Source organism: Zingiber officinale, chromosome 10B (assembly GCF_018446385.1).
Source record: "Zingiber officinale cultivar Zhangliang chromosome 10B, Zo_v1.1, whole genome shotgun sequence".
NCBI classification, from domain to species: domain Eukaryota; kingdom Viridiplantae; phylum Streptophyta; class Magnoliopsida; order Zingiberales; family Zingiberaceae; genus Zingiber; species Zingiber officinale.
The window spans coordinates 80,472,048-80,532,995 of record NC_056005.1 but is presented as its reverse complement, the minus strand read 5'-3'; the positions used below and the strand labels follow the sequence as shown (position 1 = coordinate 80,532,995).

Sequence of the window (60,948 nt, the reverse complement as noted above, 5' to 3'; positions counted from 1 at the left end):
AAGCATGTATAAACAGGTAAAATATACCCGAGATGCAAAACCAATCAATCAATCAAGCATGTAAGATTTGGGTAGTGATTAACCGAAACAGATAAGAAACACAATTAATGCAACATGTTAATTTAATTACTAAGCATATCAAATGACATAAGTCAAAAGTACCCGCCTCCAAATCGAAATGGTCCAGTCCGACAAATCGAAATACTCGTCTCGAATCAAAGTCCTGTGTCAAACGAATAAATCTTTTTATTTAGCTACACTCCAAACGAATAGCTAAATAAAATCCTTAACAACAATTCAGAGCAAAACCCTAAATATTTCCTTCGTTTAGATTAACCCTAACGATCAAGGTGAACAACATTTAACCATGTAAATCCTAATTCACCACAAAACGTATCACAAGCCTACAATTTACCAAATTCCAAAACTCACCCAAATCCGTATACTTTGTCGTTAATTTGTCGAGGATGCACCCGTTGCCAAAACTGTGGCTGGTACTAGATTTAACCACTGACCTATACATCAAACACCCAAAATTCATAGTCAATACATTCACCTCTGTGAATCAAACCCTAACATTAAATTCACAGTCTTTAAACCAACAACTTACCATAAACCAAAGGCTCGGTAGAACCCGAGGCAGCAACTCATGCAAGGGGTGAGGCTCGGCTATGGCAGAAGGAAAGGGTCGGCTCTGCTCGGACTGAGGGACGGTAGTAACCAGGGTGCTAGGGCACCGGCGATGACTCAAGTGCCGGCTAGAGGAAGAGCGATCGCCTCTGGTGGTCCTGTGACCGGTGGTTCAGCGTCGGTGTGCAGGTCCAAAGAGGGGAAAGGGCGGCGCCAATAGATGTCGGGCGACGCTCAACGGTGTGCGAAGGAGGAGAGGCTAAGAGAAAAAGGCAGTCGGGCGGCGCCGGGTAGCTAGGGCACCGAGGGGTGCGGCTCGGGAAGAAGAAAAGGAGAAGAGAAAGTGGCCGATTGCGTCGCCGGTGGCTAGGGCTTCGGCAAGGGATCGACTGCCGGCGTTCGGGAAGAAGCAACCGCCAGCCGACGGTTAGGGCACCAAAGGTGAAGGTGCGCGGCGGCGTCGGGGAGAAGAAGGAAGAAGAGGTGCGGGAACGGCTCGGGTTCGGCGACAATTGCAAAGGAAATAAAGAAAAATAAAAGGAAAAAGATATATAAATATAAACTTTTCCTCGCTTAATTCAGGTAGCTTAAACAAGCTTTTTCGGGCCCAGTTTTTATCCCCGTGAACTTATCCGTACGAGCTCCGAAAAATTCCCGAAAAATATCCAAAAATTCTGAAAAATTCCCTTATTCATGTCCGCCTATTTCCGGTATTTTACAAATAGAGTCGTCAAGGTGGTCCGCCTAGCAAACTCGCAAAGGACAAGCCGATGCCAAGGCGGTGGTCACCCTACAATGTGGAATAGCCAAAGATCAGCTTGTCAAGGTAGGTCTATTTGTGAGTGCAAAGGATTTGTGGAACAAACTCATTGAGCTCCAAGAAGGAACTCGAGACTCTCGGATCGCCAAGAGAGACTTGTTCCTAAACCAACTACAAAATCTCACCATGAAGGAGAACGAAACGGTAAGTGAACTACACGGAAGGTTCAAAGAGATCATCAATGGTCTTCATTCCATAGATGAACGCGTAGAGAATCGCGATCTTGTAAGGTACGCTCTCAAAGCTTTTCCGAGGAATGCCTTGTGGTCATCTATGGTAGATGCCTACAAGGTCTCCAAGGATCTTTCAATTGTTAAGTTAGATGAATTCTTTTGTGAAATGGAACTTCATGAACTTGCTAACAAGGGTCAAAAGGAGAAAGGTATTGCTTTAGTTGCAGGAGAAAAGAGCAAGGATGGAAAAAAGGAAGAAAGAAAAGAAGAAGGAGAAAGAAATTCCTACATCCTCATCCTCCTCCGAGTCCGATGATGAAGGTGAATCATCATCAAGCGAGATGGCCAACTTCGTGAGAAGAATCATGAGAAGGAGCCGGAGATACAAAGGGAAAGGTAAGTCTATTGATCAAAATATTGATAAGACTAACGTTACGTGTTATGAGTGTAGCAAGAAAGGACACTATCGGAGCGAGTGTCCAAAACTCAAGAAGAAGGAAGAAAGGGCCAAGAAGAAGAAAGCTCTCAAAGCTTCTTGGGATGAATCCTCCTCAAGCTCATCAGAGGAAGAGAAGGAGAAAAGCACTCGTCAATTAGCGCTCATGGCAAGGGAGAAATCGAACTCCGGAAGTGATACTTCAACCACGGCTTCATCATCTTCGGATGATGAAGAGGTAACTTCTCCACATTTAGAAAAATGCTATAAAACTATTGCACATTTATCAACTTTGCTTAAGAAATCAAAAACTGAAATCAAATTATTAAAAGAAGAAGCAGAACACTTGAAGACTCTTAGGGAAGATGAGGTTGATGACCTTCATCAAGAGCTTCTTGAGGATGAAAACAAAGCCTTAAAGAGTGAAGTTGAGAAACTCAAGAAAATGCTTGAGAAATTCCCAACTAGCTCTAAGACCTTAGATATGATTCTAAATGCCCAAAGGACGGTCTACAACAAGGCTGGATTAGGATATCAACCTAAGGAGTCTAGTTTCATTTCCTTAGTGTCTAGAACCCAATTTCATAAATCACATGCTTCTAGGGTTCATGAGACTAGGAAGGGTGTGACCAAAGCATGAGTTCCTAGGTCTTTCATTGTAGATGCATTAGGTCCCAAGATTTGGGTACCTAAAACATCTATCTTTCGTGTCTTGTAGGCATTTGTCAAGGGGGAGCATCTATCAACTTGGTTTGTTGATAGTGGATGCTCCAAATGACCGGGACAAGTCACTCTTTACTACCCTTCAAAACAAAAATAGAGGTAATGTGTCCTTTGGTAATAATGGTAGTCTTAAGGTTATAGGAGTTGGAGATATTCAAATATCCGAATGTCTCTAAATCAAAAATGTCCTTCTAGTCAAGGGGATGACCTTTAATCTCCTAAGTGTTAGCCAATTGTGTGATACGGGTTACACAATTGAGTTTCATTCAAGTCAATGTCTGGTCAAACACATTGACACACTTGACACGGTACTAGTAGGCACAAGGGTAGATAACATTTACCAAGTATCCTTTAAAAGTGCTACTAATGCCTCTGCTAAGTGTTTCATGTCAAAAGAAGAAGAATCATGGCTGTGGCATAGAAGGTTGGCCCATGTAAACATGAAGAATATTCGAAAGCTGGCCAACAAAGGATTAGTGCGAGACTTACCAAGCATCAAGTATCAAAAGACAAAATTATGTGATGCATGTCAGAAGGGTAAGCAAACAAAAGCGGCTCATAAAGGTAAAAGCGCTGTAAGTACATCTACTGCTTTAGATTTATTGCATATGGATTTGTTTGATTGCAGTAATGTTATTTCATTGAATGGGAGTAGATACTGTTTAGTGATCATTGATGATTTTACTAGATATACATGGACCTTCTTTTTGAAAAATAAGGATCAAACCATAGATGTTTTTGTTTCTTTTTGTAGAAGAACTGAAAATGAAAAATCGACAATGATTAAAACAATTAGAAGTGATCATGGTGGAGAATTTCAAAACCATAGATTTTTAGAATTTTGTCAAGAAAAAGGATATAGGCATGAGTTCTCTACTCCAAGGACCCCACAACAAAATGGAGTTGTGGAGAGAAAGAACCGAGTCTTGCAAGAGGTTGCACGAAGCATGCTCAATGAGTACTCATTACCGAGCTACTTATGGGCTGAAGCGGTAAATACCGCTTGCTATGTGCAAAACCGAGTCTTGATACATAGGTTTTTAGGAAAGACTCCCCATGAACTTTGGTTTGGGAAACCCCCTACAATTAAACATCTTAGAGTGTTTGGTTGTAAGGTGTTTATCTTGAACACCAAGGATCATCTTGGAAAGTTCACGGCTAAGGCTGACGAAGGGATACTAGTCAGGTACTCTCTCACCAGCAAAGCCTATCGAGTCTACAACAGTAGGACTAAATTGATTGAAGAGTCCTCGGATGTAGCATTTGAAGAAATCCCTAAATCGAATGATCAATCAAAGGATGTAGGAGAAATTCAATTTGAACTTAGAAATCTAAGCTTAAATGATCAAAACATAGAAAGAGTCGAGGCTGACTCCGATGACGATGAGCAAAGGCAAGAGAGGGCTCAGTCTGATCCTTTACCTGATACTGAGCCCTTGCTTGTGTCTAGTGAGATCACTCATGAGGCACCGTCAACACCAAGGCAATCTAGGATAGCCTCTAGTTATCCCCAAGACCAGATTGTGGGAGACATTCAACAAGGGGTTAGGACTAGATCATTCTTCAGAAATGAGTCTAATGAGGTCGCTTTGATCTCAGAAATTGAACCAAAATTAGTTGATGAGGCATTGGACGATCCTGATTGGATCATAGCTATGCAAGATGAGTTAGGTCAATTTGAAAGGAGCCAAGTGTGGGACTTAGTTCCTAGACCTAATAAGACCCCCATTATTGGAACCAAATGGGTCTTCAAAAATAAGTTAAACCAAAAGGGAGAAGTAGTAAGAAACAAGGCAAGACTTGTAGCCAAGGTCTATAGTCAAGTCGAAGGCCTCGATTATGATGAGACTTATGCTCCCGTGGCTCGATTAGAGTCCATTCGTTTAATGCTAGCTTTTGCTGCACATAGAGGCTTCAAGCTTTATCAAATGGACGTTAAATCGGCCTTCTTAAATGGTTTCATTAAAGAAGAGGTCTATGTTGAACAACTACCGGGGTTTGTGAATACCGAAGTTCCAAACCACGTGTACAAGCTCAAGAAAGCTCTTTATGGGCTTAAACAAGCACCTCGAGCATGGTACGAAAGGTTGTCAACTTACTTATTAGAAAAGGGTTTTGTGAGAGGTCAAATAGACCCAACACTATTTCTGCGTAGAGATAGTGAAAACATATTTGTAGCCCAGGTGTATGTCGATGACATAATTTGTGGCTCAAACAACAAGGGCTATTTGAATGAATTTATCACTCACATGGAAAGTGAGTTTGAGATGAGTCTGGTGGGAGAATTGACATTCTTCCTTGGACTTGAAATCAAACAAACTCGAGATGACATTTATGTCCATCAAACAAAATACACTCAAGAGATGCTCAAGAAATTCAAAATGAGTAACTCTAAGGAAGTATCCACTCCAATGGCAACAAACACTCGCCTTGACAATGATGAGAATGGAAAACCAGTTGATCTAATGCAATATAGAAGCATGATCGGTAGTCTTCTATATCTCACAGCTAGTCGACCAGACATACTTTTTGCTATGGGCATGTGCGCTAGATATCAAGTCTGTGCCAAGGAATCTCATTTAATTGCAGTTAAGAGAATTCTGAGATACTTTAAGGGCACAATTAGAGTAGGTCTATGGTACCCTCGTACGGAGTCTTTTGACTTGATAGGTTATACCGACTCCGATTACGCTGGGTGCAAATTGGATCGGAAAAGCACTAGTGGGGGTTGCCAATTTTTAGGTTCATCATTGGTTAGTTGGTCAAGTCGGAAGCAACATTGTGTTGCTCTCTCCACGACCGAGGCTGAATACATTGCCATGGGAGAGAGTGTCTCACAATTGTTGTGGATGATCCACACTCTAGAAGATTATGGACTTTCGTATAAGGGAGTGCAAGTGTTGTGTGACAGCATCAGCACAATAAACCTAACAAAAAATCCAGTCCATCATTCAAGGACCAAACATATTGAAGTGCGCCATCACTTCATTAGAGATCACGTAGCTAGGGGAGACATTGCACTCACATATGTTGAGTCAAAGTCAAACCTAGCCGATATCTTCACCAAACCTCTTCCGGAAAATGAATTTAGTCATTTGAGGAGAGAATTGGGAATGTGTTTGGCTCAATAGGAAATTAGGACCCCATTATGATCAATAAGGACAATTAAAACACCAAGAGAAATTGGGAAATCAATTTGGGCAACTTGGGGACATTTCACACAAACTATAGGATTAACAAATGATTTTTGTTTGCTAGAAATGGGGTGAGATGCTAGGATCAGCCGAATTATTCAAAATGTATCATGCATCCCTTGAATAATTAGGTTGAAGAGACATAAATTGAGTATGGGGAAGACCATTACATAATTCATGTGTATTTGGTTCCTAGATCTTACTCATATATTCCAACCAAGGAAACTTGGTTGGACCTTTATCTAGAAATAATGTAACTTTGGTCGATGGACTGTTTGATACATTTGAACGAGACTTTTCATGATTTTGATTGAAACTAGGACAAGTCCTTGAAAGAATGATAGCAAGTTGGTTATATTTTGATAAACTTGAAACTGAACATAACAAGGTCGAAAATCTCAGTTTTCAGGCCTTAAGTTGCTTGTTTCCTAAATGTCTGAAATTTTCGGGCTATAAACAATTTTAGACCATAATTTTTAGGAAATAGTTATGTTTGTAGATCCTCCAGGTTCTAGGTACTGAACTTGGAAGGTTTCCTGGAGACACTTCTACGAATTATCGAACGTCTCTACGAATTTCAGTTACTGAAATTACTGGAAAAATTTAAGTATCAGACACTGATGGTCTACGGACCGAGCTCTCCACCCTTCTATGTGTAATCTGATCGGTCTACAGACTGATCAGGTAGTTCCCTGATCGGTCCGGGGACCGATCAGGTCAATCTAGTACACAGAGGTCTACTGATCACCTTCTGATCGGTCTACAGACCGATCAGAAGGTTCCCGGATCGGTCCAGGGACCGATTAGCGACTACTGATTGTCTCCTGATCGGTCTACGGACCGATCAGGGTGTTCCTAGATCGGTCCATGGACCAATCAGGAGGCTCCTGATACCTCTTGATCGGACAGCCGTCCGATCATTTCATCATCTATACACCCATCATCTCCCTTAAAACTTCCTGATCCTTTCTTTTCCCTCTTCACGCGGAAGCCCTAGCCGACTCTTCCCTACACCTCACCTCTTCTCTTCTCTTTGCACGCCGGAACCCTAGCCAAAGCTCTAGCCAAAACTTCAATAGCACCAAGATAACTCCATACTTCTCTAGAACTTGGCATTTCGGTCTCATTTCTCACCATATCTGTGGTTTTTGTTTCGGGTGGCTCCGGTGCTCACTTACTTGCCCCATTATATCACTTTGTTAACCTTTAGAAAGAAACCAGTGGGTGAGGGGACCTCTAAGTCACCTGAGAAGTCGAAGTCTAAGGCTCCTTCCCGACCTCAACCATCTGTCTCCGGGAGATTCCCGAACCACAATTTTGAGGAAGCCTTTAGACAAAGAACCTTTAAATTACTCCTTGTAGGTCTGTGGATCGAAAATTCATGGACGAATTTTGTCCAACTGTGTCAGAAATCATTGCCTACTACAAACTTGATACACTTATCTATTTAGAACGAGATATCAATTATGACTTAGTATCTGAGTTTTATAACAATCTTCATCAAACTAATGATGTAAGTTATAAAACAAGAGTTGCTAAGCGGACTCTTGATTTCAGTTTCTCAGCCTTCTTTGACTATCTAGGTTGCCGGAGGTGTTCCGGAAATGTCTTTTCTATATATCCAGACTTACCCGACCCCTTACCTGAGCCCTTTGATGTATCACCTGACTCTATTTATGAGTATTTCTTCAGACATCCTAGACCGGGTGGGCTAGATGAATTAGATGTTGATTTTCCTACTTTTGCAGCCTTGAGATTATCTCCTCAAGATTACATTCTTTTTAAAATTGTCACGAACTGCCTTCTGCCTATCACATCTAAACCATTGTCTGAGATCTGACCGTATCATTACCTGATGCTTTATGGATTGCGTCGGCGTCTCGACTTTGACATTATGTCCAGCATCTACTCTTCGATCATCTCCTATAGCGAGCCAAATAGCTTCACTGTTTATATGCCTTATGGGCATATAATTACAGATTGGCTCGAGACCCTTCAGATTGATGTCTCCAAGGGTAGAATAGTCAAGATGGTCAGGCAAGATTGCAGACTTGGGAAACGGACATTTTCCAAGTCTGGCATCATAGGACAAAATGGGGATGTTCGGTGGAAGGATGGGAGAGCTCTAGGTGAGTTACCACGGGGACCTCCACGACAGGTTGCAGCTACTCCTGTTGCTGCTCCTCCTGCTGCTGATGATGGAGAGGCCGATCCTGATCTGCGCTGGCAGATCGTCGAGCTGGTTGCTGAGCTTCACGGGCTGCGCGTCCGGATTGACCAGCGCTACGATGATTTACGCAGTCAGCAGCTGGCGACACATCAGGCGATTATGGATTGGATGGCCAGATACCCACCTCCGCAGGATTTCCCTGGCTATCCATCCTCGAGCAGCGGCATGCCACCTCAGGGACCCTTTCCTCCCATTGATGATGCTGATGCTCCTCATGATGAGGAGGCTGACTGATACACATTGTCTTTTGATGTCATTATGACTGTCTATGTTTTGGATGTTGTTTGTTGGATATTTACGTCTGACCTGGGTACTTGTTCATTTCATCTATGTATGCTGTTCATCCTCTTGTTTTCCTTATGTTTCACTTCTTATTGGTTTTTAATATGCTGTTCATATGCCATGACTTGTATGTCTCTTATTTCTTTATCACTATCTTATAATACACGTAGAGGTATTCTAGGTGAATTAAGAAAAAGACAGTATGTGTTAAGGGGGAGTCCTTAACATTCTCTTACCTAATTCGCACCTTTTCGGTGTTTGACAAAGGGGGAGAAGATAACTAAGTTTAGAGATAAATGGAAGTTTGGCTTTAGGGGGAGGACCTTGATTCCTCTATCCTTACATGGTGTTGTATATGTCTTAGGGGGAGGATCTTGATTCCCCTAAAGTTAGGGAAATATGGAAATATGAACATTTCTGATCTAAACTTAAATCGTGTTGTCAAACAACAAAAAGGGGGAGATTGTTGATACAGTCTGACCTGGCTGTTATTTTGATGTTGACACTGATTTAAGTTTGTATCAGATATTAATTAAACTCAGACTAATTAATGATCAAGGTTGATCATGAGGAGAGGAAAAGTCCAAGTACGGATACTTGCCACGCGAAGTCGGAGAGGGCTCGGCAGCTCGTTCTCCGGACTAGGTCAGAGAGGGCTCGGTAGCTCGTTCTCTGGACCGGACGAAGTCGGAGAGGGCTCAGCAGCTCGTTCTTCGGACTAGGTCAGAGAGGGTTTGGTAGCTCGTTCTCTGGACTGGACGAAGTCGAAGAGGGCTCGACAGCTCGTTCTCCGGACTAGGTCAGAGAGGGCTCGGTAGCTCGTTCTCTGGACCGGACGAAGTCGGAGAGGGCTCGGCAGCTCGTTCTCCGGACTAGGTCAGAGAGGGCTCGGTAGCTCGTTCTCTGGACCAGACGAAGGCGGAGAGGGCTCGGACTAGGTCAGAGAGGGCTCGGTAGCTCGTTCTCTGGACCAGACGAAGTCGGAGAGGGCTCGGCAGCTCGTTCTCCGAACTAGGTCAGAGAGGGCTTGGTAGCTCGTTCTCTGGACCAGGAAGACGTTAGATTTTAGGGCTAGGAGGCTCTAAAACTAACACAAGGACATTGGATCGGTCTGTTGACCGATCCAGTGATACTCTTGTTGTCTGGATCGGTCGGCAGACCGATCCAGTGATACATTAGTCACCTGATCGGTCTCGTGACCGATCAGTGACCACACAGAAAGTCTCTGTAGACTGATCAGTAACCACACAGAAGCATTCTGTGGGTTATCTGATCGGTCTACAGACCGATCAGAAAGAAGCGATCAGAAAGACGCTGGGACTCAAAGCGAGAGGGGGGATCGGTCTGTGGACCGATCCACCCATAGGCTGATCGGTCCACAGACCGATCAGACTCTTCCTAGACCGATCAGGATGAGTCCTGATCTGTCCAGAGAGCTATGGATTGGTCTTTTGACCGATCCACAACATGTCGTTTGTTTCTGCTACTTCTCTAATATTTCTGATTCACTTCTGATTCACTTGATCAAATCATCTGTTGTGAGATTTTTAAGTTACAGGTTGCAGGTATTGTGCCATTGGTTAATTTCAAATGAAGCTCCATCAGAAGAATAAGAACAAGTGGCCTTTATGCTGTATTTCACTGCAAGTGATGCAATTCGAGCTTCAACGTTCACTGGCCGCGATCAGTTGGACTCTTGCTCATTGGTTCGAGCTCAGAGACACCAGTGAAGACCATGGATGATATTGGTGTGAGTTCAGAGAACCAGATGAGAAGGAAGAGTGATTGGCGACGCCTGAGTTGATTGCAGTGATTCGACACAGGTGACAGTGATTCGGGACAGTGAGAAAGCAGAATAAGAAGAAGGAAGAAGAGAGGTTTGCTAAGGTTCTGAAAAACTCTCTGTCGATCAAGCAAGAGGCTGTGTTGTTGAGCTCTTGGCTGAAGCTTCCTTCTGTCTTTGCATTTTTCACTTCGTGGCTGTAAGTTCATTTGCTCAATCCTTTAGCCACTGAACTCTGTAAGTCATTGTGCTTTATTTTACAAATCTATTCTGTGATTTTTGTGGAGAGGTTACTCCACCGAGAAGGAGAAATACTTAGCCGGAATTTGTCCGGGGTGTGATCTACCGAAAGATCAAGGGATCGTCCACCTTACGGACACGCCGAGGAGTAGGGGCAAGTTATCCCCGAACCTCGTATATACTTGTGTAAGCTGTGGGTTGGTTTTCTTTCCTTGCATCAGTTTTTATTTTGTTTATTTCCGCTGTGCTAACAAAGTTTTGTGAGGAAATTGATTGACTTTCTAGTGGAGGCTATTCACACCCCCCTCCATCTGAAGGTCCTAACAATTGTCACATATTGTGAAGAGTCACAATTAGTAGTCACAAGGTGATGTTGAATCTCAACATTCTTGTAACTTGGGTAGTAATGATGTATTGCTAGATACCGCTCATTACTTATGCTTCTAAATGGGTTTAGGAGCATTGCCAACGTTACAAGAACTTATAGGGTCACACACAAAGGGCAATTAGATGGAGATTAGGTTCATTTGATGAACCAAGAGAATTAGGTTCATGTGATGAACCAAATTAGATTAAGAGTAATCCAAAGTAAACTAATTGAGTTGGACTCAATTTGGTTCATGTGTTAAATGAGTCTAATTTGGACTTAGACTCATTGAGCCAATTTAATTCAATGAATAGAGATTCATTAAATTAAAATTGACTTGAACCAATGGTTAGATTTGATTAACCATGGGAGAGAAGTGGTCAAGTTTGACTTGACTTAAGAGGAAGATGAAAGGTCAAGTTTGACTTGACCATTGCCACCTCATTTGTGAGTTGGCATTAAGTGGACTAATGATGATGTGCCACATCATCAAGGCTAGCACATGTGTGTGCCACCTCATGAGGGAGATCAAGAGTTGTGACTCTTGAAATCCCATGGAGGTTTATAAGCCTCAAAAAGGTGGTCGGCCACTTAATACACAAGTGTGAGTTTCATTTGGTTTTGGTAACCTCCTTCTTCTTCCTCTCTACCTTTCTTCTCTCCCTCTCCTCCACCATTGCTGATCCTCTAAGGTTGCTAGCACATTTTTAGAGGTTCTCTCCATAGATTTGTTCGTGTGGATACACATAGAGGGTTGTACACTTGACAACCTTGAGATCCGACGAACCTTAGACGAGTGGGATTTGTGAAGGGATTCGCATCAAGGATAATCTCTTTTTCTTTGTAGATCTAGTGTAGATCTAGGTTAGAGAAACTCGTACATGTAGAAAATTTTGTTTTATAACTTCGCACAGATCCGGTGGCATGGGATTCGGGGTTTCCGCAACGCAAAAAGCGATTTTTACGGTCCGAAAAACCCAACAAAGATAACCCTGGGGAATACTCCGACTATTAATCCAGGGTATTTTTCATCGATGGCCAGCTTGATTTGGTTGGCCAAGTCTCCTGGCATTTTGAACCAGAATTTCCCTGACAGCTCTAGTCCTGCATAAAGACGTCTTGTTTTGGCTACTAGCCGCATATAATCATTAATGTATTGAACAATGTTTTTGTGTTATCATAAGAGAGTTTCTCTAAATCTTTATATGCAGTATCTTGTATAACAATTGATCCTTGTGATGGGTCTTCTACAGAAAAAACCCTTCGTATTTGTGATAGAATGTTTTGCGTACCTTCTCTTCCACCTTCGGTCTGGATGAGAGCATCATATTCGGCTGGATAACTCATCCTCCATTGTATCCATGTAATTTTCTCTATTTCCCCGAACAAATTTTCAATGTATTCAATTTTGACTTTAGTGTCAGTGAATACCTGGCTAGATATATGATTTTTGGTAATTGATTTCCATCGGGTGAATGCATCATCAAAAAGACTCAATTGTTCTAGAATAACGAATAGAGCTCCTCCCTGTTGCTGTGCTGATGGGAGTGTCCATAATTCATTATTAAGCCCTCCTTTGAATTTAGCTTTTGGAGGTTGTTGCTAATATATGGGTTGAAACCTTGGTGGGCCATCCTGGGCTCTTTTTTTGTGGGATAGCCCGGTGGTCCCATAGCTGTATCCTCTGGAGGTCGGTAGGGTGAGATAACCATATTTGTTGAATATACTTGTTGTAATGGATTTTCTTCATCGTGGGTCGTTGTTACTTCCACTAGTCTTCTTAGAATAGGGTATTCAATTTCTGTTGTTTCAAAACCAGCCTCAAGAAGTTGGGTTCCTCCTTTATCCCCACCATCTTCTGTTGCGAATGGGTTGATCCAATTGATAGTATGAGAGGGGTCCCAAATTGGTGGTTCAACAAACGGTATAGTTAAGTCTGCCAAGTATTGGATATGATCAAAGAATTCGTCCTCCATATCAGTACTTTCACCAGAAAGGTCCATGGACCGGGGTACAGAGGCCCATGAGCTTGTAGTCCCTGCATGATTTTCTGGTGAACGTTCCTATTGGAGTATAACATCCTCAATGCAGACCGAGACCAAATGTTTGTCTCGTGGTAACAGTTTGCTAAAAATGGGTGGAGTTGTAGTGATTGTATCATCATCCCAAGATGGTGCTGGGAGCTCCAGATCTGGTAAGAGGTCAGGGAGTGCATAATTAACATAGTAGTCGAACTTACCACTAGGCTCTCTTAAGGTGTCCCATATGGGCTGCTTTTTACGCTCCTTGCTAGTTATAGGTGGTAGTCCAAAACCTTGATTGCTTCGTGTGGTTGGAGAAAGGCTTGTTGCTTCATAAATTGTTGGCAGAAGGATTTGCTCAAAAATAATTTGTGCTAAACAATCACCTTGGTTAATTTGAAAAGGAAAGTCAGAATGATTAAAAATCATGATGAGGATTTCACCTCTGTAATCACTATCAATTACTCCGGCGCCAATATCAATGCCAAACTTCCATGCTGCACTTGATCTTGCTGCAATTCGTTCATAGGATCCCCAAGGAATTTCCAGGCTTAGTCCAGTAGATACTAGACCGCGCCCTCTGGGCTCTATCATTTGTGCTTCACTGGCTATAAATCAAAACTAGCAGCACCAGGAGTTCTTTGGATAGGGATGACTACATTAGGAGTTAACTTGTGCGCCAAAACAAAGGGGCAATTATTAGAAACAGCTGCTTCCTCCATGTTGTTGTTATATAATGGTTTAGGATCATCTTGATAAACGAATACACCAGGTGCTTGTTCAACAAGGACAGTTATAATATGTGATACATCTTCATTGCCCTGGATTTCTTCATCCTTCTCATTATATGTAGGTGGGTTTGTTGGTTGCGCCGTTGTGTAGTTATAAAAGCTTAATGAAATTCTTCCATCCATCAGATTCTAGCTATTTACTTCAGATGGTTGCATGGGAACTATTGCCTGGGTGGGTTGTATGACCCAATTTAAGCCTTGTAGGCTTCTTGTGGATAGGCTACGACCCGGTAAGACATTTATTCCATGAGAAGTAAGGTAGTCAACCACTCCTTGTATTTCATAGACAAAGTCAACATTAGGGTTGTTAGAAAGCCTATCTACCAGTCCTCTTGTGATAAGGAGGTTAGCTTCTCCATTGTGGCAAGCTTCATAGCCCCTAGTAAGTATTGAGACTTGAATATTTATGAAAAAGTCTCCCATAGTAAGCATAATTTCAGGGATAACATAAATCATTTGGCTTCCTTGGGTTAAGTCCACCTCCATATGGAAAAAATAGCTTGGTCTCCTTGCCATCGATTATCCCAAAATACTATTAGCGCCATAGTGTCTTCCCTCTGCCTATGTAGTATTTGTTAGGATCGACGGACGCGGCTAGAGAAGGGGGTGTGAATAGCCGACCCCAAATTCGCGTTTCTTTCTACAAATCTAGTTAGCGCAGTAGAAATACAATAATAGAAACGAGAACGAGAAGATCAAACCTTAGACGCAGCGATGTAATGAGGTTCGGAGATGAAACTCCTACTCCTCGGCGTGTCCGTAAGGTGGACGAAGCCTATCAATCCGTCGGTGGATGAAACCCCGGATAACCGGCTAATATGAACTCCTTCTGGGTGGAGAAACCTCACCACAAAGTCTTTGCAACAGCAAAACAAAGGAGTACAACAATAGAGGAAACAAACAAGAACAATAGAAATTGTAAACACACTTGCTTGCCTTCTCGTCGGAGTCCGTTGATGAAGCAGCAGCTTCACGGCTCCAGCAGCTAGAAAACCAGCACGAAGCTCACGCGAAGCTTCAGCAAACCGAGAGCTCAGCAAAGCTCAAATTGCAGTAGGGAGGAAGAGCAAGAACTGTATCTGTAGAGGCCCTCGACCTCGATATATAACCTGCGAAGAACAAGACACATAAACTAGCCGTTGTGTCGCAACGGCTAGGGCCTGGACCGATCAGGCACACTCCTGATCGGTCCAGGAGTGTCTAGCCGTTGTAAGCCAACGGCTAGGGCTGGACCGATCAGAACATCTCCTGATCGGTCCAGGAAGACTCTGATCGGTCCAGGGACCGATCAGCATGCATGTCCCTTCCTTTTTCTCCCGAACTTCTTGCCTTCTGATCGTTGTTTCCTGATCGGTCTGCAGACCGATCAGATAACACTCAGTAGGCTACTGTTTGGTTACTGATCGGTCACCAGACCGATCCAGATATCCAATGTATCACTGGATCGATCCACTGATCGATCCAGAGCTTGGTTTTTGCCCAAACCAAGTCCCAAGCCTTCCAAACCAACATCCGGTCAACCTTGACCTGTTGGTACATCATGCTTAGCATCCGGTCACTCCCTTGACCTGCTAAGACTCTCCACCAAGTGTCCGATCAATCCCTTTGACCCACTTGGACTTTTCTCTTCGTGCCAAGTATCCGGTCACTCTCTTGACCTTCTTGACCTTCTCAACACCAGATGTCCGATCATTCTTGATCCATCTGGATTTTTCCTTGCCCGGCTTCACTCACCAGGACTTCCCAACTGCCTGGCTTCATTCACCAGGACTTTCACTTTCACCTAGCTTCACTCACTAGGGTTTTCACCTGACTTCACTCACCAGGATTTCCAATCTGCCTGGCTTCACTCACCAGGACTTTTCCGTCTGCCTGGCTTCACTCACCAGGACTTTCCACATCCGGTCCAGATAACGAGCTACCGAACCCTCTCTTACCACAGTTCGGAGAACGAGCTACCGAGCCCTCTCCGACTTCCCATGTGCCAAGCTTCCATACTTGGACTTCTCCGTGGCAAGTCTCCATACTTGGACTTTTCCCGTGCCAAGCTCCCTGCTTGGACTTTTCACCATGCCAAACTCCCTGCTTGGACTTTTCCCATGCCAAGTTCCCTGCTTGGACTTTTCCCGTGCCAAGCTCCCTGCTTGGACTTTTCCGAGTCAGGTCAACTCACCTCGGGTCAACCAGGTCAACTTTGACCAAGGGTTGCACCAACAATCTCCCATCAAAATACAACTCTTCTGTTCTTGTCAAACATCAAAATACAACTCGAGTCAGGTCAACTCGAGTCGGGTCAACCAGGTCAACCTTGACCTAAGGTTGCACCAACAATCTCTCCCTTTTTGATGTTTGACAAAACTCATAATCAAGTTAGGTTAACCCGATAACCTAACTTAGGTTTTCCAATGTTCTTCCCTGAACATTCTCTAGACATTCTCCATTCTCCTCAAACTCCAATGAGACATTCTCCCCCTTTTTGACACACATCAAAAAGAGTGAATCAAGGTCAAGAGTTTCTTCTTAATGAAAGTCTCATACCTTTCATTGAAACCCTTAATTTCCCCCTTGACACTAGAGTCAATAATTAACTTAGTGATAATCCCATATCACTTAAGTCTTTTAGGAGTAAAAACTCCCCTAAAAGTCAACTCCCCTTGACTAATAGGAAAACTCCCCTAAAGGTCAACTCCCCTTGACCATTGCACCAACAATGTCTTGAGAGTTTCAACCCTTTAGAAATCCAAAACACCAACTTTATTCTGAAATTTCAGAAATTTCAGACAACACAGTCGCCCGATCGGTCACTAGACCGATCAGTCTTCCAGCGGATCATTGGATCCACAACTGCCTGGACCGATCAGACTCCCTTCTGATCGGTTCACAACATCTGATATCAGTTTTTGAATTTCCTTCCGAAATTCAGAAACCCCTACAAAATTCTAGAAAATTCCAGAAATTATAAAACTTTGAGGATACATTCCTCATAACATATACTATCAAGGAAAAATAGTTTTCTATGAAAATATCTTCCATTTTTCAATCTTGATACAAAGTTCAAAAGTCTTTGAAATAGCTCAAAGTTAACTCATCTTTGTATCACTTTGCTCAATGATGAGAACTATCACTAGAAAAGCTTCATCAAGGTTTTTCAAATCAATTTTAAAATGATTTTAAACCCTTTAATTTGGGACCATAATCTTAGGGCTAAATGTACATGACTTGTACACAAGCTTTCCCTATGATCCCCAATTAGAATTAGGCTCATCTAGGTACAAGAACTATGCACCTTGATCCTAACTCACAATCCTAATATCTCACACACATCTAAACTGTATCAAACACATCCAAGTCAATTTTGATGTGAGATATGAGTTTAGGTTAGCTTAATCTAAGTTCTCATGCATAACAATTTGATCTCCATATCAAATTGTGTTTTAGTCCTTAAATCAATTTCATTGATCATTAATGCACAAGATGATGACATGGCATATAATTGTATCATAAATGGAAACATGTGCCAATGTCATGATGTCATGGCATAAAGTATGAAACTTAAATAAAGCATGACATTTAACTAACCTAAGCATTATCATGACATTTTAAATGATCATAAAATAAATATGATGTCATGACATGACATATGGCAAACAATATATGGCAAATAGCACATAAAGGTATAGAAAATACCTAATTCTAGCCTTAGTTGTCATTTTTGATAATTTTGATCATTTTTCCATAGGTTCTATATTCCTAAGTGTAATAGACCTAGCATCTTATACCAAAGATTTTTAGATCACTATGTGCCAATTAGATTGACTCTAGAAAACTCCTCAAATTTGATTGGCACATTCTAATCACCTTAGGAATAATTCTTAATTTCATTTTCAAGGCTTGATTATACCTTGAAAAATCCTAAAGTGCCACCTTTTGCCATGATTAGGTTAACTACCTATTCAAGTAAGGTTGGCACACCCTAACTAATCTAGCGTGATGAAATCACGCTCCTAGGAACCCAATACCTATTGGAGCTCATTGGGTTCACTAAGTATTCACTAGGGATGACTTCCCTAGCAACCCTTCTAATGACCCTCATAGGCTTTGAAGCCTTGGTCATTTGGGACTCATCAAGATCAACTCTAGGGGTGACTCCCCTTGTGACCTTGGTGATGGTCTTCCTTGCCCTAGATTTTGTTCCATAATCTAATGGAACATTGTGATAAGTGGGCTTGACCACTTGGGACTTAGGTTTGTGACCCAAACCTTTCATGTCCTTGGGCTTTGGTTTTTGCCCCTTAGACCCTATATTTGACTTTTCCAAATTTTTAAGGGTCTTTTCTAACATGTCAAGTCTTGACCTCAAGACTTGATTTTCCTTCTTTAATACCTCAAGACTTGATTTGTCATTTTTCTTTGAGGCATTCCTAGGCATGTGTCTAGTTGATTTGGGATTCCTACCTAGGTTTTCCTTAGCCTTAGATGGGTTAATTCTAGGGTTGACTTTCCTAGTGTTATCCTTATCTAGGCTCACATGTTTGGCACCTAAGCATGTATATTGATTCCTATAATTAACATGCTTATCATTCTTGACAATAGCAATAAGGCTACTAGCATGCATCCTACTAGAATTGCAAGAATGTGCCTTAGAGATTACCTTAGGGTTTGCCCTAGCTCCCCCTATACATGTGCTCGATCTCTTGTCCTTGTGAGGTTGCCTCCCCCTCGGACATTGGCTCCAATAATGTCCCCTTCGCTTGCATTGGAAGCACACCACGTGCTCCTTGCTCTTGCGTATCGGGACTCCGGCTTCCTTGATCTTTGGCGCCGGTGGAGTCTTCCTAACCCTCTTTGGACATTTACTCTTGTAATGTCCAAGTTCCCTACACTCAAAGTATAATATATGCAATTTACTAGAACTTAAATTGCTTGAGTTACCTAGGGTTGAGGTGGGATGTAAGCTCTCTCTTTCATCCCTTCCGGAGGTAGAAGCTTCTTCTCCTTGCTCCGAACTTGAAGAGGAACTCTCCTCCTCTTCTTCTTTAGATGGTGAGTAGCCCTCAACTTCTAAATCCATCCCTCCATGATGTGAACTCCTTGGCTCACTTGACTCCTCTTCATGGCTTGAAGTGGAGTTCCCCTCATGGAACTTAGCCAAGTTGTTCCACAATTCCTTGGCATTGTTGTATCCACCTATCTTACATAGAATGTCATTAGGTAATGAGAATTCAAATACTTCCATTACCTCATCGTTGATTGTGGAATGGTGGATTTGTTCCCTTGTCCACTTCTTCTTCTCGAGTGGTTTTCCTTCCTTATCCATTGGAGGCTTGAAACCTAATTGAACACAACTCCAATTTTCAAGGTTAGTCATAAGAAAATACCTCATTCTTACCTTCCAATACGCGAAGTCGTCACGGTCATAGAAAGGTGGAATGGTGATGTCTTCTCCGAGTTGATCCATCTCTAGCTTGTGCTCCCTCGGGTGTTAATCCGTTGAAGAGCAACCTGGCTCTGATATCACTTGTTAGGATCGACGGACGCGGCTAGAGAGGGGGGGTGTGAATAGCCGACCCCAAATTCGCGTTTCTTTCTACAAATCTAGTTAGCGCAGCGGAAATACAATAATAGAAACGAGAACGAGAAGATCAAACCTTAGACGCAGCGATGTAACGAGGTTCAGAGATGAAACTCCTACTCCTCGGAGTGTCCGTAAGGTGGACGAAGCCTATCAATCCGTCGGTGGATGAAACCCCGGATAACCGGCTAATATGAACTCCTTCTGGGTGGAGAAACCTCACCACAAAGTCTTTGCAACAGCAAAACAGAGGAGTACAACAATAGAGGAAACAAACAAGAACAATAGAAATTGTAAACACACTTGCTTGCCTTCTCGTCGGAGTCCGTTGATGAAGCAGCAGCTTCACGGCTCCAGCAGCTAGAAAACCAGCACGAAGCTCACGCGAAGCTTCAGCAAATCGAGAGCTCAGCAAAGCTCAAGAGGGAGAAGAAGAATAAGAGTTCTGTAGAGGCCCTCGACCTCGATATATAACCTGCGAAGAAGAAGACACATAAACTAGCTGTTGTGTCGCAACGGCTAGGGCCTGGACTGATCAGGCACACTCCTGATCGGTCCAGGAGTGTTCTGATTGGTCTTGGGGGCCGATCAGGCTAAGCCTGGACCGATCAGGCTATGTCCTGATCGGTCCAGGAAGACCCTGATCGGTCCTGGGGACCGATCAGAGCTTCCTCTGATCGGTCCAGGGACCGATCAGCATGCATGTCCCTTTCTTTTTCTCCCGAACTTCTTGCCTTCTGATCGTTGTTTCCTGATCGGTCTACAGACCGATCAGATAACACTCAGTAGGCTACTGTTTGGTTACTGATCGGTCACCAGACCGATCCAGATATCCAATGTATCACTGGATCGATCCACTGATCGATCCAGAGCTTGGTTTTTGCCCAAACCAAGTCCCAAGCCTTCCAAACCAACATCCGGTCAACCTTGACCTGTTGGTACATCATGCTTAGCATCCGGTCACTCCCTTGACCTGCTAAGACTCTCCACCAAGTGTCTGGTCAATCCCTTTGACCCATTTGGACTTTTCTCTTCGTGCCAAGTATCCGGTCACTCTCTTGACCTTCTTGACCTTCTCAACACCAGATGTCCGATCATTCTTGATCCATCTGGATTTTTCCTTGCCCGGCTTCACTCACCAGGACTTCCCAACTGTCTGGCTTCACTTACCAGGACTTTCACCAACTGCCTGGCTTCATTCACCAGGACTTTCACTTTCACCTAGCTTCACTCACTAGGGTTTTCACCTGGCTTCACTCACCAGGATTTCCAATCTGCCTGGCTTCACTCACCAGGACTTTTCCGTCTGCCTGACTTCACTCACCAGGACTTTCCACATCCGGTCCAGAGAACGAGCTACCGAACCCTCTCTGACCACAGTTCGGAGAACGAGCTACCGAGCCCTCTCCGACTTCCCATGTGCCAAGCTTCCATACTTGGACTTCTCCGTGGCAAGTCTCCATACTTGGACTTTTCCCGTGCCAAGCTCCCTGCTTGGACTTTTCACCATGCCAAACTCCCTGCTTGGACTTTTCCCATGCCAAGCTCCCTGCTTGGACTTTTCCCGTGCCAAGCTCCCTGCTTGGACTTTTCCGAGTCAGGTCAACTCACCTCGGGTCAACCAGGTCAACTTTGACCAAGGGTTGCACCAACAATCTCCCATCAAAATACAACTCTTCTGTTCTTGTCAAACATCAAAATACAACTCGAGTCAGGTCAACTCGAGTCGGGTCAACCAGGTCAACCTTAACCTAAGGTTGCACCAACAGTATTTGTATGCGTACCTGAAGAATGCCATGGTATATATATTGCATGTTGCTTTGCTGCAGCTGATTAAAGCTTTCCTCTTGGATACAACTTCAATCCACTTGATGACCATCGGTTACTAGAAGAGCTTCTTCTGACCTATGCACATACACTCGATGATGGGTGTCATCTTGTCTGGAATGATAAAGTACCTCTGCTGGTACTATGGCAACTCTCTCCTGCATGGATTGCTGCAGCTGTGCATGTGAGTCAATTTATTGTTCAAGTGTATTACCTTGATTTGTTCTTCCCATAAGGCATCTTCCCAGTCGTCTAGTTGCCTGTCTTGTATTGTAGAGCCTCCGTTGATTCCTTCAGTAATCTTGAATTTGGTCTTCAAATAAAAGGGTTACAGTGACTTGCTGCTCAGTTCTTGTTCTGGTGGTCATCTTTCTTCAATTTTTCTTATTCTTCTTTCAATATTTTATATGGATCAGTAAAAACCCTGAACTTGCCTTGCTTCTCCTTTGGCCTTGCTGCTGGTCCAAGGGATAGATTTTTAAGTTTTTCAATTAAATCTTCGAGTAAAGGGGGTGTTGAAGGCTTCCCTCCTTTCTCAGTAGTCTTTAATTCTTCTTGTATCTCTCATAATGCTTCTGTTATTTGGACAAGGAGTTGGATTTGCATATTATTTTGCTTGATGATGGTTAAGATTGCTGAGGTGTCAATTTGGTAGTCAGTTGGTTTTGCAAAACCAACAACAGGGGCTTCAATTTGATCAGTGGCTGCAATTGCATCTCGGTAGGAGTAGGTATTTCTAGATATGATATAATTGCTCATAAAACAAGATGAATTAGGATAAGAAAGTCCAAAGCAACTACTTATAACCAAGGCCTCTTTATCTTTTGCTAGTTGACTTAAGGTAGTTCCTTCCCAGATTTACTCACACAGCTGCGGCTTCTCTTCACCTATGGCCAAGTTAGGACCTATTTTTTTTGCAAATTCTGGGTTGTTTAATACCATTGATTTTGAAAAGAACAAAAGGATAAAGTGCCTGGTTACGCGGGGGATACTTTTTGATGGTCTATCTGAATGTTGAGTGCAGCAATGCCAATGATTCAAGAGCTTAATTCTAAATATTAATATAAAATATATACACAGCCATGATAATGCTGGGTAGCAAATTTATAGCAAACATCAAGTTTCCTCTGTGGTTCTGTCCCTCCAGTAACAATCTTCTTCTTCCCCACAAGCATCTTCAACCACTGGCATCTTCCTCCTCCAAGTATCTTCAACCACTATTGCATCCACTCTGATGGGCAAAATTCTGGCTTGCCTATTCACAAATTGACTGGACAATGGGCTCTTCTTTGATTATGCAAGTCATAAAAAGACAATCTTTTATATCCCAAAGAATTTCATGACTGATCATCATTGATGGGGGTAAATTAAACCTTAAGAAAAGATATTACAGCTTCAAGATTATTTTTGACTAGATTGACAAGTCATTCTGCCAATCAACCAACTTACAACAAGGATCACGTTGATTACCCTAAGCCAGTGTTCTGCAGGAGTAATAACCTTTTCATTTCCTGGGACAAACTAATAACATACTCATCGGTCTTAGGACGGGCTCAGTTTAATCAGGGTACACAGCATGTTATACCGTTAGGGTTCATATACAAAATGAAAGTGTTTTGACTATCAAAATTAATATTGAATAAAATTAGAAAAATGATTTTCTTCCGCTTAGGCAGAGTTGTATGTATCATTTTGTATAAATATGGCAACGCTACAACGATGGATCTCTCCAGTGATTATGTCATACCATGTCATACAATGATGTGCCGCAAGCTGTTACTGGTTCTAATCTTGTGGACTGTCAAATATCCTGCTTGAAAATATTCTTGAAAACAAGCTGTTAGTCAATAGATAGAACTCTTCCGCATCACTAGAGCCAGCATTAGTATTAGTAGTATGGAGAAAGAAAAGCATACCACTACAATGCAAAGTCAATGTTCGACGCTAGCAAAATAAAGTGCTACTTCAACTTGTGCTTGGAGTTCTCCCAAGGCTTTCACAACTTCTTCCTGGCTGATTATTTTCTCATGATCCTCTTTAAGCAATTTCCTTAATCTGAACCCGCAAAAAGGAACGGAAATAGAAGTTAATCACAGAATGTAGTTTCAAATAGCATTTAGGGAGATAAACATGAGAAATAATTAACACAGAAAAGGAAGTGTATAAAGTGCAAGGACACTGGGCACTGATCAAGAGAGCAACACTGGAATGTTTAAGTATCACTTGTTGTCAAGTGAGGGTTATCCTCCTTTCAATTCTAAACCCCTTTTCCATTCTGTGTTAGATTATTTTTTTTACAAGAGGTAGTTATCCTCCTTTCCTCCATTAATGTCATACTAATTTGTTGTGTGATTTGAGGGTTCAACTTGGTGTCGCATCAATTGGTATTAGAGCAACTCTCTGCTAATTAAATTATTATTAGAGCTGAACTTCTAATTCACAATTCAACACTTAGAATCACTTGCAACATTTCATCCAAGTCTCTCCTTCAACATCCACTCCATATTCACAAGCTGCCCACCTTTGCAGCAACAAGGAGTTAACATCCCTCCAGCAACAGGAGTCTTCTCAAGACTCCTTAATGAACCTTTGATGTTGTAATCTAAGTATCTCTTGTTAATTTTTACTATTTCAAAAGTGAAAGACCCTTAATTGAACCTCAACCCCTAATCAAACAAGAGTACATTTATAATCGACTTTATCATGGAACACTCAACTTTTTATCACGACAAGTGATCCCATACCTAGAACACAAGAACCCCTAAGCAAACTCTAATACCTAACTCCAAAAGAGCCCCTTGATAAATTACCCTATTCAGAAAGCATTCAACACGACCTTAATCATACAATTGCTAGAATTCTTGATGTATTTAATGACCTTATCCAAAGACTAATGATCCTTCAATCAAATTGCCTAAAAAACACCCTGACGATCCTTTTCTTGACTTCCCAAAAGACCCTTAATGATCCTTTACTCGAGCCTCCTAAAGAACACTAACAATCTTTTAATTCGAGTCTTCTTAAGAACCCACTAATAGTCCTTTGCTAAAGCCTCCTTAAGAACCTTTAATATCTTTTGCTTAAGCCTTCTCAAGAGCTCTCTAATAATCCTTTATTTATGCCTCCTTAAAAACCCTCTTAATAATCCTCTACATGAGTTATCAACTTCAGGTGAGTTATCAACTTCTTTCTTCTGTCATCATTTCCAAGCATACGTAGTAATGATAACACTAAGTCTGTTGATCATGATTTCTTCTTCGTTTTATCTTGGGTGTGTCTTCAATAAGTAAGAAGCCCATGAAGCTTTCTGATTTTGATTCTTATTAAGGTTCATCTTCTTTCATCTCCACCACACTTAAAAGTTTAAATCCTATTTTAGATTATTAAGATATTTCAATTTTTATAGTTTGTTATATTTTTAGAAAAAGAATTTTGCGGCCGTTGAGACTTTTTGGAAGAAAAAAAAAATTATTACAATTTATTTTAGGTGAAATAAGTCATATTTTTATAAAGAAGAAATCTCATTGTCAATTCACATGATAGAAGGGATCAAATCTCACGTATTAGATTCCTCCTTTCGTTAATAATATTGTCCTCTTTGGTGAAATGAGTTGTTCGGGTTTTCTTTTACGGTGCAATTTTTCGTGCTACATCAATGACCAGAAGATTAGTTGTCCATTGATCTCAACTCTACATAAAATCTTTAACTCCTATACTTTCTCTCCTCAATTAAAGTTTTGAAATTATAGTTTCGATAGGCCATAAGGTCATTTGTCTATCCATCTTAATTACTAAATCACTTATTGAAATTACATTTCATATATTTAGTTTTAATTCTACTTAACTTGAAATCTTTAACTTTATACTTCACTCCTTAGTTCAAGTTTCTTATTTTATTTGCACTCATCATTTAGCATAAAATTACTTATGAATTGCATCTACAAAGGAAGATTATCTCAGTTTCTGAAGTACAAAAACAACTATTTTAACTATAATTGACTAAATTGAATAGTAGAAATATATATATATAGTTAATTGAGTTCGAGTCAATTACTCTGTCTCAACTATTCAATCCTTTTACTAATGTTAAAACTACATTTCATATATATATATATATATATATATCATATTCAACTTTAGTTTTTAAGTTTCACCATTATCCAAGCTTCGAGTTTATTCTATACACACTCTCAATTAGCACAACATCTAATAAAAATTATAACTATAACCACTATAATCAACCAGATTGATATGGATCTAAAACTGGAGCTAATTGAGTTTGTTGTTTTACTCTATCAAAGAATAGAAGTCAACAAAAAATATGAGTACACTACTAACAACGTAACAAAAGAAAAACAGAGATTTTAATCTAAGAAGACAGTAGATTTTACCTTTGGACAATAGTTGTATCTCCATGGCCAGTAGAAATAACTAACTGTAGCTTTTGTACTTTATCATTATTCCCAGATAAAATGTCAGTCAATTTTGAGCTTACTAAACCATAACTTATGGCTGCCCTGGCTGACTTTTTTTTACATGTCAGGGATGATATAACCTCTGCAACTCGATACTGTAACTTTTCAACATCCTGAACTTGCTTTATGAAAATAAGAGAATAAGCTCGTAAAGTGGGTCCAGATAAAGCTTACTTTATCATTCTTGACCTGAAATGAAAAATCAAAACGAGATATACTTTTGATTCAACAATGTAGCTAAAACAAAGTGAGATGCAAGAATTAATATTTTCAACCTGTTTTATAGCTTTAGAAAGGGCCTCAGAATCTGAAGCTACTGGACTTGTATTGCAAAATTCATCAAAATACTTCCTAAGTATAGAAATATCAACAATGAGAGAACAAGTTTTCCCATTTTGATGCAAAACAGAAACTAGTTTTCTACGAGTGACTTCGGGGAGAGCCAAAATCAGGTCCTGGTGCAACAGAAGCTAAGCATATCAGCTACTCAAAACAATATATTATCAAAATGAAAATCCTTTAAAAGGTAAAATAATGGACTTGGAACAAATTTCTGACATTTGTATTGGACAACTGAAATAATCAATACAAATGCAGGGAATGCATGACAATTCAATTATATCAACCTCGGAGGAACAAAAATTCATCCAACAACTCAAGCAAGTCAAATGATTACAAGCCCAAAAAAGACTCTTAACACACAGCTCTACTTCAAAATTTAAATTAAAATTTGCAAATTTGCATCTCTGAATACAGCACATGAAAAATTAAAATTTATGTGTATTTAAAAAATCTAACTTTTAACGTTTTGAAATCAAAGTGCAGCGGAAGAATTAAAATACGAAAAGAACGAAAGTGCAAGTACGCGATTGGTTACTTGGTTTGGAGCTTTCAGCAACTCCTACTCTAAGACCACAATCATTCGGAATGTATCGATGGGCAATCCACTATAAACCTCTTCCCGAACCACCAGAAGAGGAAATCGAATACAAGTATGGAAAACGGGAAAGTGTAACAGCCTACACTTCCCTTTTGCAAGTATGAAAGAATTCCAGTAATACTAAAAAGTTACCAACACTTGAAGTTGTAGAGTCTGAATGGGCTCGTGTGTTGGTGTCAGCCTGCCGATAGCGGTCGGATGTCCTCGAAGCAATAGCATACTAGCAGAGTGGAGTCGAAGCAACAGAAGAGTCGTTGAAGCTCGTAATTAAATTATCGTACATTGAAGGTTGCTCGACAGCTTCTTTTGATAACCAACTTATTATGTTGACTCTCATCCACATCACTTGACATGCATCAAGATAACCTAAAACTATTTGTTATTTTTTATTGCTTTCTTCATAAATTTTAATTTCTGTGATCTTTATTAACTGCAAAGTTTATTTATTTAAGTAATCAAGTTAAGTAGCAGATTATAGAATTAAAATTTGTATAATTTCATCTTAACATGATTAAGTATAAAATGAGTTATTTTTAATTTAACTTTTCTAATTGATATTGGCATTTTCTTTTAAATTAAGATTACAAATTACAAGTCATGTGTGGGAGATTGTCAGTAGCTGGGAAGATGGATAAGATGTTAAATATGTGCAATATATTGATCAGAAAAAAGAGTATTTGCACTGCATTGATAAAATAGAAGAAAAATTGAATAAATATGAAAGTTTAAAGAAAGAACATAAAACAAAATTAGAGGAGTTGGAAAAAAATCATATGTTGTTGTTGGAGGAAATGAAGGAGATGAAACAGTTTATGTTGAAGAGAGCGGCTATGGGAGAACAAGTATAAAGATACATCATAATAAAGTAAATATGATAATGATAATTTGCTGAAAAATGCTGTTACTAGTGGTGATGTAAAATAGCAAGCTGAAGCTAATGAAGCTAATGTTCCTAAAGAAAGAAGTGATAGAAATGATAAAGGAGATGGTCCAAGAAAAAGTAAGAGGAAGAAGAACAATTGAGCGGCTTACTAATTTTCTTTATTGGGTGTGATGTCATAATCGATTCCTTAGGTAAACCAAAAACAGTTACGGCTAAGAGTTGGCCTATGCTTGAAACTATGCTGGTTTTGGTTAAAGAGACACAAATGTCTCATTTGTGTCTTTTTAACCAAAACAAGCATAGGTCAACTCTTTGCAGTAGACAAAATAGTTTTATATTTTTGGTTTACCTAAAGAATCAAAATCGATTATGGCATCACGCCCAGTAAAGAAAAGTAGTAGGTCACTCAATTGTTCTTCTTCCTCTTACTCTTTCTTGCCTCCTCACTCTACTTCTCTCTCTTTCTTACTATTTTCATTTCTTCAGCTTGTTATTCCATATCACCACTAGTAATAGCATTTTCTAGCAAATTATCATTATCAGATTTATTTTATTATGATGTATCTTTATACTTGTTCTCCCATATCACCGCTCTCTTCAACATAAACTGTTTCATCTCCTTCATTTCCTCCAACAACAACATATAATTTTTTTCCAACTCCTCTAATTTTGTTTTATGTTCTTCCTTTAAACTTTCATATTTATTCAATTTTTCTTCTATTTTATCAATGCAGTGCAAATACTCTTTCTTCTGATCAATATATTGTACATATTTAACATCTTGTCAATCTTCCCAGCTACTGACAACCTCCCACATATGACTTGTAATTTGTAATTTCAATTTAAAAGAACATGTCAATATCAATTAGAAAAGTTAAATTAAAAATAACTCATTTTATACTTAATGCAAGTTAAGATGAATTTACACAAATTTTAATTTTATAATATTCTTCCACTTAACTTGATTACTTAAAAAAATAAGCTTAACAATTAATAAAAATCATAGAAATTAAAATTTACGAAAAAAAGAATAAAAAACAACAAATAGTTTCATGTCAGCTTAATGCATATCGAGTGATGAAGTGGATGAAAGTCAACATAATAAGTTGGTTATGAATATGATAGCTCTAGCAGCCAAGGACAAATTAGTCGTATTTTCGATAGTGTTGACCTGCATGAGATAAAATTTCAAACAATGTGGTTAAGTACTTAACACAAGCATCCGTACAACAAGTGTATTCATTTGTGTACTAGGGTATATGTAGCATATAAACATGTGACTATATGTTGATACAACTGTATTCATCAAATAATGTCCCCTCGGGGCAATCTAGTGGTTAACGTATGAGATGTTGTCATCATGAGGTCCGAGGTAAATGTCTCCCTTATGTGCTAGTCATTATTCCAAAGGCTAGTAGTCATTCGTGATTTACCTCATACGTGTTGGCCCTGGGACGGATTGACGGGGCCGCTAGGGGTGAGCGTATTCGCCTTTTGCCACCATGTATCCATCAAATAACAAAATAAAATCTGTTCTCATTATTCATTGCATTATTGCAACAAAGACATTTTCACTAAACTTTTAACCATGTTCTACTTTTGCACCATTTCCTCCAACCGTAATAGATTTTCTTTCTCCAACTCCTCTAATTTTATTTCATAATCTCTCCTTAAATTTTCATATCTGTTCAATTTTTCTACTTGTTTATCCCTGCAACGTAAGCGTTGTTTCTACGTTTCAATATATTGCACGAGTTTAGTCATTATTGTCACTTGCGAGCGAAAGCCTCTAGCACATGTGACTTATCATAACATGTAATCTCAATTTAAAAGAACATGTCAATATAAAATAAATTAACAATTCTAGAACATGTATCGATGTAACAAAAATTAATTTTATTAATCAAAAATTAAAATTTGTTGACTATATATACACAAGTGACATGTGATAAATATATTTGAAACCAAAGACTAAATATTAATTAACAATATTCAGAACTAAAATTGATTAAACTATACTTTTGTCTCTTCATAAATGAAACTCATGGCCACAATTCTCATTAGCAATGAGTTGTAAACTCCACTTTTTTATGAAAAGAAAATGCTTAACCTTCAATAACACAAACCTTCCTGTTTCTAGATCCATCTTAAATTTCTTAATTTGTTTCTATGCTTAATGGTTACAGTTATGATTTGCAATTATAAAGTGAAAAAAAGATTGTTTTGCAGGTATAATTAATCATGTTTGTCACGCTTGACATTTGATAGAATATTGATATGTGGTTCATGCATATATTTTAGGTATTATTTTGTATACATTTATTTGATTACCAGAGTATATTTTACAAACTTTCATTACTTTTGTATTATTTTTATTTTTTAATTTGAAAAAACTGCTCTTTGTATTTTTTTCATTAACAGGACTTGAATTTAGAGCTTAACTGGAGTCAAAAAGCCTTAAGAACCTACATTCCAGCATGGTGCACAGTCTAGTTGTGTCCCTTGATATGGCCGCACGTCATTTGAGGTGCGAGATGAGCAACGAAACGAATGGACTTTCAAAACCAAACATGGGCACTGTTGTGCCCCTTCCTGTCAGCTGATGAGAGTTTTCCAAAGAAGAACAAAGCATGTGCCCGTGGGCACGATCATATGCTGCCACCAGCAATTTTCTGGTTCCTGAATGGAGCCTTGCAATTCTTTTAGGTTCATATTTCAACTCCAAGAAAAGATCTGTCCGAATTTTATTTGTGCATTTAAGGCAAATAATCTCGGCAACACTTTTTTTTTCCAATCCGTTTTATGTCTTTTCCTAACTCAATTGTTTGATGTATTTATCATGTTATTCTATTGGCCATTGGTTGGACGTTTAAAATCACTCTTATAATAGCTCATCTTACTAATAGTAATATAGTAAGAATAAAAATCTTTTATAATACAAATAATAATCATATATATATATATTACCAATTTGGTATTTTCTGAATAAAGCTTAAATACTTTATTTTTATTTTTCAAGTGAACCTAAATCCTCTTAATTGATAATATGAATGCCAGATGCAAATATAAATAAATTGAATTAGGAGAAACGTCAAAAGGATTCTGGACAGAATCAAGATCCAAAAATTTGGATTCACTCTGAGAATGAAGAACTTATGAGCTGTATTGTTATCACTCGCATCTTCCTATCTCTCGTACATGGAATTCACTCTTGGAATCTTGCTAATGAATAACCATGGAAATGGTATGGAAAGCAAGGAAAGTGAACTGAGTCATTTGCTCTATCATCTATGCACACTGCTTGATCACTCTCTGATTTTCAATTCGCACCCGTCTCGCACAACCTCACTGATGTCTACACTCCTTACCACTCTCATCTTCCATTCCAAGAATGACTATGAAGATAAAGTATAACGACGGGTTAAAGCGAGAAAAGTGTGACGTAGTGGAATGATTAATAAAAGATTTCTTTCCGAGATTGAATAAATAATAATGGCGTACAATCAAACATATGAATTTGAATGTATCTCTATTTACTTTGAATATATCTCTATTTACTGGAAATGACAACAAGTACTAAAAGAAAAAACAGAGAGGGAAGCCCTTTTGCCCAACTTATCTTTTCTTTCCGAACACGTACACATGAATTCAGAGTGCTGATAGAGAAGGGCATGATTCACAGCAATAATCAGGGATAAAAACTCACATACGGAGGGTACGGCAAGGGAACGTGCTCAGCGAGCCTAGATCCTTTGCTCTCCGTCATCCTTCGCAGTTTAATTCACCTACACAATAAACATGAAAGATTAATCCAATTCATCTTTTCTTCATGCTGAATTAATTATTATTTCTAATATTTACTGATTTTTTCCAATATTTATTATCAATAATTTACAAATAATGCAAATTATTTATTTCAATATATTGAAACCAAATTGCTATTTGATTTTAACATTTAATTAGATGTTCAGTATAAAAGGGACAATGTATTATATTATAATACTTAATATTTAAAATAATTGGATAAGTCAAATTTATATAAATCTTAATTTATTTAATGATATTAATTATGAATTAAAATCAAATAGTAAAATACCAATGTGGCCTTGTATGTCAAATAAACTTCTCTTGCAAGAGGATTTTATCTTTTCAAAATATTTTTTTAATATTATTGATTAATAAGAATATTATATTCTATAATTAATAAGAATATTCTAGGAGTCACGTGAGGTGCATCTTTGATGTTATGAATCACTTTAATGCATCCACATTTTGATAAAACTACGCTTGTTTTCATCACTTTGAAGCACACTTTCAATCAACCTCTTTTATTTATCATTAGTCAAGAAAGATAAAATATTCAAGATGGAAAAAGTAATGAATGTTATACCCACTTAACCTTTTAGTTGTATGATCAATGCCAAATATAAATTCAAGATGGAAAGAACATATTGAAGGGACCAATAATGAATTGGCGGATGCCTTATCAAGAATAGTTCATCACGTTGCAGATAAAGTAACTTTGCCAAAGCACCAACTTCAGTTATTGAGTCAAGTCTGTGACTCAATAGAAGAAACACAAGATACCGATGACAACACTAAAGATATTCTGGGAAGGACAATCAAAATCCTATTTTCAAAAGCTTTACTGATTGATAAAGGGAATTGAGCCTCGGGGAGCCGTTCCTTTTAAAAGGATGGAATCTTTATAATAAAGTCTGTCATGTCTATCGATGTCAATAATGGAGTCTGTCTTGTAAAAAGGTTTGTAATGGCCGACAAAGGCCAATAATGGGGCAAGAAGATAGAAAAGATGATTAAGTGATAAGATTCGAAGGGAAAATGAATACCCAGCTTCGATCTTATCCCTTGGATTCATTTCTATAAATAGCACCCCTCGTCCGCTTAGAAGAACAAGCGAGCATAACTCGAAGTCCTACTAAGCAATCAGTGTTGTTAGTGCTTTCAGTGTGTGTAAGTCCAGTGTCTTGTAATTCCATCGATAAAAATTTCCTAGGTTCAAGTACCTTCGAGGTCTAGACTCAGGTTTTCCTCTTGTTTAAACCATGTTTCCATTTGGTATCAGAGCCTGTTTTATGGAGTTTCTTGGCTAAATTTCTCAGGATATTCTGGTGGAGTAGCTTCACGAGGTATGGACTAATTAATAACACTCTAGCTCATATATTTCATATTATTTTCTAGATAAATCCAAGTTACGTCCAAACCCCATATGGAGCCATAGAAGGTCTCAGTAGGATCATAAAAGGGCAGGGAGCCCGATAATGGGTCTGAAAAAGAATTTTATGGTAAGCTTGAGGGGTAAGGAATTTCTTGAAATTTATTTAGTAAAATATGTCTGAAAGATTTGAGCAATCTGTTAAAAATTGGTACCAAAACTCAAGAACTACGAAGCTAGAATATCTTGATCTTGAAACCAAAGAATCTTTAAAGGGTATTTCTAATAATATTGGAGTAATCTACGACAGGCTTTTATTACACTCCAAAGTATCGATATCTGAATATAGATCTCTGATCGAAATAATAAAGCAAAATCAGTTGGAAATTATAAAAGTTTCTCAGGAGCAGAAGAAGATTCAGGAAGCAGTTCTTCAACTTCAGAAAGAAGTCCTGCTACAAAAACCTTTAACAAGAAAAGACGTGAAGGAATTACTCACAGAAGTAACTCAGATTAAGGAAGTAGTACAAGAAATCAAAAGGCAAGTCTCATGAACTTTCCCTCCTCATCAAAAACTAAAGACTATGATGATGCTTTAAACAACACAGAGGAGATAAGTTCACCTGCAGCCGGTTTTGTTGTAGTGAAAGACGCAACAAATAAAGATATCAACAGGCAAAACAATACCATAATAGACTTGCTTATCAAAATTAACTTAAAGCTTGACCAGCTTTTGCAGAAGCCTATTTCCAATAATACTGAACAGGTTACAAGCCTTATCAAACAGCTGGAAGGGCTAACCTTGGGAAAGACAAAGGCAACAAAGAAGGAGCCTTTTTACGTATATCAGGATCCTTTGAAGATATACAAAAAGGAGAAAGAAAAGTTGAATGGCAGCAAGGAATAGACCGGTAATTTCTGAACGATCTATTACTGAAACAACTGAACCTGTAACATCAACACAGGAAGATCAAATACGGAGTTACAGAAGAATGGCAAGACTCCAATATGAAGCACAATGGAGGCTAAGTAACTCAAGGGGAACAAGGACTCTTGAAAGCCAGTTAAACCCAGAAGCAGAACTGGAGTTATCTCAGAGACAACGAGCCTCATTGGTACCAGCTGAAACCTTGTATTCAACAAACTGGTCTGAACCAAGACACAGGGTATATCAGCACTATTCAGAAACCAGAGTATTAGTCACTGGTGGGCAACAGAATCTTCCCCTAATCAACCAGGAAAGTTATACAAGATTGCGACAGGAAGGTATGCAATTAATCCACCTTGGATTAGTTATGATTCGAATACATGCCTTACACCGCAGGAATGCTGGAGTAAATGCTCTTGTAGTCCTTCGGGATACAAGATGGAGAGATGATAGGTCTATCATCGGTACTATGGAAATTGATCTTTCAGGAGGTACGCAATTAGTCTATATAGCCCCAAATATGCTAACCAGCATAGAGGACTTCTACAATCATATTGAATTAGCTATTCAAACACATGGTTATGAAGAATGAAATTCTACAGAATCAAATTTATTAATTACCAGAGGGTTTATTGGTAGACTAACTAATACAAGCTATGCTGGCTTTAGATATAATGTGCAGAATATGGTTGACTATTTAGCTAGCACAGGAATACATGCCGTGGCAGCATCCCCCAGAACAATTACTGAGTTACAAGGGATGAGATGGATCTTACAACCACCTGCTAACTCGCAGATCAGAAATCCACAGGAGGTAAGAACCTCAACTTTGATGGATGGTTCAATTGCATTAGCATTCCAGGGATATCAATCAGCTAAAAAATCGGAAGCAAGGAGAATGAGTAATTTTGACATTGAAAGAATTGATAATGAAGGAGAAGAAGAATTCGCCGGGGTATTCATCGATAATGGAAACAGATGGGAAGAATTAGGACAGCCAGATACAAATCCCAGATGGGATACTTTGGGAGAACCCAGTGGAAGGTATAATTTCTATGTTAATTATACTGCACCTCCTCCTGCTCCTTTTATTCCTCCTACCAGGCCCTGCTGGGATGATGATGATGATAATGATGAAAATAATAATGAAGAGAAGAAGGGTGATGAAGCTGTTTTTCCTAGTATCTGGGAAGATACGCTTTGGGAGGATGATCCATATTTTGACCTAGAAGATCTACCAGTACCACCAGAGGAAGAATATCCAGAAAAAGATGAAGAGGATCGAGAAGCTTATTTTCTCGGGTTAAAAAATTTGGAAAATGACTATCCAATTACTTCTCCTACCTCTGTTTTACAGGAAGAACATCCAACTACTCAGTGGGATGACAGTGACGAAGAAGCTGACGTCCACTGGCAAAACATTGTGGAACAAGTAGAACAAACAGAAGAACAGTGGGCAGAAGTACAGAATATAGTGAATGAAATTCAGGATCTTTCTATTCAGGATGATACAACTTCACAGGAAGGTAATGAACTTAATGATTGGTTACCTTATGCAAGTCCCAATGATGAAGTAGCTCATATGGGCTCTGATTCTATATTAGAGTAGATAGAATCAATGGAGTATCCTATATTAAGAAGTATGGTGGAACAGGCTACTAATGAAAATGCATTGGCAAGCAGTAGCGCTATATCCAGATATAATCCACCACAAGAACCTTTGATGGGGCAGGTAAATTACCCATCAGCACAGATTAGCAATAGAATTGACCAAGTAGAGGCACCAGTAATTAATGGCAAGTTTAAACCATGGGGATTCAATCACCAGCCATGGACTCTTCCATCTGCACAAACTAATGATGGTATACTAGTTTTGCCAGAAGATATTGGTCAATATTCTGAGGTAATTTCTCGTTGGGAATCAATAACGAATAACTTAGTGAATCAGAAAATATGGTTAGATAATAACCAGAAAGTCCAATTTATTGAAAATCTTTTAGGGGAAAATGAGAAAAAGATATGGATACAATGGCGTATGGCATACGCCGTAGAGTATGAAGCTCTGATTCAGATGGCCGGTGAAACGCAGAATATACTCTCTGCAATCAGAAGGTCGTTTCTATTAGAGGACCCATATCAGGGTTCAACAGTAGAACAGGACCAGGCCTATATTGATATAGAACGCTTAACATGCCACAGCATGAAGGATATATTTAATTATTTGAATGATTATAAAATATTGGCTGCGAAATCAGGACGTATGTTTATTAGTACTGAACTGTCTGACAAATTATTTAGAAAAATGCCACCTATTATAGGTAATGAAGTTGAGGCAGCATTCAAAGCCAAGTATCCAGCAAATCAGGTTGGTGTAATTCCACGAATACATTTTACTTATCAATACTTGGCAGAAATCTGTAAAAAGACAACAATCCAGAAGAGTGTGAAGGATCTAGCTTTTTGCAGTAAAATTCCCATACTAGGATACTACAACAAACAAAAGAAGTTTGGGCTAAGGAAAGCTAAAACCTATAAAGGTAAGCCCCATGATTCTCATGTGCGGGTTTTTAAGAAAAAGAAAGCTGATCAACAAAAGAAGTGTAAGTGTTTTATTTGCGGAGAACCAGGACACTTTGCCCGTGACTGCAAAAAACAAACAGGCAATATTGCTAGGGCATCAATTTAGATCAGCAAGACTTACCCTCTGACTATGATGTTATTTCTGTTGATCTTAATGAGGCAGATTCAGATGCAATATGTTCATTCTCTGAAGGAGAAACTGGTCCAAGTTATATTAATCTGGTCCTGGATGATACACCGTGGATACAGGACACTATATATATGTTGGGCACAGAAAACTGCGGATGGCGAAGCCAAGTATTCGTAGGAGAAAAAATGAAAAACTGTCAGCACCGGTGGGAAGAAAATCAAGTGATCACTGATAGCAAGTATCTCTGCTGTACACTATGCAAACTGGTAACTACTGATACAATGAGAATACATTGTTTAATTTGTAAAATGACAGTATGCTCAGCATGTGGACCTTTCTATCTCAACAAGACATTGAAGCTCAAGAAGACTGAAGTTATACCTCCTTATCATAAAGAAGAAAAGGTAATCCAAGAACTTTTGGATTATACAACTTACTTACGAAATATTGTTGACAGAACACCAGTCATTCGGCAAGAAGACTTACAATTTCTGAAAGTAAGGAGGATAACTAGTACTGCTAAACTACCTGTTCGGCGTACCAAAGGAGCAGCAGGATATGATATATTTTTGGACGAGGAGATTCATATACTTCCACATCAGCAATGTCTAGCCAAAACAGGCATTAGCTTGGAATTCTCTGAAGGGTATTACGCTCGTATTGCACCACGATCGGGTGCGGCTTTTCGTCTAAATTATGTAATCAATGCAGGCGTCATTGATTCAGATTTCCGGGGAGAGGTATGCATACTTATTTATAACTTTTCTACTTTTACCTTATCTCTTGCACATGGAAGTTCTATAGCTCAATTGATCTTTGAGAAGATCATGACACCTCTGGTATTAGAGGTAAATGAACTTGAAGAAACAGAACGGGGAATTGGTTCTTTCGGGTCAACTGACAGAAATGACCCTGAACCTAGTCAGGAGTTGGTTTTTTCGGCCTCCAAAAGATCATTAATCAACCGATTATATAATATGGAGGTTATTCTACAAATACCAGGAGTAAGCAACACCAAAATTCAGGCAATTCTAGATACAGGGGCAACAACCTGTTGTATATGTAAAAATGCGATGCCAAAAGAAGCATTTGAGGAAATCAATTACAAGGTTCTATTCTGAAATTAAATATATATATATATATATATATATATATATATACATATATATATATATAATTAAAAGTACTAGAGCGCCTAGGCGCCCGACTGGCGCCTAACACTTTCTGCAACATTGCTCAATGGATAAGCTGAAATTGATTTTGTGTAATTTAGCTAAAATTCTCCAATATCTACGGTAGATTGTCCAACAATAAAATCTCATGTTACCAAAGCAGATGCAAATTAAGCGTCATCGAGAAGATGATTATTGCATTTGCTTATACTCTTTTAATTTTGTTTCTTTTTCTTTTTCAGGAAACAATTTAGTGTATGTGAAGCACAGCAAGGTTAGAAGATTTATTGTCATTTGATCCAGGATTGATAGAACATTAAATAAGATTAAGAGAACGAGCAATAGATCCTAATTAAAATCAGAATCTCCCAAACCTCCCCATGCTGAACAACAATAACCCACTTGGTAATTATGCATCGCCAAGTGTAAAAGGATTCAGATCTATCATTGCCCGAACAACAATTGAAGCAAACAATTTTGAACTCAAACAGGCCCTAATTCGCACGGCCTGTGACCGGTTCTATTGAACTAACATAGGTACCCATGTTCTCCAACACGGATCATGGTGGACAAAATTTGATTTGGTGTGACATGCTTCGCCCTCCTTCCTGATTTGTACTTTGAAAAAACAACACCTGATTACCCACCATACCACTTCCCTGGCCCAAGAATCCCTCTTTACTGTTCATCTGCTTCCTCTAAGCATCATTCTCAAGCCCCTCCTTTGCCCTAAAAGCTCATCTCCACTCTCCTCTCACGAGATCACACCTTCCTTTTGCCCTAAATCCCTACTTCCTTTTGAGATTCTTGAAGAGGATGAAACGAAGGCAAGGAGAGGCTTCTACTTCCAAAGCGAAAAGGAAAGGAGAAGATAATGGAAAAAGAAGCGAAAAGGAAAGGAGAAGATAATGGAAAAAAGCACACGACGAGGATGACGATCCTTACGGTATTGTTTTTCATAATGAAGTTCAAAAAGCCCATTATTCTTGTTAAACGTAGAATTGTGTCCACTAGGTACATAGATGAGCAAGCTATAGATGTCCTAGGGATTAAGGATGGCATATCGTGATTGATCAATAAAATAGGTTGGGACGAGTTGATGAGTATTCATTGTCCCACTTACACTAGGACTACCCTTGAGTTTTTGAGTTCATTGGACACTGAAATCCTAACCGAGAAGAATTGTGACGAAGGGAAGATCACATTAAGATTGTTTAATGATGATTATAGATGGGCGTTAAAACAATTTAATAGCAATTTCGGATTTCCAAATCGAAGGGAGAGGAGAGCACCTAGGAATTTTTGTGCCATGACCTTTTGGGAGGAATTGATTGAGAAGATTGAATATGACCCCTCAAAAGCGAAAGTGACTCATCTTCAAAATCTTGTCCTCCGGTACAACATTTATAGAGTGATAGCCAATAGCATTTTTAGAGGGGGTATAGTGAAGGGGCAATTAGACTTAGCGAACTATTGTGCCTATGGTGTATGCTACATGGAGGAAATATTGATTATGGTTCACACTTTGTTAGGCACATAGTCAAAGTTGGAAAAGCCCCTTTGGGGACAATAATGATTGGTGGGTATATTACTCATATAGCTAATAACCTTGGATATGACTTGGGTGGTTTGGAAATGGTAAAGGACTAAAGGGTCATTTGAGTCTTTGACATTGGAACGTGTCTAGCTACTAGGATCCTTGTCCATGATGGGGACTTATTTGGTTTTGTGTTTAAATATCAAGCACCCTTTAAACTACCCAATATTGAATAAACTACCATAACCAACCCTGATAATTGGAGGTTAAAGTGAATCCTACCTATCCCTCAAGCTAGAGAGCCCAGTTTGCCCCTTATGAGCTATCACATACCCCCGCAGTTTACCTAAGTAAAGAGGAGCCACCGGAATTTAGGGATGAGCCACATATTGAATTGGCTGGACCCTCCTTTTCTCATGTTGAGCAACCCACAGAATCACATGCATATAATTTTTTTTGACTTTTGCTCGTCTTAATACTATTCATGCAGAACATGTTGCTAAGTTATATATTCTACATTTAGAATTTAGAGATTTAGCCTCCCAAATAATTATGAGATGCTAAGTTCAGAAATTAGAACCTTCTTTCCAAGAACTGTGTTCAGAGACAAGTTACGGTTGAACCTTCATATCCTTAAGTTGATTAAGTACAAAATTAAAATATTAAGTACTTAGTTTACATATTAAATTTTATGTATAATGTTAAGAATTTGAAGTCTATAGATTATATCATAATTCATCAATATTTTATGTTCAAAATTCCAAGTTTAATTACTAAATCTTAAAATTAAGCTGAGTTTAGGATTGGAGTTTAAGTTGTTGATTTAAACATCCCGTAAAGTTAATTCACACAATAAAAAAAGTTCACATATTTCAAGTTTTATGTTCAGAGTTCTAGGTCCATAGATTATGTCATAAATATTATACAAAATTTAGGTTCAGAAATTAGATTCTAAGCTTTCCCCTGAACCCTCCTAATCTCTGGATTATAATCATAAATTCTAAAATAGAGTTACGAGACTGAATTATATGTTCTAGATTCAGATCCTTAACCAAATTCAATTCCAGGATATATGTTCCAAGTTCGTAGAACAAGCTCTAAGTTAAGAAATTAAGACTCCTAAACTAAGTTGAGACACTAAATTCAAATATTGAGTCCTTTGTTTTAAGACTGCGTTAAGAAATTATGTTATTTGTTCTTCATTATAACCAAGTTCAGAGTTCCATTCGACATTCCAAGTTCACATAACCAAGAAATTAAGCCTCCTAAAAAGATTTCAAAAGCTACGTTTAGCATTTAAGACCATATATCAATTAGTTCAACAGACTGAGATTTAGTTCAATTAAGACACTAAGACATGAATAAATTGAGAGAATATATTAAGAGAGAAACTAAGTACAATTTAACTCTAAAACCAGTTCAAAACTATGTTCAGTTCGCAGATAAATCAAGTTTATATGTAAATCAGATTCAGATATTGAATGCAACAGAAACTAAGATCAGTTTATATAGCAAGATCTGTTCAGACCCTATGTAAAGTTTACATACTAAATCTGCAAAGTTCCAAAACATTATTGAGTTTAGAGACTAACTCGAGAGACTGAAGTCACTTCAAAAGAGAAAATACATTAAATTCAGAGTATAAGTTCAACTGGCTTCAGAGATTAAGATCAATGTATTAAGATCAGTTCAGAGTATAGATTGACAGATTAAATTAAGCTGAGAAACTAAATCCATTTCAAAAATATGTCCAATTCAAAACTATGTTCCCTTGTTTAAAACCAACTCTAGTTCAAAATTAAGTACACTTCAAAAATAAGTCCAGCTCACAGTGAGACAGAACCCTCGTACTAAAGATTGAAATCAAAAGTTCAAGTTCTAAGTCACAGTTAAGTATAACAATCAAAATCTAAATTTGTAAGGCTGAACTGTGCAATAAGTTCACGACAGTAATAATATTCATTTAAAAGACTTAAATAGGAAATTTGAAAACACAAGCGTAACAAGGAGTACATTTATAGACATTCTTAACAACATACCATTCTAGAATTCCAGTAATTAAAAAACTTTAATTAATGAAAACTAATGATACGCAAAATATAGTCAAGATAGAGAGTAGGAACCGTAAAAGAGAACAAGAGGGGGTGTCAGTGTTGAATGGTTTCAGTCGTATCCACCGCGCCCCTGCAAATCGCCAGTCAAGAGGTACAAAGTTCAGTTAGAACAAGTTCAGAGACTGAGTTAAGTTCAAAAGTCCTAATTCAAAGTAAATAGTAAGGAAAAATGTTTATAAATTGGCCGACTATGTTAACCTAGAATATTTTGTTCAGTTAAGATCCATGTAAAAAATCAACTAAAGTGAAGGCTACGTTTAAATAGCAAAGCTAAATATTTAATGTTTGGTAACAATGTTCAAAGTACAAAAACACTAATAGCAAAAATCTAAAGATTATACAAAAAGACTAATAGCAAAAGTTTATGAGAATAGATCTTGTTGAAGTCAGTACGTTAGTTTACCGTCAGATATGTGAAAAAAATCAATGAAGTCATAAAATGAAAATAAAACAAATGAACAAAAACCTGGAGGACAAGAAATATATGTGTAGGACAGGAAGATATTTAAATACATTGTGTTCAAAACCAAATAATATAGATACAAATTATTCAAAAAAAATAGTAAGGAATGAATAAAACCTTTGTTAGCGAAAAGCAAAATGTAATGTCGCTGCTTGTCCAGAGAGATATCAGACGAGACAGCATGAAAAGATACCAAGAAGCTCAAATCGAAACACAATGGTCGTTCGTCGGTATTTAAAAATAAAAACCAACAAATTACCGTTAAATCGCACTCCATTCATTTGTTGGTGTGACTATTTATCGAAAATCATTTATTTTGTTAATATTAATCTCGTTTACCGGCCTCAGGGTAGTGATAGATAGATATTATTAAATTTCTTGTCCGTGACAATATCAATAACTTGATTTGCATCTCTGCTATACGTCATTATTTTCATATTCATACTTGTGCCTTTTGTCAGATGCGCAATACGATGACTAAGCGACAGAACAGAGAAATTGGACAAACATTGATGGACGTGATAGCACGAGATAATCAATAATGTGCCATAAATAATAATATGCCCAATATATTTTTGTCTGAGTCTCCTATACTAATATATATAGGTTAAATGAAAAAAGAATCCTCTATCTATAAAAGTCTCCTATACCTATGTAGTATATACAATCAAATTTAAAACATCATGATCCCTTGAATATTTTACATAACTAATCTTAGATTCTTCAAACTTAAACGAGAAAAACATGTTCCTGATTAGGACATCTACAAAATTAATGGATAAATGAATTCATTTTTTTAATAACCTAATCATAAAGAGCAGCTAAGAGGCATGGTGATGACAAATAAACAAATGTTTTTTTTATGAAATATTAGCAGCAGAAAAGGTGGTTAGATAAAATGAAAAAAAAAAAGTATACTAAGTTTTCTTGGCACCTAATTTTGTTATATAATTGTCAAAATTATACACATATTTACAAGTGAGTAAAATTAGGACTTGGCCTCAAATTGATTTGAATATATTATAAAAACTCTAAGTCCTCTTAACAATTTTGGTAGCAAATGTTATGACTAACTATTAGAACTAACAAAAGACGTATGGTCTCATTATATTGCACTTCTCTCTGATAAAATGAAAATCAAATTTTAACCTATTAAGCACTTTTAATTTATGGAGGATGTAAATATTTTCTAAAATTCTAGTGATACTTATAACCTTGTATGAAGTGTTGAATTGTTGGGCAAACAAGGTTTGATAATGATGATAACATAAACACTTTTCAAAATCATCTAAATGATTATAATAACCAGTAGATGAAGCAGCACCAAGAAATCTAACATTATTGTGCAAGTTGGCAATAGATTCCGATACACAAAAATACCGTGATTTGAAACATAACGATAAGAACCTACCTTGCAACCAACAACAATTCCTGGAAAGACAAACTAACAACTCATGTATCTATATACCAACACTGACCAATTAAGTTTGACAGATGTAGAACCACAAGCAACCAAACAATCATATCAAATATAGAATCTCATCAATTATAATATTTATTGACTTGAAACACTGGTTATAAAAACCAAGGATGAAACACAACCAAATTTCAGCCCGAGTATAAATGTATGGGCATATAATACCATGATTCATAGAAACAAGTGGATAAAAGCCTTCCTCAAAAACAAATCTAGGCCAAAATTACCTCAAAATTCTTGGTATTCGCGCCTACAAGTCAGATCTCGACTTGTATATGTCAAACAATCCCCGAACAACTTCCAAACCCTAAATCAGGCAATACTACACATCAAACACTACCAAAAATATATAAAAAAAGAAAGTATAATTATTTCAGATCAGATCAGATCTCGGACAAACATCTCCTTCGACACATCATTTCCCTCAACACACAAAATTGCAACAACGAAGAGATTGAGGAATCCAAATAATTTGAAGCTACAGAAAAGGAAGGAGAGTTAGAAACAAGATGTTGACCGACGTTTCAATAAGTTGGTGCGGCAAGGTCCCCTACTCCAAACCCTAGGTCTGCTTCGATGGGCAGACGGCAGGGAAGGAAGAAGATGGACGAACTCGCAAGAGGCGACCACTGCTGTGGATTACTCCAAATCAGAAAAGGAGGAAGAAGATGTTTTTGATCAGTGGAATGAGGAGTGGAGGAGGAACGAGAGCTTAGGGTTTAGCGTTTCGTGACCGGAAGTCTAATTTGTAATATTGCAGAAGTGGATCTTGCCCGTTAAATTTTAAAGGGACGGAGAAGATTAAGTACCATTCCACCCTCGTGCAGATCTGGGGGGAATGGTAATTGTGGCGATACGCAAACCGTAGTGAATATCTTTATTATTTAATGGGACGGTAAATAAATTTGTGTAACAGATTCTTTGCAACTAACAGAAAAGTGATTTAAAAAAAAATCATTTATTTTAAGACTTTTATGGAAACTATATATTATGTATATAAAATCAAAACATTGCTAAACTAAGAAAATATAGAATTAATTTCGATTATCTACTTGAGATTTTAAATCTGATAAAACATTAAATATATTTTTTTAAAAATTATTTAGTTATAGTAATAAAATGATATCATTAATGAAATTATTTATTTGATTTATCTATTTTTCTATTAATTTAAATTATTTAGTTTATTTAATTTATTTAAATTATTCAACTTTCATCAATAATCCTAGACATTTGGTTGATAAATTTATTAAACATTCATTTTAACACAGTTTGTTTATAAAATTCAGTTCAATTTCTTTACTAATCATTTGTAAGTTTATTTAACTCAAATGATTTACTATTTAGGGGTTGCTTGGTTCATTTAAGGTTGTAAATGAACTAAGTATTCATAAATAACTTTGGTGTTCGATTTTATGACTATAAAATTAACGGTTGGCTAGAGCTTTATTGATTCTTGTAAATAAATAACTTTTATTTTAATATAATTCAATTTAGTTTGGTATTACTTTATCTTTATACCCATGTTATATGCATAGATAAAGTCTTTGAATATACTATAGTGAGATATGATGATACATATGATGGTCATCATGAAATACATCAATATTCACTGTATATTCTAAATTTATTCCTATTCAATTAGGTCGCTTAATAAATAAGGATAAAAGACTACTTGTGTTAGAGATTAGCATATGTGGTGTAATGTATCATGTTTCATTGGTAAGGACATAGAGATGTTCAAACATACATATGGGTGATCATATGATGAGTTCATCGAACATTCCTCACACAGACTTTCCAAGTGGTTATTATTTATCGAGTGGATAAGTCTTTGGTTATGGTTGTATACTAGTAGTCCTTATGACCCGGGACAACACTGAGACTCTATATGTTGGGGCTGCACTTTGACTCATTTACCGACTCTAATAGGGTCATCAAGTGGTGAGATTGGGTGTAGTAACGAAACATATAGGAGTCAGTGTATTATAGTCGGGGATTCACCACACATCTATAGGTGTGGATATCTTATGTAATATATTATTTTATAGTGAATGAAGTCTCCGATCAGAGCTGTAAGATGTACTTTAGGAAAGGAGTTTCCTAATTACGCATGTGATATCACTATAAGATATATCACTAGGTTGTCGAATCAATAAACAATCCTTGATATATCAATGATTGTAGATTCGACCGGGATATATGAGATGAAAGGACCGGACTATATATTAACCATGATTGACTGGTTATTGCAGGCACTATTCAGTGATACTTAGGGAATCATGGGGTGGATCTACAACACCAGAGAGAGAAAGAGAAATACCCTTCCCACCCAACCTTCCTTCGCACCCGAGCCACCGGATCTACAACCACCGAAGAGAGAGAAAGAGATATACCCTTGGCACCCAACCTTCCTTCGCACCCCGAGTCGCTGAATCTGCAACCACCGGAGAGAGACCCTTCACATCGCCCTTCCTTCGGACACAGCAACAATACCCTTGGCACCAAGCCTACCTTCGCACACGACAACCATAAACATAGGATTATTTGTTGTCGTCGCAAAATTTGTGGCAACATTGCAACGGATACATTTAGCAACTAAAATTCGTGAACTTAACAATTTTATTATTAATTTTGTGATGATTGTTTTTTCTAATTTTGTTATTGATTTTTGATTATTTACTAATTTTATTATAGACTTGTGATGATTTTTTCCATGGTTAAATGGATTTTTTTTTTATGAATTTAACTTAAGCCTTACATGAAATCAGAACGGTAAATTAGAGAAAAATCACTAATCATAATGTTAACTTTGTATGCAATCCCCATGTCCACAAAACTTTATTTCTACTCCCTACATGTAAAGTTTTATTTGCTTCAACTCCCTCATGCAAACAAATATCATTACCTAATTGCCCCTCATATTTTTAAGGTACAAAAAGTCCAAAAATGAGTATAATTTCTCTTAAATTCAGCACTTTAAACTAGAATCGAGTATATTTTCATTCAAATTGAGCAGACTTTCTAATTGCCCCTTAAATTTTTTAGGTATAAAAAAATCTAAAAATGAGTATAATTACTCTTAAATTTAGCACTTTAAACTAGAATCGAGTATATTTTCTATCAAAATTGTCTCTCATATTTTTTAAGTACAAAAAGTCTAAACATGGGTATAATTCCTATTAAATTTAGCACTTTAAACTAGAATCGAGTATATTTTCTATCAAATTGAGTATGACTTTTTTCCTACTTAATATAATTTCTCCTAAATTTAGCTTCATTTAAAAAAATTTAGTACATTTTCCATCCAATTGAGCATCATTTAAAGAAAATCTAGTATATTTTCCATCCAATTGAGGTAGAAAAAGAGTCGTACTCAATTTGATAGAAAATATACTAGATTCTAGTTTAATTTGCTGAATTTAAGAAGAATTATACTTATTTTTGACTTTTTATACCTAAAAATATCAGGGATAGTTAGGTAAATTAGTGTCCATTATATTTGACTGGGGAGTGAAAATAAATATTTTTATCAATGAGGACTGCATGCAAAATTTTGTTTCTGATTAGGGACTGCATGCAAATTTTCCCAAATAAGAATACAATGTCAAAATCTAAAAGAACATTTTTCTTATGAAGTTGCATTAATGGTAGCGATAGTTTTTTAACATACCTCTTGAAGATAGATTAGTGCGCAATAATCATCTTCTCGATGACACTCAAAATTTGTGTCTACTTTGGTATCATGGGATTTTATATCATCAAGTTGTTCAGTGAGTCTTCCTAACATCTGCATCAGTTATCTTCCTTTATAAACATTCTCATGCCTTATTTCCTTCATGTCATTTTCGAGTTTCTGCATCTACATTTTGAACTGCTCGACATCAGTTTGAGTCTAGAAGTACCCTAAAACTCCATCCCAAACGATTTCTTTTCATGTTTCGCATTTAGGACTAGTTTGCTCGAGCCATGCTGGTCCTCATGGAGATTGTTAGCTTTGGTCTTCCATTGGGTTTCTAAATGAAACTCTAGTAAACTCTGTTTGTTTTAGTATAAGAAAAAAATGGATAGACAACTCTTTAAATGCATTATCTATGTGGTAGAAAAAACGTTGTTAAAAATACTGTTATTAAAAGTTCACTCAAAGATAACACTTTGAAAGTGTTGTCATTTTTTTGCAAAGATAATGTTTTTGTAATGCTTTAAAAACATTGTCATTTGTTATAAAGACAACGCTTATGTAATGCTTTGAAAGCGTTGTTTTTTTAAATAAAAAAATAAAAAATCATATTTAATTTTCTATTTACAAAATTGTTATTTTTATATTTACAAAATCATTATTTTTATTTGATCTTGCTATAGAAACAAAATAATGATCAACCTAAAATACTATTATTTTCTATTTACATAATTCCTAAAATGATGATACTACTGTCAATGTGATTCAAAAAAGATTTGAAGATAATTGATATGTCTAAATTCGAATTTAACATAATAGCAGTTAATTAGCTCAGCTAAACTCATACCAAAATGATAGAATTCAGCTACAAAGTAGATATTCGTATATAATAATCCAATGCGAGAGAAAACAAAGTAAATATCAAAGACTAGACTAGTCTATAAGAATAAATCAATAGATGGTGGAAATAGATTTTTTGGATTATGGCGAGATCCGTTAGATGTATCTGATTTTAGGGGTTGGAACATTACAATTTACTTGAAAAAACTACAGCGTAGCATATCTTCTAATATTCCTTGTAGGTGATTTTGCATCCAGGGTCTAGTAGATGGCAGATGAGTACCTAGTGTTGATGGGAATTTGCAAGAATATCAAAACTCTCAATCCATAGTAACAGTGTTTCAAAGAGAGGATTAGAAAAAGTTATGAATTGTAGTTTTAAAGAAAGAACTGCCAATAAACTGTAGTTTTAAAGAAAAAATTGTAGTTTTTTATTAAAAAAAAACTGATATACTGAATGAATAAAATGAGTTATAACTACAACGGTGAACAAGAGTCATTAACAAAAAGTTAAATAGATAAAGTTAATCATATTCATAAGAAAATATAATTCAAAGAAAGTTTACAATCACATAATGAGAAAAGAGCCTTAGATACTGACAATTAAATAACTTTGATGATCTCAAATCTCAGATTTAAAAAGTTGGTTTAAAAAACTCAGATCTCACATAATGATAAAGTTGGTTTTTTTTAAAAAAAAATGTCATCCCATGTCATGCCAATACAGTACATAATATTGGTGCGGTTAGCACTAACGATCTAACTCAGATTTTGATGAATGATAAATCAGGTTAAGTTAGGTTTGTCGTTATCTAACACTCTGAACGAGTGTGTAGGCTAAGTCCAGACAGGTCAACGGGCTGACCAGATGTCTGGCACGAAGTCCAAGCGGGTCGACGGACTGACCGGATAGCTGGCGACAAGTCCAAGCGGGTCGACGGGCTGACCGGACGCTTGGCGAGAAGTCCAGCTAGGTCGACGGGCTGACCGGATAGCTAGCGAGAAGTCTAGACAGGTTGAAGGGTTGACAGAACGTCTGACAGGTAAGTAAAGGTAAGTCACTGGAAGGGAGTGACTGTGAGGACGCATTCTCGGGAAGGGAACATTAGGCGTCGATCCGGCTTAGATCTATTTCGGATATCTAAGTCAAGATCGTGATTAGATTCCGGTCTCGGAAAGACGGAATCTAAGTAATTTCTTTTATATTGAACTTGTAAATTGTGCTAACACTTTGTTTTGCAGGAAAAATATTATCTATTTGCCTCGGACTAACCTTGTTTTGCAGGAAAGGTGTTCCCTGGAAAAAGGTGGTCTGGGCGCCCGGGAGGCAGTTTTTATCCTGAACGCGTCGTCGCCACATGGAGCTCGCTGGTTAGACCTGCTACGTCTCACCAGGGTGCCCGGAAGGGATCCGGGGCGCCTCGAGCCTCATATAAAAGAAGGGGAAGAGGCAGAGCTTCAAAAACAACTCAGAATCTGCTTTCCTATGCTCCTGCAACGCCGCGAAGTTCCGACAACGCTGTTCTTTTAATTTCTTCTTCTGTCGGTATATCTTAACTTTATTTTTCATTAGCATTCCTGTATTAGTTTGTAATAATTATCGAATTGCTAGTGAATTGTCTATCGAAAGCACCCTCGTGTGCGGGCCTTAGAGTAGGATTCGACACAGGCTCCGAACCAAGTAAAATTGGTTCTGTATTATCATTGATTTACTTTTCCGTTGCGCTCACTCTTTTTTAATTTTCGTAATCGATATTCACCCCCCCTCTATCGAAACATCACGATCCAACAAGTGGTATCAGAGCAGGTACCACTCTGATTTGGTGCAACCACCAATCAGACAAGGAGGGAATTTGTTTTTGTTTTTATTTTTGGATTTCAGTTTTTCGTAAAATTCCAAACTGGTATAATTACCTTTTTGGAAATCTCCTTTCGTCGTAATTACATCTAAATTGGTGCAACACCAATTTAGCTATTTTTTAATTCTTCCCGCACTACTAATCCAAGACCAAGTCTTGGAACCTCTCTATTTATTTTTTTTGTGCAGATTAAAAATGTCTCAATTGGAAGGCTTCAGCATAGTACGTCCTCCCCTATTCAACGGGGATGACTTTTCGTACTGGAAGAAAAGAATGGAAGTTTACCTGAAGACGGACTACGATCAATGGTTCAGCGTCATAAAAGCCTACCGAGCACCAGTCGATAACTCCGGAATTCCACTAAATCCGGAACAGTGGACTCCGGACATGAGGAAGAAGGCATCAACGAAGAACAAGGTGATTAACACGCTACACTGTGGCCTAACAAGGGAAGAGCTGAACCGGGTTGGACCACATCAGAATGCGAAAGAGCTATGGGACAAATTGATCGAGCTACACGAAGGAACCAGTGATGCCAAGGTAACGAAAAGGGATTTACTATTAAATAGAATATTTAATATAAAAATACAGGAGGGAGAAATGGCGAGTCAGCTACACGCGAGGATCAAAGACATCCTCAACGGGCTCTACGCGATAGGCCACCAGATGGAAAACATGGATCTGATAAGGTACGCCCTAAATGCCTTTTCGCATAATTCCTTATGGGAATCCATCGTGGATGCCTACAAAATTTCTAAAAATTTGTCAAAACTAAAATTAGACGAATTATTCTGTGAATTAGAATTGCATGAGCAAACTAATGCTGGACTCGAGAAAGGTATAGCTTTATTTGCAGGTTCCTCAAAAGAAAAGAAGAACAAGTTTGAACCTGAAGAAGATTCTGACTAGAACTCTGAAGATGAAGAACACCTGGTGAACCTGGTAAGGAAGATGTTCACCAGGAGGAAAAGAAGCTTCAGCAAGAAAGATCTTCAAAAGATCAATTCTTTGTTAGGACCAAAAGTAGCTAGAGGGGGGGTGAATAGCTCGTCGCGTGCTCGTTGCTCGGTGTTGCTTGTTTCTTCAAGAATGCGCAGCGGAAAATACATAAACAAACACAAACACGCTAACACTAGGAGTTTACTTGGTATCCACCTCCAACGGAGATGACTAATCCAAGGATCCACACCACGCACGCACCCTCCACTATGAAAACACTCCTTTTCGGTAACTACCGAGGGCGGAGAAGCCCTACAAGACTCTCAGTACAAGAAGAAGAAAGGGTAGTAAAGAATAAGCAAAAGCTTACAAGAAATGCAGTAAAAACCCTAGCTTCTTCTTCTTCTCGTTGCAACTCGCCTCTTGACTTGGATGAACCTCCAAGAACCTTCAAGAACTGGCGGTGAGGAGCTTAGAGAGTGCTGGGGAGGAGCTGTGTTGAATCTGGAATGAATCGGTGAAGTTCTACCGAAGAAATCGCACGACGCTAACGGTCGAATCCCGATCGATTGGAATACTCCCAATCGATCGGGGAGGCTTTGGATCGATCCACGGATCGATCCAGAGCGCCTCTGTGCTCTGGAAAAACTTCTGGATCGATCCACGGATCGATCCAGTGCTTATCGCGTGAAGTAGCAGCGTCCCAATCGATCCACTGATCGATTGGGACCTCTGGATCGATCCACGGATCGATCCAAAGGGGTTCTGTTCGCGGGGACTCACCGGATCGATCGGTGGATCGATTCAGATCTGCTGAATCGATCCACGGATCGATTCAAACCTGCTGAATCGATCCACGGATCGATTCAAACCTGCTGGATCAATCCATGGATCAATCCAAACCTGCTGGATCAATCCACGGATCAATCCAAACCTGCTGGATCAATCCACGGATCAATCCAAACCTGGTTTTTGCCCAAAACTACGCCCAAAGCCCCCTAAACCAACATCTAGTCAACCATGACTTGTTGGTACATAAAACCTAGCATCCGGTCACCCTTGACCAGCTAGGACTCTCTCACCAAGTGTCTGGTCAATCCCTTTGACCCACTTGGACTTTTCTCTTCTTGCCAAGTATCCGGTCAATCCCTCTGACCTACTTGGACTTTTCTTCCACGTGCCAAGTATCCAGTCAATCCCTTTGACCTACTTGGACTCTCACCAGATGTCTGGTCAACCTTGACCCATCTGGATTTCTCATGCCTGGCTTCACTCACCAGGACTTTCCCAATTGCCTAGCTTCACTCACTAGGTCTTTCACCTGGCTTCACTCACCAGGATTTTCCTCCTGCCTAGCTTCACTCACTAGGACTTCCCAATTGCCTAGCTTCACTCACTAGGTCTTTCACCTGGCTTCACTCACCAGGATTTTCCTCCTGCCTAACATCCCAGTTAGGACTTCCCAGTCAAGTATCCGGTCAATCCTTGACCTACTTGACTCTTCTTCAATCAACCTTGCATTGTCAAACATCGAAATCCAAACCAAGACTCAAGCTTGGTCAACCAGGTCAACCTTGACCTGAGGAATGTTGCACCAACAATCTCCCCCTTTTTGATGTTTGACAATACCACAATAACACTTACAATCCCACATGTAAGTTAGGCTAATCTCATAGCCTCATTCTTCATGCCACTAGATAATGAAAGCAGAAATTAAGCTCTTCATTCTCCCCCTAAGAGGGCAAACTCCCTCTTAGGTAATGAAAGCCTAACTTACTCCCTTTCACAAGTCCTTTCATTCTCCCCCTATTGGCACACATCAACCCAGCCTTGAGCACACATCAACCCATGTCTCAATATTGGGCACACATCAACAAATCCATTGTTGAAAGACTCTCCCCCTGAAGAGTTGCTCATCGTAATCACAACTTCACTTATTGTGATCAATACGATAATGAAAGTCCCATACCCTTCATTAACCTTAACCCTACATTCTCCCCCAATGTAGGCAAATGCCCATCCTTGAGCATTATCCACTTGAAGCCACTTGACCAATGAGGATATCCACTCCCCATTAAAGTTCAAACGCTCAAACTTGAGCATATTCTTAACGGAAGGTTGACCACCTTCCAAGGTTCATGAAAAATAATTTTCATGTCTTTAAAGAGTCCCTCCCCCTAAAGACATGGTGGTAACTTCTGTCATTGCACCAACAATGACTTGGAATCCCCAAAACTTTAGGAAACCCAATTTTAGAAGTTTTGAGGTTCAAATATTCAGAATTTGAAACAAACCTCAACCTAAACTTCAACTTAGCCTTCCTTAACCAATCCATCCTTGTTTTCACATGAAAACACCCTTTCTATGTATACACATGTATTTTTAGGGGTTTGGAAAGGTTATCTAGACTAAATTAGGTTTAAGGATGCTGAAATCAGGCTTTCCCAGCTAAAATCAGCAACTTGGATCGATTGGAGTTGGGTTCCAATCGATTGAACCTTCTGAATCGATCCACCGATCGATTCGGTCTTCTTGGATCGATCGGTGATCGATCCAGTGAGCTTCTGCGAGAAATGCCTTTCAATCGATCGGCTGATCGATTGAGGCACTCCAATCGATCCACTGATCGATTGGAGGCCTGAAATTGCTGAAATTCAATTTCAGCCAATTTCAGAAACCCCTAGAGAATTCTACAAAATTCCAAAAATCGTAAAACTTTGTGTAGACATTATTTAGGGTATAATTTATCATGGAAAAATAGTTTTCTATGAAAATACATCATATTTTCAAAGATTTACACAAACTTGAGAACTTGCAAAAACTTTAGTGTTTTCTTCAAGTTTGTGTCTAACTATTCAATGGTGATTACTATCAAAAGATAGCCTTCACCAAGGTTTTCCAAAATTATTTTAAAAACATTTTCAAAACCAATATCCCACCATGTTCCTTGGGCTTAATGCACATGACTTGTACATTAGCTTTCCCAATGATGGGAAAACACATAACTATGTGTTTTGATGAACCTAAAACTCGAAAGAATGCACTAAATCAACATCTTGAGTTTTGTTCATCTTCCTAACATCTCACTTGTATCTAATGTGCACTTAAACACATACAAGTCACCTTATAGTCCTTGTGAGATGTGAGATTTTGGTTTTAACCTATTCTAGGGATCATGCATATCTATATAGGCATTTTAAAGATATTAAACATCCACCTAGGATGTCACTTGTTAATAAGTGATGTTAAATGCCATTTGTCCTTAATTTACAAGGAATTAAACTTAATGCATGATTATGTTATGGCATACATCAAAAGGAAATAATTTTTAAAAGAAAATATCCTATAACTACATGATGTATGTATGGCATGACATGGTATTTTTGTATTTTTCATGATAAGTCATGAATGCAAAATACAAATAAGATAAAATATGATGTCATGACATATTATGAGCAAACAATCATGGCAAGGTTTAGCATAAATAAAATATACCTAGATTACCTATCTAAGTATCGTTAATCTTAGCTAATCCTAAAACTTAAACCCTAGATTGCCCAAAGTGCTTCAAGAGAGTGCCAAAACCTAAATGGGCATTTCTAATTCTCTTGATTAATTTATGTCAATTGAAATTAAGCTTATCCTCAAATGTTGGCATATTCCATTTTTCCTCAAGAGTAATCACATAAATCAAGGCCCGGAGTGCCTTAAAATTTCTAAGAGAATACCAAAATCCCAACTTGGTATTTCTCTAGGTTTTCCCAATTTATGCCTTTTTAAGATAAAATCAATTTTCCACCATTAGGCACATTTTACTCTTTCAAGGAGTAAATAATAATTCCATTTCATTTTCAAAGGTTAACAAAAACCTTGAAAATGCTCCTTGAGTGTCAATTTCCTCAAAGTTGGGTTAACTACCCTTCTAATCGGAGTTGACACTCTCTAACCCATCTATGGGGTAGAGAAGATGCTCCTAGGAACCCAACACCTATTGGTGCTCCTTGGATGCTCTAGGTACTCACTAGGGATAACTTCCCTAGATACCTTCCTAATGACCTTGTTGAGCTTCTTAGAAGCCTTGGTCACATTTTCTAGGTCAACTCTAGGGATAGCCTCTCTTGTGACCTTGTTAGTGACTTTCTTAGACTTCTTAGAAGTCTTAGTCACTTTGGTTGCAAAGATACTTCTAGGGATATCTTCCCTTGTATCTTGGACTTGACCTCTAGACTTAGGGTTTGTTCCATAGCTATATGAAACCCTATGATAACTAGGCACATCCTTTTTAGCTTTGGGTTTGTATCCCAAACCTCTATGACCATTGGATGACCTTTGTGCTCCTAGACCTAGGCTATGCTCATTTTGGCCTAATAGGATATTTTCCATCCTTCTTAGGGTCTTTTCCATTTTATCAAGTCTTGACCTCAAGACTTGATTTTCCATCACTAAGTCCTTAGTTTTTGGTTTTCCATTAAGTCCATGAGCATTTTTGTTTCTAGGCTTGTAGCTACAATCCTTAGAGTTCTTGCCTAGACTTTTACCTACATTCCTAGCCTTAGGTGTAGTAGTTTTGGCATGTAGGGCCACATGCTTCTCCTTAAAGCCCTCATGCTTCCTATTCTTATGGTAAATCGCATTAAAATGATAAAAATTAGAACTATCATGCTTTTTACCATAATGTAAAGGAGTAGGCTCAATAAATGTTACCTTCTTCTTTACCTTGGAGGCTCCCCCTTGACTAATGCCTCCTTGAGCCTTGACCATCTTCTTCCCCTTGAGGCATTGACTCCGGTAATGCCCATTTTGATTGCAAGAGAAGCATATGATATGCTCCTTGCTCTTCTTTGTTCCGGGAATGGTCTCCTCGGGCTTCTCCTTGCCCTTTTGCGTCACTTGACCCTTCTTCTTGGCCAAGTTGGGACACTTGCTCTTGTAGTGCCCACTTTTCCTACACTCAAAACATATTATATGATTTTTATTTTTAATTGAAACATTTATACCTTCTTGTGTAGGGATGGCACTTGCTCCTCCATTTGCTATTTCTTGAATTTCGGAGGTGGCACCATCTTCTTCTTCTTCACTTGACCCGGATGTAGAAGCTTCTCCTTCTTCTTGATCCGGCGTCACCAAGGATTGCTCCCCCTCAATCCTAGAGGTGGAGGCTTCATCATCTTGAACATGAAACAAGGAGTATGCTCCCTCCTTGTTTCCTTCGTTGCATTCCCTTGAGGATGAAGCTTCTTGGATTTCCTCTTCTTCGGAGGTTGAGCATCTCTTAACCTCGGAGTCCTCCTCTTGGTCTTGCTCCAAAGAGTCACCCTCTCTGGATTCTTAATGATCTTGTACAGTGGAGGGGATCTCTTCATGAAGCTTGGCCAATTTGCTCCATAGTTCCTTTGCATCTTCAAACTCTCCAATTTTGCAAAGGATGGTGCTTGGCAATAAATTGACCAAAAGCTTGGTCACTTTGTCATTTGCCTCGCACCTTTGGACTTGCTCCGGGCTCCATTTGCTTTTCTTTAGAACTTTGCCCTTTGAATTTCTTGGAGCCTTGAAGCCTTCCATTAGAGCAAACCATTGCTCTATCTCCATCATAAGAAAATTTTCGATTCTTGATTTCCAAGAATCGAAACTCGTAGAAGTGTATGGTGGAGCCACCCTTGTGTCAAATCCAAGCCCATCTTGGAATTGCATCTTGAAGTTGAGCTTGATAAAGTCTTGAACTTGAAGAATTTGCTCCAACTTCTTCACCCTCTAGCTTTTCTTGATATGCTTGACCCTTCCGGCGATGATTCCGGTGAAGAGCGGCCTCGCTCTGATACCACTTGTTAGGACCAAAAGTAGCTAGAGGGGGGGTGAATAGCTCGTCGCGTGCTCGTTGCTCGGTGTTGCTTGTTTCTTCAAGAATGCGCAGCGGAAAATACATAAACAAACACAAACACGCTAACACTAGGAGTTTACTTGGTATCCACCTCCAACGGAGATGACTAATCCAAGGATCCACACCACGCACGCACCCTCCACTATGAAAACACTCCTTTTCGGTAACTACCGAGGGCGGAGAAGCCCTACAAGACTCTCAGTACAAGAAGAAGAAAGGGTAGTAAAGAATAAGCAAAAGCTTACAAGAAATGCAGTAAAAACCCTAGCTTCTTCTTCTTCTCGTTGCAACTCGCCTCTTGACTTGGATGAACCTCCAAGAACCTTCAAGAACTGGCGGTGAGGAGCTTAGAGAGTGCTGGGGAGGAGCTGTGTTGAATCTGGAATGAATCGGTGAAGTTCTACCGAAGGAAATGAACGCCTGCGGCTTAAATCGACGCTAACGGTCGAATCCCGATCGATTGGAATACTCCCAATCGATCGGGGAGGCTTTGGATCGATCCACGGATCGATCCAGAGCGCCTCTGTGCTATGCCTGGATCGATCCACGGATCGATCCGGTGCTTATCGCGTGAAGTAGCGGCGTCCCAATCGATCCACCGATCGATTGGGACCTGATCGATCCACGGATCGATCCAAAGGGGTTCGTCAGGACTCACCGGATCGATCGGTGGATCGATTCAGATCCAATCGATCACCGGATCGATTCAATCTGCTGAATCGATCCACGGATCGATTCAAACCTGCCGGATCAATCCACTGATCGATCCAGATCTGTTGGATCAATCCACTGATCAATCCAGATCTGCTGGATCAATCCGCTGATCAATCCAGATCTTGGTTTTTGCCCAAAAGCAAGTTCAAATCCCCCTAAACCAACATCCAGTCAACCATGACTTGTTGGTACATAAAACCTAGCATTCGGTCACCCTTGACCAGCTAGGACTCTCTCACCAAGTGTCTGGTCAATCCCTTTGACCCACTTGGACTTTTCTCTTCTTGCCAAGTATCCGGTCAATCCCTCGACCTACTTGGACTTTCTCCAGGTGTCTGGTCAACCTTTGACCTACTTGGACTCTCACCGAAGTCTATCCTTGACCACATCTGGTCCTCCAACCTACTAGGACTTTCCCATTGCCTAGCTTCACTTAGGTCTTTCCTTTCACCACCGAGTTTTCCTCCTAGACCTACTAGGACTTCCCAATCGATCCTCTTACTCACTAGGTCTTTCACTGGCCTCACTCACGAGGATTTTCCTCTGCCTAACATCCCGTTAGGACTTCCAGTCAAGTATCCGGTCAATCCTTGACCTACTTGACTCTTCTTCAATCAACCTATTGTCAAACATCGAAATCCAAACCAAGACTCAAGCTTGGTCAACCAGGTCAACCTTGACCTGAGGAATGTTGCACCAACAATCTCCCCCTTTTTGATGTTTGACAATACCACAATAACACTTACAATCCCACATGTAAGTTAGGCTAATCCCATAGCCTCATTCTTCATGCCACTAGATAATGAAAGCAGAAATTAAGCTCTTCATTCTCCCCCTAAGAGGGCAAACTCCCTCTTAGGTAATGAAAGCCTAACTTACTCCCTTTCACAAGTCCTTTCATTCTCCCCCTATTGGCACACATCAACCCAGCCTTGAGCACACATCAACCCATGTCTCAATATTGGGCACACATCAACAAATCCATTGTTGAAAGACTCTCCCCCTGAAGAGTTGCTCATCGTAATCACAACTTCACTTATTGTGATCAATACGATAATGAAAGTCCCATACCCTTCATTAACCTTAACCCTACATTCTCCCCCAATGTAGGCAAATGCCCATCCTTGAGCATTATCCACTTGAAGCCACTTGACCAATGAGGATATCCACTCCCCATTAAAGTTCAAACGCTCAAACTTGAGCATATTCTTAACGGAAGGTTGACCACCTTCCAAGGTTCATGAAAAATAATTTTCATGTCTTTAAAGAGTCCCTCCCCCTAAAGACATGGTGGTAACTTCTGTCATTGCACCAACAATGACTTGGAATCCCCAAAACTTTAGGAAACCCAATTTTAGAAGTTTTGAGGTTCAAATATTCAGAATTTGAAACAAACCTCAACCTAAACTTCAACTTAGCCTTCCTTAACCAATCCATCCTTGTTTTCACATGAAAACACCCTTTCTATGTATACACATGTATTTTTAGGGGTTTGGAAAGGTTATCTAGACTAAATTAGGTTTAAGGATGCTGAAATCAGGCTTTCCCAGCCAAAATCAGCAACTTGGATCGATTGGAGTTGGGTTCCAATCGATTGAACCTTTCTGAATCGATCCACTGATCGATTCAGTCTTCTTGGATCGATCGGCTGATCGATCCAGCGAGCTTCTGCTCGCGAGAAATGCCTTTTCAATCGATCGGCTGATCGATTGAGGCACTCCAATCGATCCACTGATCGATTGGAGGCCTGAAATTGCTGAAATTCAATTTCAGCCAATTTCAGAAACCCCTAGAGAATTCTACAAAATTCCAAAAATCGTAAAACTTTGTGTAGACATTATTTAGGGTATAATTTATCATGGAAAAATAGTTTTCTATGAAAATACATCATATTTTCAAAGATTTACACAAACTTGAGAACTTGCAAAAACTTTAGTGTTTTCTTCAAGTTTGTGTCTAACTATTCAATGGTGATTACTATCAAAAGATAGCCTTCACCAAGGTTTTCCAAAATTATTTTAAAAACATTTTCAAAACCAATATCCCACCATGTTCCTTGGGCTTAATGCACATGACTTGTACATTAGCTTTCCCAATGATGGAAAAACACATAACTATGTGTTTTGATGAACCTAAAACTCAGAAGAATGCACTAAATCAACATCTTGAGTTTTGTTCATCTTCCTAACATCTCACTTGTATCTAATGTGCACTTAAACACATACAAGTCACCTTATAGTCCTTGTGAGATGTGAGATTTTGGTTTTAACCTATTCTAGGGATCATGCATATCTATATAGGCATTTTAAAGATATTAAACATCCACCTAGGATGTCACTTGTTAATAAGTGATGTTAAATGCCATTTGTCCTTAATTTACAAGGAATTAAACTTAATGCATGATTATGTTATGGCATACATCAAAAGGAAATAATTTTCAAAAGAAAATATCCTATAACTACATGATGTATGTATGGCATGACATGGTATTTTTGTATTTTTCATGATAAGTCATGAATGCAAAATACAAATAAGATAAAATATGATGTCATGACATATTATGAGCAAACAATCATGGCAAGGTTTAGCATAAATAAAATATACCTAGATTACCTATCTAAGTATCGTTAATCTTAGCTAATCCTAAAACTTAAACCCTAGATTGCCCAAAGTGCTTCAAGAGAGTGCCAAAACCTAAATGGGCATTTCTAATTCTCTTGATTAATTTATGTCAATTGAAATTAAGCTTATCCTCAAATGTTGGCATATTCCATTTTTCCTCAAGAGTAATCACATAAATCAAGGCCCGGGGTGCCTTAAAATTTCTAAGAGAATACCAAAATCTCAACTTGGTATTTCTCTAGGTTTTCCCAATTTATGCCTTTTTAAGATAAAATCAATTTTCCACCATTAGGCACATTTTACTCTTTCAAGGAGTAAATAATAATTCCATTTCATTTTCAAAGGTTAACAAAAACCTTGAAAATGCTCCTTGAGTGTCAATTTCCTCAAAGTTGGGTTAACTACCCTTCTAATCGGAGTTGACACTCTCTAACCCATTTATGGGGTAGAGAAGATGCTCCTAGGAACCCAACACCTATTGGTGCTCCTTGGATGCTCTAGGTATTCACTAGGGATAACTTCCCTAGATACCTTCCTAATGACCTTGTTGAGCTTCTTAGAAGCCTTGGTCACATTTTCTAGGTCAACTCTAGGGATAGCCTCTCTTGTGACCTTGTTAGTGACTTTCTTAGACTTCTTAGAAGTCTTAGTCACTTTGGTTGCAAAGATACTTCTAGGGATATCTTCCCTTGTATCTTGGACTTGACCTCTAGACTTAGGGTTTGTTCCATAGCTATATGAAACCCTATGATAACTAGGCACATCCTTTTTAGCTTTGGGTTTGTATCCCAAACCTCTATGACCATTGGATGACCTTTGTGCTCCTAGACCTAGGCTATGCTCATTTTGGCCTAATAGGATATTTTCCATCCTTCTTAGGGTCTTTTCCATTTTATCAAGTCTTGACCTCAAGACTTGATTTTCCATCACTAAGTCCTTAGTTTTTGGTTTTCCATTAAGTCCATGAGCATTTTTGTTTCTAGGCTTGTAGCTACAATCCTTAGAGTTCTTGCCTAGACTTTTACCTACATTCCTAGCCTTAGGTGTAGTAGTTTTGGCATGTAGGGCCACATGCTTCTCCTTAAAGCCCTCATGCTTCCTATTCTTATGGTAAATCGCATTAAAATGATAAAAATTAGAACTATCATGCTTTTTACCATAATGTAAAGGAGTAGGCTCAATAAATGTTACCTTCTTCTTTACCTTGGAGGCTCCCCCTTGACTAATGCCTCCTTGAGCCTTGACCATCTTCTTCCCCTTAGGGCATTGACTCCGATAATGCCCCTTTTGATTGCAAGAGAAGCATATGATATGCTCCTTGCTCTTCTTTGTTCCGGAAATGGTCTCCTCGGGCTTCTCCTTGCCCTTTTGCGTCACTTGACCCTTCTTCTTGGCCAAGTTGGGACACTTGCTCTTGTAGTGCCCACTTTTCCTACACTCAAAACATATTATA

At 38.6% G+C, this 60,948-nt stretch overlaps 3 long non-coding RNA genes across 9 annotated transcripts; all 3 read right to left on the bottom strand.

Moving 5' to 3' along the window:
• Positions 1-203: 203 nt before the first annotated feature.
• On the bottom strand, positions 204-740 carry LOC122028747. Its single transcript, XR_006124944.1, has 3 exons — positions 611-740; positions 433-515; positions 204-223 (listed from the first exon to the last, which is right to left on the bottom strand). It is a non-coding gene; the product is annotated as an uncharacterized LOC122028747 (long non-coding RNA).
• Positions 741-22,149: 21,409 nt separating this feature from the next.
• LOC122029678 lies at positions 22,150-27,821 on the bottom strand. 7 transcript variants are annotated; one of them, XR_006125132.1, is made up of 6 exons: positions 26,637-27,821; positions 25,840-26,019; positions 25,481-25,753; positions 23,006-23,144; positions 22,837-22,926; positions 22,150-22,376 (listed from the first exon to the last, which is right to left on the bottom strand). It is a non-coding gene; the product is annotated as an uncharacterized LOC122029678 (long non-coding RNA). The 7 variants fall into 7 exon arrangements; XR_006125128.1 differs by having other exon boundaries at positions 22,152-22,376; positions 22,837-22,914; XR_006125129.1 differs by having other exon boundaries at positions 22,152-22,373; positions 22,837-22,914.
• A 39-nt stretch (positions 27,822-27,860) lies between these two features.
• LOC122030066 lies at positions 27,861-43,700 on the bottom strand. The gene is made up of 5 exons (XR_006125301.1): positions 43,486-43,700; positions 43,192-43,271; positions 41,034-41,094; positions 31,094-31,172; positions 27,861-28,558 (listed from the first exon to the last, which is right to left on the bottom strand). It is a non-coding gene; the product is annotated as an uncharacterized LOC122030066 (long non-coding RNA).
• Between the last annotated feature and the right edge of the window lie 17,248 nt (positions 43,701-60,948).